At 40.0% G+C, this 70,724-nt stretch overlaps 5 protein-coding genes, 1 non-coding gene and 1 pseudogene across 17 annotated transcripts in view; 3 read left to right on the forward strand and 4 right to left on the reverse strand.

Annotated features, from left to right (window-relative positions):
• Positions 1–1,119, reverse strand: part of eif5 (eukaryotic translation initiation factor 5) — a 6,408-nt gene extending 5,289 nt beyond the window's left edge. The window contains exon 1 of the mRNA XM_031873216.1: positions 262–1,119. The gene's annotated coding sequence lies outside the window, so the exon portion shown is untranslated. The remainder of the gene's footprint in view (positions 1–261) is intronic.
• A 311-nt stretch (positions 1,120–1,430) lies between these two features.
• Positions 1,431–6,618, forward strand: vps29 (VPS29 retromer complex component). 2 transcript variants are annotated; one of them, XM_031873217.1, is made up of 5 exons: positions 1,471–1,525; positions 3,426–3,437; positions 4,650–4,841; positions 5,521–5,756; positions 6,098–6,618. In XM_031873217.1, exons 1-5 carry the CDS (start codon positions 1,523–1,525, stop codon positions 6,213–6,215), a joined length of 561 nt encoding a protein of 186 aa, XP_031729077.1. In that variant the 5' UTR covers positions 1,471–1,522; the 3' UTR covers positions 6,216–6,618. The 2 variants fall into 2 exon arrangements, with proteins under 2 accessions (XP_031729078.1, XP_031729077.1); XM_031873218.1 differs by lacking the exon at positions 3,426–3,437 and having other exon boundaries at positions 1,431–1,525.
• A 2,963-nt stretch (positions 6,619–9,581) lies between these two features.
• LOC116397619 (exocyst complex component 3) lies at positions 9,582–17,816 on the forward strand. 3 transcript variants are annotated; one of them, XM_031873221.1, is made up of 11 exons: positions 9,582–9,638; positions 12,122–12,590; positions 13,527–13,644; positions 14,542–14,628; positions 14,755–14,855; positions 14,960–15,061; positions 15,272–15,410; positions 15,511–15,618; positions 16,254–16,409; positions 16,512–16,633; positions 17,347–17,816. In XM_031873221.1, the coding sequence occupies exons 1-11, from the start codon at positions 9,599–9,601 to the stop codon at positions 17,522–17,524; spliced, it is 1,620 nt and encodes a 539-aa protein (XP_031729081.1). In that variant the 5' UTR covers positions 9,582–9,598; the 3' UTR covers positions 17,525–17,816. The 3 variants fall into 3 exon arrangements, with proteins under 3 accessions (XP_031729081.1, XP_031729080.1, XP_031729082.1); XM_031873220.1 differs by lacking the exon at positions 9,582–9,638 and adding an exon at positions 11,237–11,399; XM_031873222.1 differs by lacking the exons at positions 9,582–9,638; positions 15,511–15,618 and adding an exon at positions 11,237–11,399.
• A 4,144-nt stretch (positions 17,817–21,960) lies between these two features.
• Positions 21,961–32,867, reverse strand: tnfaip2b (tumor necrosis factor, alpha-induced protein 2b). Of its 3 annotated transcripts, none has more exons than XM_031873203.1 (12): positions 32,767–32,867; positions 30,191–30,388; positions 28,704–29,346; positions 27,559–27,670; positions 26,968–27,090; positions 26,228–26,322; positions 26,049–26,141; positions 25,812–25,938; positions 25,082–25,201; positions 24,421–24,573; positions 24,184–24,305; positions 21,961–23,374 (listed from the first exon to the last, which is right to left on the reverse strand). In XM_031873203.1, the coding sequence occupies exons 1-12, from the start codon at positions 32,816–32,818 to the stop codon at positions 23,227–23,229; spliced, it is 1,986 nt and encodes a 661-aa protein (XP_031729063.1). In that variant the 5' UTR covers positions 32,819–32,867; the 3' UTR covers positions 21,961–23,226. The 3 variants fall into 3 exon arrangements, with proteins under 3 accessions (XP_031729063.1, XP_031729065.1, XP_031729064.1); XM_031873205.1 differs by lacking the exon at positions 32,767–32,867 and adding an exon at positions 31,015–31,172; XM_031873204.1 differs by lacking the exon at positions 32,767–32,867 and adding an exon at positions 30,790–31,004.
• On the reverse strand, positions 32,828–56,307 carry exoc3l4 (exocyst complex component 3-like 4). 7 transcript variants are annotated; one of them, XM_031873197.1, is made up of 15 exons: positions 55,959–56,307; positions 53,855–54,118; positions 52,384–52,509; positions 50,555–50,788; positions 48,703–49,339; positions 47,238–47,355; positions 46,141–46,266; positions 45,482–45,582; positions 44,084–44,182; positions 42,186–42,309; positions 40,930–41,052; positions 40,097–40,249; positions 39,723–39,844; positions 37,911–38,148; positions 32,828–32,881 (listed from the first exon to the last, which is right to left on the reverse strand). In XM_031873197.1, exons 2-14 carry the CDS (start codon positions 54,081–54,083, stop codon positions 37,929–37,931), a joined length of 2,412 nt encoding a protein of 803 aa, XP_031729057.1. In that variant the 5' UTR covers positions 54,084–54,118; positions 55,959–56,307; the 3' UTR covers positions 32,828–32,881; positions 37,911–37,928. The 7 variants fall into 7 exon arrangements, with proteins under 7 accessions (XP_031729057.1, XP_031729061.1, XP_031729059.1 ...); XM_031873201.1 differs by lacking the exon at positions 32,828–32,881 and having other exon boundaries at positions 37,407–38,148; positions 48,721–49,339; positions 53,867–54,118; XM_031873199.1 differs by lacking the exon at positions 32,828–32,881 and having other exon boundaries at positions 37,407–38,148; positions 53,867–54,118.
• LOC116397631 (small nucleolar RNA U3) lies at positions 35,334–35,540 on the reverse strand. The gene has a single exon (XR_004213713.1). It is a non-coding gene; the product is annotated as a small nucleolar RNA U3 (small nucleolar RNA).
• On the forward strand, positions 38,283–38,396 carry LOC116397633 (uncharacterized; annotated as a pseudogene).
• Positions 56,308–70,724: the final 14,417 nt, after the last annotated feature.

Here is a 70,724-nt window from a genome sequence, read left to right on the forward strand (position 1 = left end):
GTCGATGTGTTTCAAGAAGGGCAAAAGTTCGAGGCTATTTCAGACGGAAGCTAACTTAGCTTAGCTGCTTGGTGCAGAGTGCGTCATAGATGCAGTCACTGCACACACGAGTGAGGGGGACTGGGAGACGCCATTTTGATACAGTGGATACAGAAAACACGTCATATTGCATAATTATAAAGGCGCTATATATATATATATATATATATATATATATCTCTCAGACATTTAAAAACGGGACACATCTTGTTTTAAACTTACCGTTTTCGCGAAACAAAGACATAAACACAACGCTGATCGTCCAAGAGCCGCAGTGAACGGTGGTCGATGGCTGGTGGTGTTGTTGTATTGATTGGGTTCCTAATGAAGATGCGCAGTTCAACACCCGAAAGCGGCCAAAAAGGTGCAGGCGCCAGACTCAGAGGCAGGGGGGGGGGGTATCTGGAACGTCCTCGTGGTTTAGAGGGACCTTTTTGGGAGAAAGAGGCGTATTGTTAGCCCCCCCCCCACACACACACACACACTGCGGACTAGAAAAACGCTAACATCATCAAGGTGTCGTCGAGCATTTGGTTGGGTAATAGCTCAACAGCCACGTGGTTACCGCGTGACTATTGTAAAGAACGAAAAGAACAAAAGTCAGGACGATTCTCAAAGATTCCGTTATGTCACGTGGTAACGTGACGTTAACGGCTAACGACGTCAAGCTAACGTGTATCATCACCAAATTATTACACGCATATATATATATATATTTCATAAAAGGTATATTCATCCTCAAGGTGATACGATGACACCCTGCGTCTAAATACAGCTTCGTCATTCGTCCGTTATGTAGTTATGTAAACGGACGCTCACAGCATTAGAGCTCCAGGAAATAGCCGGAGCCCATTTACTGACGTCCCACGGCTAACATTAACTTAACGCTGACGACGCGGGTTTGGGTGAAGATAATACCTGGTCGACACACCTTTAGCGCTGGTTTAGCTAGCTACATTATCACCGAGGAATTACGATCGTCGACGTGAAATCCACGCGCCAGAATAAAATGTGATGAAATTATTTCACATCTTACCTCTCGAATGTTCTGCGAACCACTGCTGCTGTCGTCGCTTTTACTGACGCACGTCAAGGTAACACACGTTACCTACTTCCGGGTCGTAGCATTCATTTCAAATTAAAATCCGGCTTTCGTCGCACTTATTTATGCGGTAAAAAATACAAATATCTACGTCTGAGATGTCGTGGAGTAAAAAGTACAATATCTACCTCTGAGATGTAGTACATTAAAATATATAAATACAATTTAGCTCTTTCAGATTACAATTATTTATGGACCCCCATCCCCATTTTCATTACCTTCAATGTCACCTGTTTTATTTTGAAAGGACAAAAAGGAAGTATTATATCTACTTTGACGCATCCGCTGTCATTCTCTTCTCTGATTGGCTGACTGGCTTGACGCTATACGTGCGTAGGCGCTTCCTTAACTTGACGTTAGCAAGAAACGGCTAAATAGAAGATGGTGAGTATGAAAAATGGCGTAAAAGGCCACAATTTCCCACATTTACAGCTCGCATTTCGAGCACTTTTCTCGCTCAGTGTTTTCCACGAATGGCTGTCGACGTATGGAAGGTGACGTCATGGTTTTAAGCGCGTCACAATTGCAGTTTTTGGGGTGGGAAAGCTTCATTCCGAGATGGATCAGCGATCACGTGACAGCTGAGCAGTTTAGACCCACAACATATATTCAGCACACAAAGCTGCAAAAGCACCTTTAAAGTCACTCTTTTCATTCGCTCGGTGGTCTTTGAGGCTTGTCACGTGTGTTCGTCCACCATGCTTGTTGTTTGTTTAATTGATATCACGACATTTTTCACTTTTTCTTGTATGCTACAGCTGGGCTAACATGCTAACAGCTAACTTTATCAAATGAAGCACTTTCATGTGCAGCAATAATGTTCATCACTCAGTTATTAAGATAGCTAGCTAGACAGACAGACAGATAGATACTTTATTAATACCGCAAGAGGACATCTTTTTGCTGTAGCAGCAATTATGGTACAGGTAAATACAATAACAGTAAACATATTAAATATCAAATGCACAATATGTACAATGAAATAGAATATTAAATTAACTAACTAAACACTAGTGCAAAGATTTAACTAAACAACAGAGTAACGGAGTTATAGCAGTTAACCTGAACTGTACCTGAATAGGTCAGCCAACAGTTTTTACATTAGTGTTAAAACTAACGTTGGACGTTGTGTATTAGTTGTTTCATTCATTCTTTCGATTCGTCTTTATTTACCCGATTGATGTTGTACAATAGTTTGGAGCAAGATAATTGTAAAAAGGTCAAGTTTAGGAGCAGTTTGAATCTATGTGGTTGGTTTATTATAGTATTTAGTATTCAGATCCTACGACCACACTGCAAATACACCACTACCAGTAAAAGTCCTGCATCCAAAACCTTACTAAACATATAATATGTAAGTCTTATTATTAAAGTATACTGTAAAATTATTGTTATTGCAGTGAAATGTTCCCTGTCAGTGTTTCACTGTTATACATTATGTTTCTGGATTAATATCACTGCTGCATTAATGTGTATGTTACATGTTAACTCTTTTATATCATGTTGTCTAGTTTAATCTACATTAATGCATCTTAATCTATCAAATCATCACGTTTGTGTCTCTAAAAAGAAAAACAGCTGTTTTCAGCTTTGTGACGATGTGTTTCCAGCGTACACTGAGTTTATTTAGCTGAAGAAGAAGAAGAAAGATTTATCAACACATAAAGGAAACACCTCATCCTTCAGTTTATCACAAACATTCAACAGCAACACATCTGGAGATACGAGCTTTTACCTGGACAGGAAGTAACTAAAGCGCTCAGACAAATGTAGTAAAAAGTACAATATCTACCTCTGAGCTGTAGTACAGTAAAAAGTACAATATCTACCTCTGAGCTGTAGTGAAGGAGAAGTATAAAGTAGCATGAATATAAATACTCAAGTACAGTACAAGAACCTCAAACGTGTACTTGAGCACAGTACTTGTGTACATGTACTTGGTTACATGCAGTGATTGTAACTAGTTCCCAGTCAGCACTGTGATTTGCTTCCTCGCATGATTTTCTCACTCAGTCCGGTGAAAACGTGTGCTTTATCATCATCACTGACATCAACCTTTACCAATCGACTCAACACATTGTTGTTTTAACTTTTTACTTTTGGAATGATTAATATCTGTCTACTTAATCCATTCACTTTTTAATTTCTAATTTCAGTTTTCCCCTCTTGTCCCACCTCTTTCTTGTCTTTTGTTCTATTCTTTCGTTGATCATTCCCTGGTGTCGTTCTCTCCGTGCACATCCTGTCTTCCTCCCTATCTCCCCCCCCCCCTCCAATCAACCAGACTGGTCACCGGGTAAGTTCCCTCCCGCTCTGTGTTGGATCCCTGTTTTTCTGCTCGCTCTCCTGAGCCGCCTCACTAACATCTGGGTTTTGGGATCACACCGCTGTGGAGGTTTCTGATGTTTCTGCTGCTAATTCAGCAAACTGCACCGGCAGACTACGGCGCTTTAATGACACCCGCTGCTCTCTGCTATTCTCCTAAATAAGAAATACTCACGTTACCCAAAAAGTCTAGAAATAAGTCAGAGTAGGAAACCCGAAGCTCCCGTGTTAGACCTCAAAAAGCTGTGTAGAAATGTGCTGTGACTCAGATGGGCTTCATGTTGTTGAAGATGTTTCACAACGTTAAAACGATTCCTCCTTTGGGAGTCCTTTACTCGTGACTCATCTGTTCCAAAACAGGAAGTCATTGTCAATGGAGGCTTTCCACTTTCCACGGATGAGCTGGAGAAGTTTTAGCCATTGTTTTGTGTGAAGAAGAATCCGTAGTTCAATCAAATTCATTGTTTTGTTTTAGAGTAAAAGAACATTTGATGCAGTAACTGTCCATCATAAGTCCCTCAGCTACAGTGTACAATCAAATATTTGAAGTGTTGTTTTTTCGTAACATGCAACCACGATTAACCTCCTCAGCACCTCTCTGCTCTCCAGTGGAGTATAAAGTGATTTATGATGTTCAGTGTGAACCTGTTTGATTCTCATTGACTCCTTGTGTTGTGTGAGAACGTCATTATCTCTCATGTCCTACATCTGTTATTGAGTGTCTGAAATCCTGCTGTGTTCTGGTTCAATCCATATTTTTCCACCATGGGCGGCTGTTTTTTTTAGTTGATTATGTAACACGTAACTTTCCAGTTAGAATTCAGACACTTAATAAACTCAGCTTGTTACTCACGAGCACTGCTTATTCACAAGTTTGATCTTCTATGAATTCAGCCTGTACATCCACCGGGCTGAATTCATCTGGACGAGTTGTTGTTCAGGTGCAATAACATTAAACCGAACAGTATTTTGCTGCTTTCACACAAGATACAAGACAACTTGATGAGAAGCAACCGAGGAACACAGCTGTTCTGGTGGATCCCACAGAGCTCTGTCCTCGGCCCGCTTTCTTTTCTCAGTGTTCAGATGCTTCACCTCACAGCCTGAACTCTGCCTCCTCGGTGGGTGTCTAACCTCTCCGTGTGTGTGTGTGTGTGTGTGTGTGTGTGTGTGATGCCATCAGTTGGTCCTGGTGTTAGGTGACCTGCACATCCCCCACCGGTGCAACACCCTGCCAGCCAAGTTCAAGAAGCTGTTGGTCCCGGGGAAGATCCAGCACATCCTCTGCACAGGAAACCTCTGCACCAAGGAGAGCTATGACTACCTGAAGACGCTCGCCGGGGACGTCCATATCGTCCGAGGAGACTTCGACGAGGTCGGCGTGTGTTTGTAGACGCACAATGAAAGAGAACGTGTTAATCGCACCACAAAATACAACTGGGAATAGACAGACCCGGCGTCTTTAATCACTTTAAACTTTAACGTTTTCATGCAAAAAAGCTGTTTTCAGCCTCTCACATATGGAGATTTCCTGCTTTCTTCTGTTTTATAACTGATGATCTTTGAGTTTTGGACAGACACAAGCAGACATTTAAAGACATAACCCTGGACATTTTATAGACCAATTCATCTAGAAAATACTCATCAGATGAGTTGATGATAAAAGTAATCATTAGAAATGTCCTAGAAATGAATTGGGCTGTCTGTGTGGTTTAACAATGTGACGGGAGAATTTCATTGTTCTTCAAAGTCCATGAGCATTTTTATTTTAGAGAATTTTCAATAAGAGGTTTTTAAACGAAGGGTACAGATGATAAAAAAAGACATCATTTATGTGGCTTGATATTAAATTGCAAGAAGGAAATAAAAAGGATCTCTTGCCGGTAATAAAGACTAACTACCGTGTAATTAAATGGTAATTGTTCCCCCCTCTATATTTGAGCTTTATGTTCCTTGTACATATCACAGTTTTCAGTGGGAGATCACGAAGAACAAGTGTATAAATACAAGAATTTTCAAGTACAAACATTTTTTTCCTTCTGGTTTCCTCTCAGAACCTGAACTACCCGGAGCAGAAGGTGGTGACGGTGGGCCAGTTTAAGATCGGCCTCATCCACGGCCACCAGGTGATCCCTTGGGGCGACATGGCCAGCCTGGCGCTGCTCCAGAGACAGCTGGACGTCGACATCCTCATCTCCGGACACACGCACAAGTTCGAGGCATTCGAGAACGAAAACAAGTTCTACATCAACCCGGGTTCAGCCACAGGAGCCTACAGCGCACTGGAAAGGTAGAGGTGTATTTTATTTTAATATAATATAATCATGTTTTGCCCACAAAGAGTAGTTTTTATGCTCTTTAAATCCAGCCTAGTATCCAGTCCCAGTACAGAAGATGAATACTTCCTCATAGCGTTGAAGAGTTACATTTATCAAACTCAACAGCGACATCTTTGGGTCTACTTTCTGTCAGATAAATAGATGTGCTGGAGCGAAGAGATGTCGCTGCAGACCTTTTTCACACTGATGATGTTCTCGGGTGTAACAGTAGAAACCAGCCCGACTGTGATCAGCAGCCTGTGCAGGAGGAAGAGCCTCGACCTTAAAACACATCTGTCTTCTCTCCTTACAGCAACATCATCCCCTCTTTTGTATTAATGGACATCCAGGCGTCCACAGTGGTGACATATGTTTATCAGCTGATTGGCGACGACGTCAAGGTGGAGAGAATCGAGTACAAGAAATCTTAAAGGAGGAGGAGGAGGAGGAGGAGGAGTTGGGTTAGCGTGTCTCAGTGTGTCGTTTCATTCCTTTTCCACCAGGGGGCAGCAGCTCTCCTGCAGTCGCCACAATGTTAATGCCGTAACAAACTGTTTAACTCTAAAAGAAACGTGCATTATATTGTTTATAAGTCATCAGCATTTGCTTGTATCCAAGCTGTCATTTGGTAACTGTAGAGAATGCAATGTCACATGCATTTGTTATCTAAAGAAATATTTGGTGCCATTTTTCTTCTTTTTCTTTTTCTTTTTTGTTTCATCATTTCCGCCCCGCCCCGCCCCGCGTCCTGTAACCAGCAGGTCTCCAGATTCATGTAGTCTGCCTTTTTTTCATTTGATTTATTTCCCACAATAAAGATCTTATTTCACTCCATCGGTTGTTTTGTCTTAAATAACTGATCGATAGATGGATACTGAGAGAAGGAGCAGCAAACCTGATGTTATTGGTTTAACTTAGTGGACAATACATTGACAAAAGTCCCCAAATGTTCTCCAAGGTCACCATTAATGTGAACCAGAACTATGTGGTCACCTGAACATTCCAAAACATCCCAAAAACATGAACATAAATCAGCTGCTGTAACTTCCTCCGCTCTCTTTCCACCAGATGTTGATCTTTGCGTGAAAGCGCCTTCGTCAAGCTGTTATTAATAATATTAAAGATGGATACAATGATTAAAGCAATGGGATACTATTCAGTGGATATGAGACCTTGGTCAGTTTTAAGTTAGAAAACTAAGCTAACAAAATAATTGTAGCCTCACAATAATAAACATCAATGACCAAAGAATACGTTTGGTCAAAGGTTTCACATTCAGCCATCTTACTCAATCAAAAATCACTGAGGCGCTGACACTTCATGAAAAAGACACACGACAGGAGACACATTTTAATAATTGATTCAAGTGTTAAATATTACAGCACGCATACATAAATATATCTATATTTTTTTTTTTTTGGGGTCCAATTGTGACTAAAAACGCCCCAAAACAGAAACCCTGGCCCTCAATAAGAACTGCTAAATGACTGAACTTTGACTTTTACATTCCCATCAGACATGTAGGAGAAAGTATAAATACCATAAAGGAGAGGTTTTAAAGGATGGAGGCCTGCCTCTCCAGAGGGAATCCTCACAGTTTCAGGGGAGGAATCATTGAGTGGAAATGAAAAATATTACGTTAATTTAAAAAGCCTTTTTCAAAGCTTTGTCTGAGGGGAGACGCTGAGTCTGAGAAAACCCCACACAGCCATGCAGCGTATAGGAACCATGGCTGCAGTCCATCTAGGGGTCTGAGCTATAGATGAAAAGAATAAAAATAAAGATTATCAGTTATTTTCAGATAAATAAAATCACCCTCCCTATAAAAAGTGTCTGTTGCTGTTTGTTGTAGTTGATGTTGAAGGGCTCAATAAAAGAAATGCATGTGGTTTACATGTTTCTCAAGTGAACACTGACAGCTTCAGACACTGACATGTGGTCACGTTGCTCACCTTTCACCGACACAGGAACTGAACACGTGATTTCCTGGAATCAAAGTCTTCAAAACGTTTCCTCTCGCTGCCACCAGGGCGCCAACCCGGTGAAGGAATAACAACACAGCTGCAAACTGAGCTGCTGCTCACAATGTCTTCTCTGTGTTTACATTCAATAAGATCCCCAATTTCATGCTAAATGTTTTAAACCAAGAGGTTTGTTGTCCTTCATCCGGACACATAGTATTATAGAAGTTAATAATAATAATAATAACAACTTTATATAGTTCAGTTAAAGGCAGAGGTGGAAGAAGGATTCAGGTCATTTACTGATTCATATTATTTATTTATCTATTTATTTATCGATTCATTTTTTTACTTAAAAAATATGTAATAATGTAAAAGTTAAACAACAACATGCAAAGAAGTTACATTTGAGAGGAAGTACAATAAATAATGATTATATTTATATTTATTTAACTGTAAGAATTTAAAGCCAAGGCTATCTGTGTAGGTGCACAATAGATCTCAATAATTGATGCTTTTACCTTCAGAAATGGGGCTGAGGTTATAGTTTTGGGGATTCATACAGTCGTCATGTGTTGGAGTTGTGGTTCACATGTTGCAGCTGGTGGTCTGTTGATTTTCAAACCACTGTTGAAGTTCACAGCGGCATTCTTTTAAAGCTGTTAGCAGAGAGAAAACAGACTGAGGCCTCAGCTGAAACTGAAGGTGTCTTTAACAGAGCGCTCAGAGGTGGACAGAAAAAAAACCTGATTTTAAAGAGAAGGGAAGGACACAAATAATTGTATAAATAGTGATACTAGCGCACACTTTCACACCGTCTTTCCTCACAAGCATTCCCAAATGCTGCACTTGTTTGTACACAGGAAAAGTGACAGAAGTAGTTGATTAAAAATGACAAAAGAGAGCCGGAGAGAAAAATGTCTGACCTGATTATACCTGGGTGATATTGTTGGACTGTCTACTGGGGAAGGTTTGAGGCACACTAAGGCCTGACAGTGACAGCAACAATCCTGAGTTCAAATCAACTGCTTATCAGAATTGAACCTGAGACAAAACCAAAGGCTTGTATGTGGGCTTCCTTAAACAGTTGCTATCTATATAAACAGGACCAGGGAGCTTTCTTCCTGTAACCTGACTCAGGTCAGACTCAGGTCAGGTTCAGGTGTGGGATTTACCCTTGTTTCCATTGAACTCACGTCCCTGTGTGTCCGATAGAAAACCTCACTCTCAGGTTTCAAAGCAGACAGGATACTCGACATGTCATGTTTTGCTTAATTAATGAGGAGATCTGTACCAAGGGAAGACAGCGAAATAGACAGATGAATAGAAAGCTGAGACATTATTTGTGTTTTCCTCTTATTTCTGCTCCTTTACAGCTGACAAGAAAAGCCATCATTGATTCATTCATCCCAGTCGTCCTGCAAAAGACACAACATACAAGTGTCATCTCAGTAATATTTACTCAAATTCACAGGTTAAATAAGGATAAGGATAAGGATAAGGATGTTTATTGTCATTGTACGAACATATAGTGGGACCCTTATATGTGGTACCTTTACATTGGTTATTCTCGATGACTCAGCTCCTGATTGGAGATGTGACCACTCTGTTGAACCTGGACTTTGTTCAGCATTAATGTCCATTAGAAAAAAAACCTTACAGCCACGTGACATTTCACTGCACCAGCCAGTGGTTGGGTGGCGTTTTGGCTCCATCCACCGCTGTTGAACTCAACCAGTGAGATTCATTCTGCCTCTTCCTGCATCAAACACAAACATGAACACAGTTGTGAAATATTCATGTTCATGTTTGTTGGAATCAAAGGGATTATCCGGCTCTGCTACACTTGGGTAATGGATATTCCCCGTGCTCTCGGTGCTCGAGGAGTGAGAGGTAATTTCCCTGATCATTTCTCATCGGCTTTCACTCCCACAGCGCTCGTCGTCACAATCAGACACACCTATGCAAGCCTTTAAAGCTCGGCCATCTTCTTTGGAAACAGTCTTTGCAATATGAACTGCAAACTATTTGAGCCACTCCCCTCAGGCAGGAGGCCGCAGTCTCTCAGGACCGAAACGTCACGGCACAAAGACATCTTCTTCCTCATCAATAAGGGCGGGACCCCGTCTGACATGGACTCTTATCCCCTCCCAGAGACCCAACACGCCACAGTAACATCCGTCTATGTGGGTTACATTAACGCACATCTCTGGGTCGATATCTCTGTACGTTGTCTTTTCAAACTTCACACTGTGTACCTTTTCACATTCCTTTGACAATTTTGCACATATTTTTTACAGTATTTTATTCTATTCTATTCTTTATGGTTCTTGCTTTTTTTGTACTTTTATTCTGAATTAGATTTTCTCTTACTATGTTTCTCTTACTATGTTACGCACCAAAACACACACAAGACGAGTCCATGTACTGTCACTTACTTCATAAACTCATGCTGAACAAAATAGGCAACTGGAAATGTGAAAAACCAGTTTCACATTGAAATGCCCTCTGGTGACTTTTCTTTCCACAACAAACTGGCAGGAAAAGAAAGAGCCAAGCGAAGTGGTTTTCTATTTGCAAACCACTCATGACTCACACAATGGTATGCTGTTTGATATCTAAAACCTTCATTTCAAGTCACTATACAAAGAACCCATGTTCATGATGTGTGTGTATGTAACTATAAAAAACACCAGAAGCTTTGAGGCTATGGCTGCTGTTGTTTTGGTGTGAACAAGATAAGATGGAGTCTTTTTTTGACACCTTTAAGTAACCATGTATGTCTGTGCCCCAATAGGGAACCTCTATGCTTTATTTTTGATTTAAGTGATATTAACAACAAAGCAATCTGCATTTAAACTGTGTCACCAGGCAACAATAATGTCAAGCAGACATTTTGACTTACCTTTATTCAGGTCCACTGAACCTAAGACTTTGGTTTAGTGGTCTTTAAGTATTAAGGGTGGCTCAAAGGGCCTTTTTACACTTTGACTCGTCACAGCAGGAAAACGCTTGTCTCAGCACGGACCCTGAAACTGAAACAGCCACATATTCAGCCATCATTCATCTTCATTATTTACACCTGTGCTTTTCCTCCGGTCCGTCAAACGGTCTTATGACAAAGACAAAGCAGATTGCATGGGATGCATGTAAAACGGTTGGCAACATGTAGAATACACATTTAAGAACTCTAACCTTAATGTTGAGTGCAGAAGAGCTGCATTTATATATTATTATGTGACAAAACAATCCCACCGCAATGTTGAATGACTGATTAAGGCCAATTATTATTAGCATAGCATATTATCATGAGCTGTAGTGGCAGCAGCTGCAGTATTAACATTGTATTGTTGTGGCTCTTCTCAATATTAGACAACTTTCACTGTACCGGCGGGAATCAGCTCCCAAAGGAAAGTGAAAGTAGTGTCGGTGTAATGGGAAAACCCCGTTTACCCTCCCGAACAAAAGAATGAGAGAGCTGCGGACTCAGATAAAAGCAGCACTCAGCAGGACCGTGCAGCGAGAAGGTAAAACGTGTGAAACCTTTCAAACTGGAGGTGACACGTTTAAAAATGAAGGGGTTTAAAGCACTAAAATCTTGGAGGAACGACCGGAGACCTTTAGTAGAGAGTAACAGCAACGACATACAAGACGGTGAGACTCTTTTATGAGTTGGCTTTGTTTATAGATGCACGAGGGAGCTCCTTCATTCATTTAGACTCGTTATTTAGATAATTATTATCCTTTATAATATACTTATGCATGTTTTTGTTTTGTCTTTTTACTGTCATCTCTCTGCCTTGTTTATATTGTTCTTGCTTTTATTGTTTCTTTTTTTTTACCATGTAAAGTGCATTTGGGTACCTTTTAAAGCGCTATACAAATGAAATGTATTATTATTAATATTATTAGAACATCTGAAAACTGAGATATGAAGTGTTGAATTAAAAAAAGATGGCTCAGAAGTGCAGTAAAAAGTGCTTCTGAATCACGTCTTCTGTAAAAACAGATCTATTGAAGTGACACAGATATAAAACATGTCAAAAATGAATTAATAGTGGAGCACATTGAAAGTGTTGGAGCAGTATTTGGACAACTGTGTCAAGAAACTAAAGCTGTAAAATAATTGGAGTGAAGTAAAAAGTACAACACTTCCCTCTACTGGTGTAGAAGTACAAAGTGGCATGAGATTGAAATACTAAATGCAAGTACCTCTAATTTGTACTTAAGTACTTAGTTACATTCCACCACAAGGTTTAACACTCATAAAGGAGTGAGTCAGCAGAACTGTGACATACATGTTTCATTTATTTGTATTTTACAGTAATATTTACAGTGTTTTTACCCTAAAAGGCTTGCATTTGACTCTTTCATAGTTCCCGACCTGATTTATGACAATACCCTAACTCAGAACACTTTGAACACCCATGAGGAGCGAGGCCAGCAAAGTGAGGAACAGATCACACCTCCGATCACGCTTCAGGAAGCAGCTCACCTTCTAGGTGTGGCCCCTGATGCTTTGACCTCTGAGGATGGACCTCTTTGCTCAATGCGTCCTGATCTCAATGCAGAACGGCCTGTTGTTCACCTCATGCAAATATCTGTGGACCAGCACTTCCCAAAGACACCGGCCGATGTGGACCAGAACCTCCAGCGGCACCTGTTAAATGTGCAGGACGCTGTGCGCGAGCAGCTGGTGAGGCTGGATCCCCGGTTGCATTCTGAGGGGTTGATCCAATGCTACCATCGTCAGATATTTGAACACCTTGATGATCTACTTCAGAACATCAGCTCCTCCCAGAATCACTTACTGCTGATAAAGTGGGTCCTACAGACATATCTGAGGTATCTATCTCTACTTTCTTATCCACTGTATCACTGTACCAGGCTTGTATTAGAAGTACACTTATATCAGAGACAAGCCTGTTTGTCATATTCTAGTATGAAGCTCCCTTCTTCTTCTGATCTGCTACCGTTTTCTCTGTTAGATTTGTGTTACTGCATTATGACTATTATTACAAACTCAACCCTTCCTGTATCTGTTCGAAACTAAAAGCCCTGTAGTCCTGTTTCAGTGGAACGTTTCAGGAAATTCTATCACTTGCACTGTTCCAACGTGGTATTTCAAATGTAGCTGCTGCCATCGGGTGGCACTTGTATGCTAGTACAAAACCTGGACATGAACACATGTACACCCACAGTGACTGAAACAAAACCATAACACTTTAGATGAGTAGCACAGTGCTGAAAACAGAATGAGTATATTGTTGAATTTGATAAATTAAAGTGATGGAAATCTACATTGTTCTTAGTTAGCATGCACCAGGAGGCTATACACCTTGTTTTTCCCCACGGCCTGTCAGCTATCCATAACGCTAACAAAGTCCAACAGGCACCTCTAAAACTCACAACATCACATGTTACATCTTATCAAAAGAAAAACTGGTCCCCGTCAATACATACATCTGCATATGACCCATTGTATAAGGTGCAAATTGTCATTTTTACACTTTGGTGTTTTGGATAAAACAAACAACAAGCTTTAGACGTGCTGGTGGGCGGGTTTTGTGATTACTGTACAGACCCAGGCTAACTGTTTCCCCCCGTTTCCAGTCTTTGTGCTAAGCTAAGCTAATCATCTGCTAGCTGTCACTTCATATTTAACAGACACATTTTTTCTCAACCAAATATAAGCATGTAAACATACTAAAAAATGTCACAATCTTCTGAGCACTTCTTGTACTCTGAATAACTTTGATTATTATTTGTGTTACTTTCCAGTCAGGACCTGCTTGGTCATCCTGGCCTTCAATACACAGATCCCATAAAAAAAGTCGACCTCCTGCTGTTCACGCAGTGGGTATCAAGAGCAGAGGAACAATTTCTTAAAAATGTGGAGGTAAGAATACTAACAATCTGAAGCTTGTACTTGTTGTTTATTTTAAACACTTCATCAATTAACAGATTATTTAGACTGTTTTGTTTAACCTCTTACACTTTTCATGATGTTTCTTTTCATTGTGTCTCTGTTAGCTAGCAAGCTAAATCACCGAACTGTTTATATCATAATTGCTCTTTTGCTAACGGTTCCCAAATCCACATTTTTCATTTTAGCACATAACTTCAACCATATGAATAAAACACTTTTTGAGTAATTAAAAAACATATTTTTGATGAAGCTAAATAGCTACCAGTTTCCAGCAGGTTTAAGTGTTTGTGCTAAGCTAGCTTAATGACACAACACTTAGCAATAGTGTTTTTAGGTAGACAAAATGGTCAGAAAAAATTACTTCCGACAGATTTTTATCTAGGAAAACCCCTCTACGTTTTTTACCAGAAGTTTGGCTCACAGCAATATTTCGCGGCTGGTGGGCACTGAGGTGTTTAATATCATTTTTTCTTCAATAGAAAGACTTTAAAAAGTGGGCTGTAGAAGATAATCCACATCGTTAGTGGTGACTGCAGTTACTATCTTCTACAAGAATCACTAACGTCTGAAAGCTACGAGCCAATGACGACACTAGTACATGGCAAACAGCCAATCAGATTACAGTCTCATTACCAAAGCTTTAGCACCATTAAACCTGCACTAAACACATTTAAACACTATTCTATCCAGCATATTAAATGGCAGAATTATGATGAATAACAGCAGCAGCCAATGTTTTTTTTATTTTTTATGTCATGCATTAATTCAGAATTATATTCATTTCTAAATGACTCATTCAGTGCTACTAAAACCACCCTTTTTTCTGCTGCTACTTCTGATGTATTTCTGTGTATTTTTGGTTCACAGACAGAGAACACACGGTTCCTGGAGAACATTCTGCAGAATGAGAGAAGCCACGAAGCTCAGGATGAACTTTATGTGGACACAATTCAGGTACTTAGTGACCCAGATATCTTTCAATCAAACATTTGTTTGCTTTATTTTTTATATTCTATTTGTCTGTCTGTTTATTTCTTGTATAATGACATTGTTTCCTTTCTGTTGTTGTTTATCTTTCAGTGCATTGACGCCATGCCCAGAGAAGCACTCAAAATCAGCTCAAAACTGTCTGATCAGGCGCAGGAGGTTTGTTTGCGAGAGCTGCTGACGTTTCTGACAAGGTGAGAATACATTTTAGATTTTCACATAGACTTTATGACCATCAATACCACCATAAAGTCAGTACGTTGCATTGCTAAGACTGCATACTTTCTTTGGTTTGTAGGTACAGGGATAAGCAGACTGACATCCTTGCAAAGACAGCAAAAATGAACAAACCAGAAACAAAACAGTTCTTCAAGACTTTGAACAACTGTAAAGAACTCAAGTGAGTATTATCAATTCAATTCCATTCAAACTAGTTATTCAAGCATATTTTATTTGCAAACAAGGTTTCTAATAAAAACACATTCTTTAAACAGCCAATGCAACATAGAAATGTAGTTAAAATGCACGAATCAGTAGTTAATAGACTTGATGTAAGAAAATAGATATAATGACGATAATTGACGATGATGTCTATGATATTTCCTCTCAGGCAGCACATCCACACAAAAGCTATACAAACAAAAGAATCCAGTCTCAAGGACATCATTACCAAAGCTGTGGCAATGCTTGAAAACATGGAGGCTTTTACTTTGAAACTTCTAAAGGAAATCATAGCTGACATTGTGGAGGTAGCTGTTCAACTTAATCACAAATATACAGTTTTCTCACATTTCAAAAGGGGCATATATTTATTTTGAGAAATAATATTAATGTTTTGTTAAATTGCAGAGCCACCTCAAGAAATACTTCAAATCGGATAACAGGGAATTCCTCTATTTGATCGATGAAGTAAAGAGGCTTTTGTCAGAGCTGTCAGACTATCAGGATGTACAAACGGTACATCAACAAATCTGAGCTTTAACAGTCTTGAATCTTTTTCCCCTCTTTACTTTCTAATGGTAAAAGATTTTAAATATTAAACAATGACAATGAAAAACAAACAAACAAATCTTTCAACATTTGTGCTTTTTATACTCTTATTATATGTCAGATTTTCATTTATTAGCCATTGGTGTTTTATGCCAGCTTCCGCCGATTCCTCGTAATGCCTTCTTTACTTGCTATTTTTGTAGATTTTAATTATTGAAAGATTACCAGTGTAATTGCACACTGTAAGATACGTAAACATTTCCATTCGTGCATGAAAAAATACACTTAAAAGAAAGGAAAAGGAAAATGTATGTTCCATCCTTGATATGATGCCGCAATTATAGACTCTTTAATCTTGATTTAAGACAGGAAAGGTTCACCTAAGACTTGACTTTGGATTTATTTGCTGTCATGCACGATAAAAGTATAGAAAAGGAAACTATATTACATGCAGAAAAAATAACGTAAATGATCTCTGAATAAATTGTAAAGAATATGAATTCATTGCATAATTTTTGTGTCTATCTACGTTTATGTTGTTTCGTTCTTGTTCTTCTTGACAAAAACTGAACTGTGTCTCTGTCCGTCTTTGCGTCTCTCAGAGAGTGATGGACGAGGCCTACAAGCTCATTGCTCACATTTACTTCAAACGTCTCATCAAAATCAGCCAGAGAAAACTGAGGAAGTCCTGGCATCCAGATGTTGGACAAGAAGTCGCTAAAGATGCTGAGCATCTTCACAGCATCATCTCATATCTGGTGAGATCAACACTGTGCTTGTTCTCACGACTTGTTAATGACATTGATTCATTAACGGCTGGGTAAAACCTTCACTGACCCGTGTGTGTGGTGTCGTATCAGGTTCCTGGTGTCGGTCAGTGGAACGTCATGCTGCTGAAAGTCGGAGAGCTGTTGGACTGCAAAAGTCTCGTGGCGACGAAGATGACAGTGGCAAGCATGCAAAAGGAATGTTACACGTGGAGGTAAATCATCCTTGTGTTTCTTACACACATCTGTGTCCAATTTTTTAAATAATGTTGCCTTTGGCCATCTGTGTATGTTTATACAGGACCGATCTATAATCAGAAACTTAAAATCTGTTCTGTTAAAGCACTAAATCTAGCCTTTGTGCTAACATTACTGGTTAAGCATTTTTGCTACTGGGTTACCCTTTATGCTACTGTGTTAGCCTTTGTGCTACTGTGTTAGCCTTTGTGCTACTGGGTTAGTCCTTGTGCTACTGGGTTAGCCTTTGTGCTACTGGGTTAGTCTTTGTGCTACTGGGTTAGCCATTATACTACTGTGTTAGCCTTTGTGCTACTGGGTTAGTCTTTATACTACTGGGTTAGCCTTTATACTACTGTGTTAGCCTTTGTGCTACTGGGTTAGTCTTTATACTACTGGGTTAGCCTTTGTGCTACTGGGTTAGTCCTTGTGCTACTGGGTTAGCCTTTATAATACTGGGTTAGCCTTTATACTACTGGGTTAGTCTTTGTGCTACTGGGCTAGCCATTATACTACTGTGTTAGCCTTTGTGCTACTGGATTAGTCTTTATACTACTGGTTTAGTCTTTGTGCTACTGGGTTAGTATTTGTGCTACTGGGTTAGCCTTTATACTACTGGGCTAGTCTTTGTGCTACTGGGTTAGTCTCTCTTGGAAGTGCATCTCTCTAACTCCTGGTGTTTTGTCTGCAGCGAGGACCTGGAGCTCCTGCCCGCGCTGCTGCAATGGAAGGGTCTTTCTAGATGGGAGATTGGGGAGGTGCAGAATGTCCTGGAGGACCTCCCTGGCTTTCAACCCAGACCCAAAACTGCATCTTGTTTTACCCGGTTGCTGAGCTGCTGTACAAGAGAATCAACCGCAACAAGCTAAGAGGACAGATCTCAAATCTGATGTAAAGATTGAGAAGCAGTCATGTTACAGAGGGTTGTTATCAACTAGGACACAAAAGGGATTAAGTCTGTGTACAGTATGTCACTGATTTCCTTTCACGTGTTGTTGTCATGTAAGGAAAGTGGATTTTTTAAAGTCTTGTTTCCTCAAAGTTTGCAAAACGAGAAAATCTACACACCATGAATTTCAGTGCAGTGGAAATGCTAATATGTTAATCAGTGCACTGTTAGGTGATGTGTTCTTTGTTTTAGTGGTTGTTAAAGGTGTTTACGTTCTTAAATATGGACTGAGGTTGAAAAATATATTGTTCAGGACGTCCTAAACAGTAAAATAATATTTTGTGCAAAACACTGTACATTGAGTTTTACATTTTTCAGATTTGGCAACCTGTACGCATTTTGACATTAAGTACGTGCGATTTGTCAGTCTAAAGTACGCAAAAAGCTGGTGACGCCCACAAACTGTATAAAATATGGACGTAGGTTTCTGAAGAGCCGTTGTGAAGCTCAAAGTGGGCGGCTCCGACCGCCGCCATCTTGGTAGTGACACAACCTAACCGTTACTTAACCGTTTTATTGTACCAGGCTGTAAAACATGTTTATTTCTGCTGTAAAGTTGGACATTTTAACATGAAGGTCTGTCAGGATAAAACAAATCGACAGCAACACCCGTTACCCCTCCTCACTCTGCTGGTTCCTCAAGTGAAGACGGTTCTTTAGGCTTTTTTGCAAAGGTAAAAGAACCGGAGGGGACGTGGAAAGTTAAGATTGAAACCTGAGTGACGTTAACGGTCCGCATGTATTTGCCACCTAGCTTGGTAGTTCCCCGGCCACTTCAATTGGCAAAGTAAATTAACTTGTCCGTGTGTTACAGACGGTTAAAACATACGTGAGTTTTCATGGAATTCATAACAATGATTGCAGCCCAACCCGTTATCCTAACGAGGGAACGCGCCGCAAAAGTTCCTGTAAAAGTTACCGGGAGAGAGGACCATGACTCTGCATCTCATTTTATCAAAGGGACGTTTTTTTTGTTGAGCTCTGAAAATCAAAACACAAGAACAAAAAATGTAAAAGCACCAAAAGGGAAACGCAAACGTTTTTTTGTTTTCTTTCACAGTTACAAAATGACTCTTCTTTTGTTTCAAACCCTTAAATGCTCAATTTTTTAAATGTTCTTTTCTTTTCTTTTTAGTTTACGGACTTTGAACTGCACTGATAGAGATGTTCTGTGTCTTTATTATAATGTAATATTTTAATAATATTCATTAAATTATTTATTTATATGAAAACCTCCCTGTACTCATGGCAGTCATCCGCACATTTTCAAACTTCACTGTTAAAAGAAAAGATTCTTCTATTTTGGTTGCTGAGTATTTTTAGATTTGTATGTCTTCTTCCTATCTTCATAAAATCAGCTTAAAGGTGTATCTATATATATACATATACTCTAATTTCTACATGCAAAACCTTTTAACAATGGTTAAACTTCAGCTGAGTATTGGTTTACTGGTTTTAATTCCCTCTTCATGTCCAGTCCAAAGTCATATTGCTGCTTCAGTGTAACAGTTAATGCCTTTGTATTTTATTAGTGTTATTTATTGTATTTTTCTGTGGTCGTTATATTTGTTCAGAAACTTATATATGGGGTTACAGGGACACACAAAAAAATGTTTGTTTTTGTCAGCAAAGCAATTAATAAAAACATTCAATAAAAATTAAGATTTTGTCTGCATGGTCATTGTACTGTCACCAGAGGGAGACGAACATCAACGTACAAGTCAAGACTTGAATGGGAGTTAAATTCTTGCTCCACAAAACAGATCCCAGAACAGCGGTTCTCGATCTGGGAGGTTGGAGCCTCTTGCAGTTTTGTTTTTTTGTGCAATTGCCAAAACACAAGAACACACGTATTGAAGCCTGTGGGTGTCGTTTGCTAAACAGTGCCATTGAAATACCACACTCAATTATCAATCACCTGCACCCAGAATGCACCAGTGAAAACACCTGTAACTAAATAGATCACTGAGAAATCAGAGCTTACATACTTTAAATAAACACAGTAACTATGTTTATGTTACGTTTAGGTAAAGTTATTGTGTCTGATACGGTTATGAGTAGATGAGTAATGTGAATAAACACATTGCAGTTGTGTTCACAGTCTATATTCAGCTGCAAATGAAAATGCCAAGGACTTTACCTGTGTTTTATACTAGAGCTATTTATTTTGGTGTTGTGTGGAAAAAGATGCAAAAATGATGCAAAGTACCATTTTTAGAAGAGTTTTGAATTTTGAGTTATAGAGATTCGACAAAGAGGGTCCTAGTTTATTAAGAAATTGTGTTTAGCAGTTGCAAAAAACTGATAAATGAAGTAGAAAAAAGATAAAAGTGAGGGGACACAAGATGATTAAAGCAATGGAAATTAATATTTTTGTCACACACATTTTAGTTTTTCTCATTAATCCTTAAACTGCTCAAAACTCCACACTAAGGCCACATTTGTAACCTGCCAATAGGACTCTTTCAAGTACACTTTGCTTTATTTTGAGGGGCAACAAACCAACAACATGTTGAAGATCTTTATTTTTGTCATATGCACATCAATTCTAGTGAAGTGGGATTAACAATAACACCTTTCAACAACGCTCACATGACAAGAATGCATGTATACAAAGAAAATCACATGAATAAACATGAACTAGTGCAGAAGTAGAAATATAAGAGTAAAATATAATATAATAAAATAAAATATAATATAGAACATATAAGAGATCATGTGCTCGGACGTGTGTGTGTGTCTGTCCACAGTTAATCTCACATACTGCTGGATCCATCAACCTAATATTTTCTGTGTTCATTTATGAATCTAACCTCTCGCTGTTCGCGGTGATTCACACTTGAAAAAACTATTTTATTGAACGCTTTATACCGTCATTGACCGATGGCTCCTCACTCCTCTTAACCGGCCTTAAAGGGACAACTTCTTCAGTAGCAAAATACATTTCCGGACAAAAACAAGCCTCACTAGTCCGTTGCAGAGCACATTTCGGCCTTTTTTTGTGGCTCATAAACTGACAAACGAAGAAAAGTTTGGTTTTATTTTTAACCTGAGCATCTGCAGATTTATTCCATACCGGATATGTTATCACATACTAAATGTAGGCACGATACGAGATGAATAAATCAATTTTTGTTATCTTCCCCACCATCTTGAGTGAGATTCAACTCTTCATTGTTTGGGAGACGGAGATAAGCAAAAGTTTTGGACTTTCACAACCAAGTAAAATCCATCAACATGAATGTCTCATCGATGACCGGCATAAGTCTGATTAACTCCGACCTGTGACTCGGTGGTTTGCTCAGAGACACTTTGGCAGCCGTCCTGCTTCAAAAACAGCATCCCAACTGGGGTCAGTGGCTCGCAGCAGGAAAGCACCGTGGATTTCCAACAACCAACAAGCTTATCTTCCTCACTCCCTCTCTTTCTCTGAGGGAAACTTGTAGCTCTGACCTCCCGTCTTCCTGAGCACATCCTTCCTCTTACACCGATACACCGATACACAGACACAGACACACTTCTTTACCGTAATTTGCGGCAGACTCATATCCTTCCCCTGCCTTGAAAAGCTGCACATATTACTCGGAATAATAAACTACAAACACCTCGGCTCGGTGTCTGTTTTTCCCTCGCAAGAGGCTCAATGATTTCCTGGTATTGTTCTTTGTGATTTGGCTGCTTCTGATGTTGTGAATCACTTAATGGTCTTTGAAACCGAAGCATCAGCGGTTTTAATATTAATATGAAGATTACAAGGCCCGACCTCTGTCCTCCCTGTGGAACATTTCTTCCTCAAGATTCTTTAAGAGACATGTTGTTTTTTTAGTCGTCACTTTGGCTAAAAATCTCTAAAATTACTGTGAAATTTGGTTCACACATTCATCTTCCCCATATTATCACTTTGGTAACCCTCTGACTTTTTATTTAGCGCCACCAGCAAATCAAAATGTTCACTCGTCCTCTAAAATACCTCATCTACCTGATTGATTGGCACAACATTTTGTATGTTCATGTTCCCCAGAGGATGAATCCTACGGACTTTACTGAAGCACTATCTCTGAAACCATTAACACACGTAGCCAATGTATTTACTAGGTTTGCACGTTCTCCGCGTTACACTCACTTACACATTTTTTGCAAAACTGTAAACACAACTCAGTTTGCAATTTAATTGCACACTTCCAGCAAGAATGTTTTTTATTAATTAATTTGATTTGATAAGTGTGTGATGTTTGGAATACACATCCATACTTTACACATTTAAATACCTCTGTGCATGTGTGTTTACTACATGCACGACAAAACTATGTTGCAAACTGTTTTTTATTTGCCATCAGTGCGTAGTTGGTGCTTCATTCAAATTATCTTTTGTGTGTACAAAGAGTTAGAAGAGTTTTGCAAAAATTGTTTGCTTTTGCAAAACATTTGTAATGTTTTGGTATAAGGTTTTGCAGAAAATGGTTTGAAAGACGGCGCCTAAACAATGAGAAAATAAACCGTAATGAGGCCCCTTGATGGCTTTTCCCTCAAGCGCCACCATGAGGTTGACATTTGTGGTTTTAAGTTAAATGTCTTAACTATTAGATCACATTAGATGTTCCCCATCATGAAGAATTCTTAGCACTTCGGTGACCCCTTAACATTTGGCTGTGTGGAGCTCTTGGAAGAGTCCTGGTCGGTCCAAACGTCTGTGAGTTAAGAATTACAAAGGCCGCTGTGCTCTAGAAACATTTTTATAGCCTTCCCCAGATCTGTGGCTCGACACAATCCTGTCTCTGCAGAAAACCACGGCTCGGTGCGTGTCAGCTGTGAGTCCTTATATATAGTGTGTGCCTTTCCTAATCAGGTCCAATCAGTTGAATTAACAGCAGGTTGAATCCAATCAAGCTGGAGAAACAAGACGATCAAGAGAAATGAGAGGCATCAAAGGGTCTGAGTACCTAGGTCAATGTGACATTTCAGTTTTTTCCATTTTAATAGAAAACTAAATGTGAACGTACATTATTTTATGCTCTAAATTGTGAATGTTGCAGTAAAACTTCTACCGAAGTTTTTGTTGCATGTGAATATATACAACAGAGGTAAGAATGTACTGCTCAAGATTTATAAGAAAATCACCTTCAAATCACAGACAGGGTTCACCGAATTTATTTATGAACTTAAATTCAACACTTTCTCTAACAATATTCTGACGTGAAAAAAAAACGTAAAAAGCTTGACCTCTCCCTTTATTGCACATGCAATGCAAAAATACACAATATAAAAATAACAAACTGTAACACTGATTCAATATAAAAAATAAACACTATCAGAGAATTACGCACACACACACACACATACACACATTTAGCACTAAAAAGGGTTCAGGTTAGCACCTTATTTACCTGCAATAATGTGAACTTTAGCTTATTCTTTCATACAGTAACTCAGCCATCATTCCATCTGAAAGACGCTATTCTTTACCGCCTACGAGACATTTGAACGCAGCTTTGTAACTCTGGGATAACGTCACCTGATTGAAGTTTTCACTCAGCTCACACACAAACATTATAATACACAAAACTAACTGTACAACTCAACTTTCAGTCCAACATTAAAGATAAACTACATTCAGTTTACGGCTCATTTGACCTGAACGTCAGAGAAAAAGCTCCGTTCGGCAGCTTCACTCCGTTGGCCTCTTGTGTCCGACAGAATGTCTTTGATGGTGTTCCTGTTGGCTTTGGAGAGGTTGGTCTTGAGCTTGAGAAGAGCCGAGACGTGTTTCTCACTGTGGGCGAAAGAAGAAGGAGAAAAAGTTAAACATCAATGTTTTAATCCAGTCAATCTATTTATTCATTATTACAATCTCAGAGACACTTGAACATGATTGTAGAGCGAAGGTTGTTGCATTAGATACGGTGATCAATTAAGGTCAGGAAATGCAACTCATAATTTCATTGTTTCGAGGTTCATTTATTTACTCAAAAAAACTAAACTAAAAAAGTAAGTAGTACATGAATTTGCTTTCGGGGGAATGTAAACAACAGCAATAAAAACGACGGTGAGTTCTCTGGGCAGATAATATCGCCGGCATCTGAACAGTAAAAATATGACATCAGGGAAATATTGTCCATTAACTTTGACTTTGTTTTAGCACCAGACATAATCGATGCTACGCTATGATTGGCCAGTCTGCGTACGAGGGGCGGGACTTAGCAAAGGGTCAACTGCCTTGATCTCTTCCAGGCTCGTTGCCATTTTTGTGCCATTTATTTTGCCATCACTTATATCTGGCTCTGGCACAAGAATCTATCCTGCCTTCAAAACTATGTTCTGCTTCGTTGATTTCTTATTTATTTTTTGCTTTATCAGATCTAGACTCCTTATTTCACTGCAGCACTTTGGTGACACGATAATTGAATTGCTTTTAGCTCACGACATCAACATCTGAATACATTTCTTCTTCCTGTTGAGTGGGTTTGTTTATCCTCACTTTAGAGTCATGTAAACTACTATTCCGTCCTTGTAAGGTCTAAATAAGACAACGTCACTTATGAATGAGATATGCTGCATATATTGTGTGAGTGTGAGGGTTACCTTAGGTCAGGATATTTACTTCCCAGCGATGCTACTTGCATCTGAATGGCGGGGACGTCTTGGAGTTTCAGAACTTCTGCAATCTTGGTCAGGATGTCCTTCAACCAAACCTCCTCTGAGCCCTGTGAAGACAGAGCAGTTACAGCTCAGTCTAATCCATTCTGATCTAATCTAATCTTGTGTTTTGGGGAGGATTTTATCCGTTGTGGTCACTGTGGATTGTGCTCAATTTCTCACCATTTTGAGGAATAAATGGTACAAATTCTCCGCGTTGTCCCTCACGGTGACGTAGGCCTTCAGCTGCTGCTCCCTGGTCCTCAGTTTGACTCCTTTCAGGAGCCTCTTCACATATTCTGCTGTCACTTCCTTGTGCAGCTGGACCACCAGCTCCTGAAATTAATCCAAGCGTCCAATCAGAAATAGCTGGTTACAGCCTAAATGTAATTACTTTTAACTGGAATCAACACACGTGTCAAACTAAGAACGTTATCACTTGATATTATTGAATAACAGGGATTTTACATATCTAAGTCCATTCACTATTAACATTATAAATACGTCACTTAATGTCTGATTATTTTACAAACCAACCAGATTTTCAGAGTTTTGAATGCATTTTCCCTCACTTGCAGGCAGCCATTGGTTTCCATTCATTTCATCACAGTTTGAAAATCAGTGTAGACTGTAGAAACTGTCTTCAGTTGTTTAATCCATTAAAGTGAACAAAACTGATATTCGCACTGTGTGGAAATGAATAGAAACCAAAGGCTCCCTGTAAAAATAAATACATTCAAAACGTTGGAAAATGGTTGTCAGTGATATAAAGTCTACAATAGAACAGCAGCTTGTCCCCTTTAAATGAAATTGAAGTGTGTGTTTCATGCTTTCTTCAGTCTACCTGGTGACAGGATTCCATCGAACCCTGAAGATCCTGAAGCTCTTTTTCGATGCCGGCCAGCAGCTTCTCAAACAGGTTGTTATTCAGCCAGTCGCTGGTTCCCAGTTTGCGGTACTCTGGCTGTGTGAGGTACACACATGCAGCATTAGACAGCTGACACGTTCATGCTGTCACAGTTCTGCAAATAGCCCGATTGAGCTAGAATTCAATATAAAATGTCCCTTGCTCTAATTAACTGATATTTGTCTTTGTTGTCGATGTTTTTCTAGTATTATATTCAAGCATAAGACTAACCTTGGAAACATAACTGTTAAAAATAAGGATTTTGTGCGAACCTTGTTTATTCTATTCAGTTGTCTTGTCTTACAATCCTGTCTGGTTGATATTTTGTTCTAAACACTTTTATTGTGGAGAGGTTTATGACCTTTGTTTTGAAAAATGACATATGAAAAATAGATTTTCCGTCAGTCACCCCAAGCCCATTGGTTCCTGTTGAAGGCAGACATCTTTACTAACAACCTCAAAGTGTGTTGTTTCATATTTTAAAAAGGCTTTTTTTTTAAATAGACCATTTGTTGGGGACTATTTTCAGCGGCGGATTAATCCACATTTGACGCTCTAGTGAGTATTTGTGGCTTTAATACACATGATACATGTAAGTAGTTACAATAATTAGTGTTTTGAGTCTGTTCATGAGATTTGTTGAGAGCTTTGTTGTAAATAATCTCACCTTGAGGACCTCGTGCACAGGTTTTAATAAATATGCGTGGGCAGATTGTTTCATGTCGGTCAGAACATGCAGACAGTTTTTCCGCACGTCCTCTATGAACAGATGTCTCTTCTTGTTGAGGACGTCCCTGCAGACAAACCACACATTAGCTCACAGAGATATTTATTAGTGTCGATCTTAATAAAGCCAGACACCTGTCTCGTCTCGCCACACAGCGCCCAAATGTCAGAGACGTACCTGAACTGTTCGATACAGCCGAGGTTTGCCTTCACGGCCGGCCGGCTGTTCAGTTTGTTTTGCTTTATGACGTCATTTTGGAAGATCTTGAACCTGCAGGAGTTAAATTACAATTGATTTTCAAGACAATATGTCTTTTAAAAAGACCATATTCTGGAGAAAGCCTTCAGTCTTGTTACCTCTGCATTAAATCCTTCAGTTGGCACGTTATCTCCTGGGCCTTCTGCAGATCTCCCACAACTTTTTCAGCTGAAGTCACCATACCATTGATAAACTGGAGGATACAGATCAATGACAGCATTAAAAAAACACTGTGAACTACTGAGACTTTACACAGTCATGTACTTCCAGCATTTTCCCAAATAGTCCAAAGTAACACAAGAAACTGAACCCCAAACTCTGGCAGCTTTAGTGCCTTGTTCCACTTTCTATAAATGTTTCCCTTGTTGGTGAATCTTTTTCTCAACATTTGCACTCGATCTTAGTTAATATGTGAAACAGCCTGGAAATTATTGTTTGGGGAAATACCCTGATGTCTTCTCCTGGTCCAAACATTATGTTTTACATGTTGCTCTGTCACGATAACAAGAAGCTTGTTTCATGAACATGAGAACAGATGGTCCAAGCCTTTTTGCAGATTAACATTTTATAGCAAAACAAAAGCTTTTATATTGAGATTGTGACCAAAAGAAAAGTCATGAAAATATGTCGAGGCTTTGATTTTGGTCAAAAAGGTTGTGAGCACAACATCAACATATCATCACATCTTTAAGTTGACATCCAGCTGTTAGTGAGAAACATGATCTGATGTTTGTGACCAATATTCCCTCTCTTTCAGCTCTGTCTTTGGTCTCCTCCACCTCCTGAGGGGAACATCTGGGTCTTATAGCCGCTTTAACATCTTGTTGTCTTGTTGTACCTGAATGATGTCGTAGGAAACAGGACTGACGAAGCAGCCGTCCTCTCTTGTCGGCTCTTCTCCTTCATTCCACTTTTGCTTCGCTTTCTCGAGGACGCGGTGGATGTACGTCGTCAGATCTTCCTGAAGGCACAACAACGTGCTGCTTTATAACAAACCTACTGATGATTTAGCTAATCATAGCGCCGTGAACAGCAGGAACAGCTTAAAATGCAAATATAAAAATGTCATAAGGTCGGTAAAATGAAAAGGGAATTTTATCTGGAGCACACAAACAATCTCAGCAATCTACCCTTCAGATGTCTTGTTTGACTAATAAATATGGCCTCGTGCTGATTGAGATGAAGTCAAGAGGTACTCAAGGACATTCATTCACGTGGGACCATGATGATCCACAGCATCTCTGTCTGGACCTACTGCTTGTGTCGGCCGTATTGATTTACTGACAGACACGGGGATTGTTAGACTGCTGCTTGTGTACAAACACCGAAACTAGACCTGAAACTAAATAAAAGTATTTACCAAACCAAAGTAAAACAGCTCAACATGACTGAACTCTAATACACGCCCAATAGCAGCAGGTCAGGTTACCTGTTGTTTGCTCAGGTATTGATCCTCCAGAGGTTTCAATAACTCTTCCGGCAGCAGCTTTCCCAACGCTTCAACATCGATCTCACCGACCAGCTCCGGCTTCTGAAGGATTCTGTCACAGAGAGAACGGACAACAACTTTCATCAGGTACATTTTACGCATCAAGATCATGGTTTCATATGAATTTTGCAAAAATCCTTATATCAGAGGCATATTTTTATACTTCAGGAGGACAGGCAGCAACTTGTTTTCAACAAAAGACATGAGTGACTGTAAACTGTAAAAAACGAACCTAATCTGTTTTTTGAATGCTTTGCATTCTGGTGTATTTTGTAATGAACAGCGGGTGCAGACCTGCAGGATTTGTATCACCTCTGCAAAGTATTTCTACACAGTTACACAACTTTAGGGCGAACTGGTCTTTTCCAATATCAACCAGGAGCAGCTGAGGGGGAAAGTGGTGCTTCCTCATTTAGCTCACTGATTTCACATGATAAAATCACGAAGGACAGATTAAAATGACGGATGAGGAGACGGTAAAAGAAAGTTCTAGCTGAGAAATGTTGTGTGCGTTTTCTGAATACCATCACGTTACCTTCACCGGGCATTCAAGCCAAGAGAAAACGTCGAATTCACCTCCGCTACACTAGTCCTCAACCGAAAACGTTTACTTGAAAAGCTTTCAACTGGTTGTGACCACTTCGACCAAAGACCGACTTCCTTTGTTTTGTTTGAAATTATCTTGTGATTCACAAAAAAACTCTAAAATGTTCATTCCACTGCATAATATGAAAAAAGACAAAACACTATTACTAGATATGTCTTAAAGGGGTTGAGCAAATTTCATGGCAATCTGCTCATTAGATTGTAATATGTCTTTAGTACATATGGAAGTTGTGGCCCTATAATAAAACATTAGTATTTCTAAGATTAAAAAGTACAATATTTGCCTCCAAAATGTAATGTAAGTAGAAGTATAATAGCACAGTCAAGAAGAGCACAAGTGCCCCAAATATGTACTTAAGTACAGTATTTGAGTGAATGCACTTGATTACAGTTCAAAACTTGGTCTGCTACTACCAAAACAAAAATACACCAACATGATGACAGAATGGACCCAGAAATATAAGTACTTCATGACTTACTGTGGATAATGCTTGTTGACCCAGAGCAGAAGACAAGTGCAGTCCTTGTCCCCCAGACCGAAGTCTGTGATCTTTCTGAGTCTGGCGCTGAAGGTTCGGTGGTACAACCCGGCGTAAAAATCACAGATGCCCGACTCGGGCGGGTAGCAGCTCTTCACCACGTTCACCACATGCAGCAGGTCCTCCTTCAGCTGCCCGCCCATGGTGCGGATGTCCACCTGGATGGAAGACTGGCCCGTCTGGTCAGCAGGGGGCGTGGAGGGGTTGTCCATACGCTCCTCCACCAAGCTGCGAAGCGTTGAGTCGTGGAGCATCTTCCAGCCGCAGGGCCTCCACGCAGGAGCAGTCCAATCCCTCCGTGTCCACTGCTGGTCCTGGTCCTCCTCCTGCTGCACGGCCTTCACGGCAGACGTCAGTGCCTCCGAGCCGACCTCCTCCAGGCCCAGAGACAGTATCAGGGTCTGCAGTACGAGGCCCTCCAGGGCCCTGCGCTCTGCTGCAAGCTTGCTTACTTCTTCCTCGTGATGTTTCAGCGCCTCAGACTCCTTTATCTCCCCAAACAGACGCTCCTCTCTTTCCAGCAGCTGCTGGCCGGCTTCACACAAGCGTTTTGCCTCAAGGTTCTGCTCAAATGTGAGGATCACTGAGGAGGAAAGCAAAGACCTCTTTTTGAAATGTTGTTTATGATAAAATGAGGCATCTGGACGTCCTATAACGGCTAGAAGAAAACAGATCACATTTAGGACTGCAGACCCGCTTAGCCTACACTCGTAAACCCAATCATTCAATATCATTATGGTAATGTGGTAGCTTTATCATCTAGTTAAGTCAGGAACTTGAGTGTACAATGTCTTTCTTGCTGCTTTACAATAGTATTTATTTATAAAATTCACAGTGAACTTGAATTTAGAGCTGAAACAAGTTGTATTCTATAATAGTAAATAGACTTCACTTTGGGATTTAGCCTATTTGAGCATTTTGAGATTAGACTATGACAAGAAACAACATCTTGTATTGATAAACAAATATGTTTTATTGCATAATATTATATATTATTGGATTATAAGTATTGCTGCATTAACGTGTTCCTTGCTTTAATGTTGCAGCTGGTAAAGTTGGAGCCAATTTCAGTTTATTTTTATATATGTGTGTGTGTGTGTATATATATATATATATATATATATATATATAATATATACTACCTTTACTTACTGCTGGATAGCTTGTGAATTTCCGCTAAAGTAAAGTAAAGTAAAGTAAAAAATAAATATTTTTTGGGAGTACAGCATAAAATGGAAAAACTCAGGTAAAGTACTGTACAAATATATTTAAATAATAAGTACAGTTGTAAATCCACTTTCATTCCACAACTGTGTGTAACTGTAATATTCCTGCAGTAATCCATTCTGAAATCTTACTGTGTGTACCAGGTTGTATAAGTTTAAGTAATTACAGATGCTGGTGTGGTGATGTTTATCTGAACTGACCGGTTGGGGGCCTCTCCTCCTCGGTGGGTGATGGATGTCCATCGGTCGTGGAGGTGTTGTTGACACCGGGCGGAGCTCTGGGGGTCCGCCATAATTTAAACCTTTGTGGGAAAATGTTCAGCCTGAAGCCGTCTGTCTCGGTCATCGTTATCCGGGAGAGAATCGGGTATCGACGGTCTGAGAAGTGCTCTGATGAATCTATGTGGAGACAAAAATATATATGTGTATGATATTAGCATTAGCTAGGTGTTATTTTCAAAATAAAAGCACAATAAGCACATTTTTGTTGTTTGAGAAGTATCAAGGAATGTTTTTTTTTTTTTTTTTTTTTTTTAAATCTGAACGTATATGAATAAAACCACAAAATACAACTAAATTAACTTAACCACCTTGTGTCCAGTGGAACCATATCATCTTTATCCCCATCACAGTTTATATCTCCAAAAACCCCTCTACCCTATTTTATGAATACTACAAACAAAAGTACATAAAAATATCACAGAACAAAAAAGCAGAAGGTGCAAATAGCCACATGAAAAAAGAACGAGAAATGGAAATAACAGTAAATAAAAACACAAACTTTCAATGATAACACTCACTTTTCAGCTTCATTATGAATAACTAATCCTAGAGATCATAAACACAACTTTTAAAATCAAACTGAACAAATAAGCAAAGGCTCAACCTATCCCACATGGCATATTTAACAGCTATTGTAATGTAAAGAAAATTTCTCAGAAACATTCCATCGACCGGTCCAGCCATGCAGATACATATCTGTAGTGAAGTATTCTAGTTAAACCTCTTCAGCAGCTTTTACTCACCCTGATCTCACAGTTCCTGCTCTGTTAGTAACTGCACACAGCTGCTGGAGCGTAATTTACACAGCAGCAAGCTCCGCCTGCATTTCATGATGTAAATGCCTCCAGGGCAGTGGAAAGTCCACACACACACACACGCGCACACGCGCACACACACACGCGCCCGCATGCACGCACACACACAAACACACAAACACAGAGAAGCTGGACTTTGTTTCAGACACACTAAGCACTGAGGAAATGCTGGCAAATCGTCTGTGGTTAAGAGTGAACTATCTCAACAACTATTTCACCAGTTCTTGAAGACATTAACAGACCCAAGTGGATGAATCCTACAGACTTTGGTGATCCCCTTACTTTTCCTCTAGCGCCACCAACAGATCAAACATATAATCTGTCCTGCACCAATTAGTTTCCCCCCAAAAGTAATAGTGATCTCTTACTTAATAGCCATCTCTACCTTCAGTTACAACATGGCGGTGCAAAATGGCGAACTCCATGGAAGACGACCCGCTCTCTAGATATAAATAACGATTACTAGTTTCCTTTAAAGGAATGTAGCGTTTCAGGGGATCTATTGGCAGAAATGGAATATGATATGAGTCATTATGTTTTCTTCAGTGAACAATCACCTGAAAATAAGAATTGTTGTGTTTTTGTTATCTTAGCATAATCCTTTTATATCTACATTTGGAGCGGGTAATATTCACAGAGCCGGCCGCGATGTTTCTACAGTAGCCCAGAGTGGCAAACCAAACGCTGGGTCTAAAGAGGGTCATTCGCATTTTTGCGTCGGCCACTGTCGTCCTCCTCCATGCTAGTCACACGGAAGAAGTCTCAGTTGGTTTCAATCTGCAACTTCACTGCTAGATGCCGGTAGAACCTACACTCTGCAAGGCTGGATGACACCACAATCATCCGCCGTATTTCAAACGGTGATCAACAGAAATGAACAATCTTGCAGGGTGGCGCTCAGCAAACAACGTACTGGTCAACGTCATCACAAACCAAGGAGCTGATTGTAGATTCTAGGAAAGGAGGAGACGAGGACACACACTTCTCTCTGCCGGAGGGCTCTACAGCGAGGGATTAAAACTGCCCTGAACATCATTGCATGAACAGAGCGTCAGTGATATTGGTGACAAGAGGTGCCTGCGTAGAGCCCAAAAGATATTAAAACACAATACCCATCCAGCCTGTCCACCTAAGACACATTATGTCAAACTCAAGGCCCGCGGGCAGAATCCGGCCCGCCACGTCATTTTATGTGGGCCGCATATCCGCCAGCAAAATAATTAAAATAAATTACAAAAAAAAAATTGAAATAGATGAAAACTTAGATTTGAAAATATAAAAATCCTCATGGTCGAAATTATGAGATAGAAAGTCATAATTATGAGGTAAAAGTCGAAATGATGAGATACTTAAACACAACAGTCACAGAAGCAGCTCTTCATAGGTTACATGGATTGAGTACATTGAAGACTTCTTTAAACGTGGCTTCACAACAGATGAAATACTTCAATTACTTGCTGAAAAAGAGACCAGAAACCAGAGTAGCAACACAAATTACAAACAAAACTAAACAAATAAACCATCCCGACGTTTGTGTCCAAGCTTTAGAAACAAACGTAGTCCATTTATAAGCTTTAACATTATGTTCCAACACCACATCAAACTGCTCAATATAGTAACAGCTGAACCTGTTGGTGACTTTAATAACCTGGATGCTGAGCTGTTACCAGCTTTTCTTACCTTCTGCTTTGCAGGATCTGCCGGGAAAACAGCAGCAGAGTTTGGAACACATCCCTCCTGAAGGCTCACAGGTGTTCTTACTGTTCCTGTGTCTCTGCAGCAGGTCGCTTCAACACTGAACCCACAAAAAGATGCAAGTAACATTTAAGGCCAGGAAGCCACGCATTGAGAAAGTGCACTCCTTCTATTTCTACACCATATGCACATTTCCTCTGAGAGCTCACGTATGAAGTGAGAATCAATGCATGAGTGGATTCAAAGCGAGGTGTTTGAAATGTGTCTCACACTGTGGGTTAGATGTTGTTTTACAGGAAACACCTTGCATTGATTCATAAATACAGGAACATCATTGAACCAAAAAACATTTACTCTTTTATTATCCGCCACAAATCAGGTATACCTGTGTCCGGTCCAGGTACACATCAATAATACTTTTACAACAAACTTTCACTGTTCAAAGGATCTCACAGAGTAGTTCTTAGACACTGACCTCAAACACTTCAAATTAGTTTTCACTTCCTTAGAAAACAGAGAAGTCCAAAAGAGTGATTGGGTTTAAATTTGTTACCTCTGCTCAGGCCACGGGAACTCCTATTTTGAATTATGTTCAAATAAAGCAACACCTCACGCAGTACAAACACACGCTTACTTACTTAAACACGTGCAAAATACGTAACTCAAAGTAATAGTTTGTATATCGGAGAATGAAATGAGAGGAATCCACTTTCGGAGACTTGATCGCCAAAAGATTGTTCCAACGCTTTCACTTTGAAGGATATGAAGTTGAACTAATCCTGGCTCCATATCTTAGGTGCACTGAAGACTGAACTGTTGACTGCTTAACTAAAATAAGTTAAATATTATCTTTAAGAAAAAACAATCATAAAACAGTTTGACTCACTGTTTGCATATTTAGTTTTTATTAGCAGTGTCTTTTTTTTACAAATTACAACAAAGTCACTGTTGCCCACCGTCTGTCAGCTTAACAACACAGACAGACCGTGTGTGTGTGTGTGTGTGTGTGTGTGTGTCACCCACACACCTGGACCACCAGAGTGTGTTTCTTTCTCTGTGGGTGTCATAAATCAAACATCGTAATTTTCATTCTGCAAATCTGAGTTGTTTAAATCCGCAGAAATAGTTTGATTCAGAGATTTAAAATCTGTGTTTTTTGTTGAGACGTTCTGTATCTGTTCTGGAGCTTTTGGTTGTATCACATGATCATCATCACCAGAAGTCATGGAACTGACAATTTAGACTTTTTCATTTCTCCTTTCTGTCCCTGAAGCTCTGTGAGGCTGTACTTGAGCTACATGCTACCATTAGCATGCTACCATGCTTACAGTGATAACGCTAGCATGTTGATGTTTGTACGGTATAATGTTTATCTTGTTCATGGCGTTAGTTTAGCATGTCAGCATGGAAACATTTGCTAACTAGCACTACAAAAAGTAATAAGTATCTAACAACATGAAATTTTGACCAGAGCGCTAGAGGGAAGGTCAGGAGATCACCAAAGTCAGTCGGGTTCATCCTCTGGGGAACATGAATGTTACATGTTGCATTTCATGGCAATCCATCCGATAGTTGTTGAGTTTTTTCAGTTTTCTTTCTCAACCGAACGGAGTTCAAACTATGAGTGTTTACTTTAAACATTAAATAACTAAATAAAGATTTATTTGTATTAGAAGACTAATGTGGACATCCTCGTGTTTACATTTGGATCGCACGGATTGCAAATTTATCAGAAAATGATTTAAAAGAAGAAGAGGAAGTGTTTTGATGTTTTTCTGTCAAAAACAACCTTTTTACTTAAAAGATTTTTTTCGTCATTATTTCTTTCCACAATTGCACAACGAACGTCTAGAACGTGTAGAACGTCTAGGCACGGAAACGTTTTGCAAAACATGAGCCAAAGGAAAAGTGAAAGTATCCGAACTGTTGCTGTTCAGACTTGCATCAGCACTGAAAATAAAACACAGTAAGAAGCCGACACCACAGCGACCACAGGTACAGAGACGGAACTTTTAGAAAACAGAGCATTTACAGGAAACCAGATGTTTTCAGTTTTACCTCCATGAAGCGTGAGACTTAAAAGTCCACTGAAGACTCGAACCTTCCTCACATCATCATGTTCATCATCATCACATCATGTTTTCTAGATTGACTGACACTCTTCTAATGATGTGTGCTCTTCTTCTGCAATAGTTTAAGGTCACCTGACTGGAGAATTATTGCCAATAACTGTTAATCTCAAAGTGTAAAACTCATATTCTCAGAACAGTAATTTACATGGACTAGTGGGATTATGTCGGTGCTGCTGTTGGCCTGTCTAACACCTGTGCAGGTGCATCATGGGTATGCATGGGGCTTTAAAGAAGACATGTCTTTCATTCTAACCAAAAGCTTGGATTTAGAAATGGAGGTGCAGTTTTAAACTAAGTCTTTCTGGATGAGACTCTGATGGAGAAAATGTGATCTGATTGAAGTGTTATCTTTTCTGTTCATGTAAAATAATGTGTTTAACAGTCAAACGTCCTTCTTTGTTTTTACAGCAGTATAAAGTGTCCACTCAGACCATGTTTCCTCCATCAGAGTCTCTTCCAGAAACCCTGAACAGTCTTCAACAGCGGAGAAGAAACAAAGTCCTCCCACCAGCTTCCTGCTCTGAAGGAAACATGTGAACTCTTCATCGTGGGCAGCGACACCAAACTGTTCACAAACACATTTCTCAAGTCACCAACTAAAGAAACGACCCCTGAAAGTAAAGTCTTGGTTTGTTCTGGATGTTTCTCAGGCTCTCATGTCTGGAGACGAGCTCTTTGACTGCTGGTGAAGGATCCTTCCAGGACTTTGGGAAACACCCACGTCCTCTGAGAGGAGCTCTGATCAGCTAACAGGAAGTGAAAACACCTGTGTGGGTCTTTCCAGGTCCTGCACACCCACATGCTTTCTGAAAGGTGTATTTTAACAAGTTATATGTTTTAAATGCATAATCTAAAAGACAACTTTAAGCATGTCTTCCCCTTTAATTGAATGTAGTCAATCTGAGGGGCAACAATTAAACAATTCTTCCATCTGAGTGGAGTATTTATCTTGTTTAAAGAATAATAATTTATCTTTAAACATTCTTCCAGATGTTTTATTGATGTCTGATTAATAAATATCTTGAGCAGAACTATGCTAAGAACTAAACTGTATCTCTGAACTCTTATGTTCTGCTCAAACTAACAGAAGAGTGGGAGGAGCTCTAATCAGAGGAAGTGAAAACACCTGTTTGTGTCGTTGCAGGTGTTCAGTTATTCTGGCTGATTAAACATCTGCAGTTCAAGTTAAAGAAAAGAAAAAAATAGAAATACATATGTGTGCAGCTGTATTGTTTGTGTCAAACGCTACAATTAAAGTTTTTATTATCAATAAAAGATAAGTGAATGAGTGGACTTCAGACAGCTGGAGTCATGAGACTATTTGTTTCATATGTTTTATTAAGAAAAGGATTAAATAAGTATGACACATCATTTCTATATAATCCCTCTGGCGCCCTTCACACTATTTCATATTTAAACTTCTATAATTGTCGGGATTTTGGTTCCTAAAACAGTCACAAAATGTTAAAAAAACCTAATTCAAACCATCCTGAGACACTAAACTCTTCACTTCAATCATAAACAATCATAAATACATAAACTACTTACAAACACAAGAAAACAGAATTATGATCAAATGAAGACATGAAATGTGCAAAGAAGATCACATGAAGCTTGTTTTTCTACCATCTGAGATCACACAGGTTAACCTGACATCAGAAAGTCTACATGAGAACTCACATTTCACTACAGAAAACCCTCATAAATAAGTCTGAAAGGCAGTTTGGAGGGCTCACACACACACACACACACACATAAATAGTCTCGTACCGTTCACTAGGTTCAGTTCCTCACTCAGCAAAGAGCTTCTGACAGTTTCTATCAATAGATCTGACACTTTAAACTCAAATTAAGGTCCAACAGCCTTTAAAGAAGACGCATTTTGCACCAAAAGTATAATTCCACAGCAGAATATTGTTCCTTCTGAAACCTGCCTTTAATTTGTTACGTCTGCTGAGAGCTTCACACACGCATGAAATTGATGAATTGGACTTTTATCAGGAATAGTTGGTGAAAAGTTTTTCTTCCCAGGAAAGAAAATCCTGACGTTCCTCACAACGCTGCATCACTCTTATTGCGTAACACACTGCATTCGTGCACGTTTAATATGTTATTAAGTGGTAACACACGAGGCTTTTCTACATCTGCCAGCGAGTTTGAGGAGACATCAAATATTTGCTGTTAGAAGAACAGAAGTTCACTCGTCTGTTGGGCCACAGAATGAACTGTAATATGTGTAAAAACAGTCAACGTGTGTTATTAAATCATTCTAACTTCATTTAAACTTTATTTAAAGGACAGTGCTGGTCTGACGCTGTATGAAAGACCAAAACAATGCGTGAGTCCTTCTCTCCATTCTTCTCTGTGGCAAAGATAAATATGTAAAAACAAATATATGGTTTGATTTTTTAAAAGCTCTCAGTCATTTTCAAAAACAAGTGCTCACTTTAGTTTTTAATCAAACAAACCAGCAGGAAGTAGTGCATTTGTTGGGGACTATTTTCAGCGGCGGATTAATCCACATTTTGTGGTTTAGTAAGTCTCATACTTTTCTTTTTGTGTCCGATTCAACAAACTTTCTCAACCGGACCGACGTCTTGTTTCAGCCTCATGAATATCAGTTTATTATGTTTATTATAAAGCTACCGGCTCCTCTCTGTGTGTGAGCAGGTTTCATTCATTTCTACCAGTTAAAACTGAAATCATCAATTTCTCCTTGTGTTTGAGAACGTGCGTACATTTAGAGCCTCTTCTTACTCAGCGAGCACCAACTAACTCTCAGTGGTAGACGTGTGTGATGAAGGGAAACCGATTCCTAAATAATAGACACACAATACAACTTCAATGTCGACCGTGTAACAACGGAGAGATTGAGAACGATCGGTCCTGAAAAACATGAACTGCTTTTTCTGTGCAAAAAGGTGCAGTTTAGTTTAGTGTTTGAGAGCACAGGACCTTAACTTATGTGTCAGACCACCTTAAATAACACAGCTCTACCTTTAACTCCATGGCGCACTAGTTGTCGGGCAGCAGGAAGCTGAGGCAGGAGAAAGGCAGATTGGAGAGGCAGTCTGTGTTGACGGTGACATGCATGTCGCCAAATAAAACCCGGCTCCTGTCGCCGCCGCCGCCGCCCAGTTTCTCCTTCAGCTCCGTGTGACGCTGGAGGATCAGCTGGTGCTCACGGCCTCTCAGCAGGCCTCTGAAATACAGGACAGCTACCAGGTGCTTCCTGCTGCAGGCGGAGAAGAAAGAAAACACAGAGACATATTTTAAGGATCATCAGTGCATTGGATGTCAAAAGAAGTAAAGTAACCTGTGAGTGATTGTAGGAGGAGAGTCTTTGTGAAGCTCAGGAGTTCAGAGTTTGTTGTCAAGTTTCCTTCAGAGCAGGAAGCTGGTTGGAGGACTTTGTTTCTCCTCCGCTGTTGAAGACTGTTCAGAGTTTCTGGAAGAGACTCTGATGGAGGAAACATGGTCTGAGTGGAGCTTGTGTCGTGTACTAAGAATAAAATCAGATTTTATCTGTAAGGTTTCTGCTTCCTTTCCATGGGAGATTTGGGGGAATGGCATTTAAGTTTAATTATATATTATAAACAATAAAAGAGCTTTGAATTAACAGAGCAGTGAAATGATCTGAATGAATTGCAGAGATCTCAGCTCATCATCACCACTTCATTACTTAGTTTATCTGCTTGTTTGGTTGACTCATCCTCTCACATGTCACATGTTTGGTGAAATGCCACTCAGCTCACAAACACGTGATTTATGAGCAACATAATCTCAGGAGTTAATACAGCACGTGTTATGTGTAAACAGTTCATTGGGGTTAAAGGTTAAAGTAAGTAAACATACTTTCTGCTTCATTTCATTCATCTACTAGTTCATCATCACTTCCTCATTCTTCTGGTTACTGAAGCCAACTCGTCTGTTGAGTCTTTTAATTAAACAACGAGGGGATTCCTGCAGAGGTCAGCTGACCTCTCCGAGTAAATAGAAGCATCGTCGTCTACCACTTCCACAATTACAACGAGTGGAAACTCTGATGCTTTTTAAGCATTTCAAGTAGAAATTAAAACCAGGAAGTAGGTTAAATGTCTTCACTCTGGCTTTTTTTTGTGTTGAAGTGAGTTGACTTTGAGTATTTTAAGGCAACAAAACCGCTGCTTTTCAACAGAGACGTGTCACAGCGCTTTGGGAACCTGCGTTTATGTTTCACTTTCACAAACCGGTTTATAAGAAACGTCTGGGGGTCACCTGGAGGGTCATCCTCATCATCCTCATGGTGAAGGATGACCCTCAAGCTTCTGGATTGGCTAGTTGAACATAAATATGTTTAAACTACAGATTAAAAAAAAGGCCAAATCTTATGTTTCCCTCCATGTGGCACATATCTGGTTTGTACTGACAAAAACATCACTTGTCATCTAACATTTCCTGAACATCACACCAGCTGTGATTGGACGAGAGGCGGGTACAACCTGGACAGGTCGCCAGTCAATCACACGACCGAGTGCACAACTCTCGTTTGAACATTGAATTAAAACAGCATCGCAACGTGTGGCTGCTGCTTGTTCGGTTGTCAGAATCGACTTTCCATCGAGTTCTATAGAAGTCACACAGGAACACGACCGTTTCAGAGCGACAGGTGTTTCAGATTAACGAGAGACCGTGTTAACTGGTGACTTTCTGCAGAATGCGTCTTTTCTATTCACGTGACTTTTCTTGGATCGATTTAGTTTTCCTCCTGCAGTGAGTTCGGCTGGTGAGTCGTGCAGAATGAGTCAGCGAGTTCTTGGAATCGCTCACCTGAAGTCGGGGTAATGCTCCACTAAAGGCTGCAGATGGTTCTTTATGTCGCTCTTGTTTTTCTGCACGATGACGTTGCTCAGGTCGTCTCCCACAGCGTAGAGCCACTCGTGAGTCGACTTCTACCACAGAAACAATAACAAACATTAACAAATAACATTTCTTTTGGTGAAGTATCCGGTAATTTTACTAATCTGGTGCACGGAAATACCCAAGTAAATTGTACTTAAGTCCAATACATGAGTAAATATTCTGGAAAGTTTCAAACTTTTACATTAAAAGTGTTTTGATGAACTCTTTGCTATTTTCTTTCCCCGTATTGACCTGCAGGTCAAACAGATACACGCTGAAGAGGAAGTTAAAGACTTCATTACCATGTTCTCAAACAGATCACTGAGCTTCTCCCACTGCAGGCGCATCTTGCTCGCTGCCTTCTCGTGTTTCCGGTTCTTGCACGAGTAGTTGTTCTTCATCAGCTGGCCGACGTATTCCCTCACCACGTGGTAGTGCAGTCGGCTCGCAAACTCCTGTTGCCGGGAAACACAAACACACAGAGAGAGAGAGGGGGGGAAATAACAGGATGGGCACAGAAGAGAAAAGAGGAAATGTGAGTGTGGTTCTCTTTATGTGTCCGTCACACGACCAGCAGCCATCAGATCAGCTGAACTTCCACCTCCGCTTCCACCTATTCATTCCTGACTGTGTTTCAGCGTTTATTCGGTCTCGCTTTCATGCATCCTGCAGTCACAGCATCCGGCCCAAAACAATGGCGCCCAATTTGATTCACTGGAACTTCCAAGAAGGTCATAAACAGCAAACATGGATTTCCTCTGCTAACCCTCAAAGCGATTACTTAGTGTGAAAAGCTTTATTTGTAGCTCAGCTTCTGCCTCCCTTTAATCCTAAAAACAAACATTGCTGCCAAAGCTAACACTCATTGTTTGACCCGGTTAGTTCCCGGTTAGATATCAGTCTGGTTTGTCCAATCAGGATGGGACAAATGCCAGTAAATATTTGGCTCGAACTGGGAACTTTCTCGTATCATACCCGACACTTTGGCAGGTAACCAATCGTTATTAAGAGGCGGGGGTCTTTCCTCACAGGAAGATAAAGCGGTTGGTAAATACTGGAAATTCCTCTGATGGCTTCTTCCAGCTCGTTTCCTCCTCCTCCTCCTCCTCCTCCTCTTCCTCCTCCTCCTCCTCACCTGATTATGCGGCGGCCTCATCAGAGCGCAGTGCTGAGACAGCAGCTCTGTCCGACTGTGAAGCTGCCCAAAGTCTTCATCGTTGGTGAGCCACTTCCTCGTCATCATCCTCCTCAGGTACGGCTGGAAAAACAGCACAGGAAGTAGGTTCAAAGTGACAATGAAGTGAAGTGTTGTTCTCCACAGGATGGATCGGTGCTTTCATCTGCTCACATCTTCTCAAGAAGTGACTTCAGGGATTTTAACAAGTCCTCTGAATTAAATGACAAAAATACGTCGTTTGTAAGTGTCCTTTAGAACGACACATATCCGACCCCCACAAATCACTGAAAAATAAATCTGATGCAACATCGCTCTGTGATCGATATGTTAAAGATAACAATGCCACAGAGCTTCATAGTGATTTTCAGCTCATTGTCATTTTTATGCATTTTCCTACGAAAGTGCAGCAACACTTGTCATTTTCACTTGTTACATGCACACAGTCTTTATAAAATAAACTTTCGTCTTTACAGGTTTAGACAATAAAACCACCTCGTTAGGTTTAGGAAAAGATGGTCGTTAAAATAACAACAGAAGTGCTGTTACACAAGTACACAATTTGGCTGAAATATCGCTTGTTTGTTGGATTCATCCACCTCCAAATGTGTGCTTTTGAGATCTTTATACTTCTTCGTTCAGGGTAACATGAGAAATTACTTTATATCTACGAATTACACCTCCTGTGGTCGTATGAGAAGAAGGCTGTTGCTGCTCAGAACTACAGGTGGAAGTAGTGTGATGGAGGTAAAGCAACACAAAACCTCTCGGGGAGGTCAGAGGGGAGGATTGGACATGAAGGAAAACTCTTGTTTGTGTCTGGTTTCCTGCAAACAATCACTGTTGGTTTTATTAACGACTATAAACTTAGTGAAGTAGTTTCTGCAACTAAACTTAAACAAACCTCTAAGCATAGTAGTGGCAGATCACAGATCAGCAGTTACATTATGTCCTGCTGTTCGTTGACCTGTTTTGTTGTGAGATAATAAATCCACCTCTGAATGACTTCCCTTCCTCCTTTGTGATCTTTTACAGAAAGTGACTCGCCCGAACGAATCTCTGCATTGAGTTTGAATGAGAGGTTCAGGAAAAGAGCAATCCTTTTTCAATTCCCCTTTAAGAAAACTGCAACAGCTCTCTGAGTGAGGAATAAATGGATGAAAACCAGAACTGGGCTTTCACCTAAAATACCGCTGATTTCATTCGCGTGATTGTACCTTGACGTCGTCTTTGAACTGGTCCTCCAGCACCTGGTTGAGCCTGATAATCAGCGACGTCGCCTCTTGTCTGAACCCGTCCACCTCGTCTGGACACGAGTCCCGGTACTCCTCCATGTGCTGCCTGCAGGAGCACAAAAAGAAAAGAAAGATTTCTCTTGGATACTTTAATTTAAATAACTATCTGAAAAAGTAGAAAACTCAAAAGAACACGCCTTTTTTCTTCTTCTTTCCTCCATTAATCATCTCATGACCCAACAGATGTATCTGGTGACCCTTTGGAGGGTTCCCTCGGTTGGGAACCTGATATGTCATAATAAAGCACTTTTACTTTTGATGCGTTCAGTACATTTACAGATGCAGACACCTTGAATTTCCCTGCCAAGCCAACTTCCAGCCAAGTACCCTATACGGGGAGCACCTTTATTTTAAAGAGTGTAGGCCCTATCATGAAGGAGGGGGAATTCTGTAGCTCATCATACTTTCACATAAGTACTTTTACACTGTTGTATTAGTACTTCTACTGAAGTAAAGAATCTGAATTTCTTCCACCAGTTTGTCATGAAGACTGAAGCATTTTTCAACATATTTTCACACCACTAGCAAAGTTGTGACCCTAAACCGTAAGCCATGAGGCGAATTAAATATAATAAAATTTGATAAACAAACACATGAAGCCACGTTTTATGAAAGTACGTTACAACTAATGCAGTTATTTAGAGGTCTTGCACATAAATTCCTTTCACATTGGTCTTTAATTCAGGAGCTTTTTTATTGATCTTTTTGTAAATGTCTACAGGACTGAGACCCAGAGGATGGAGAGCAATGGTGTTAGAGGTGAAGTACTCGACCACAGACTCCCCTGAACCTCGAAAAGCTCAGCAGCAGAACAGAACGCAGACATGAGATCTGCAGCTATAAACACACACCGCTCTCGACACATGAGGACGTCCTCAAATGACCGGCTGCAAAGACTGGAAGCAGCAGCTGGGGGAGGTTTGAGAGGTTCATCTGGCTGTAGCCTCTCTGCTTTCACTCCTCCCCCCGTGACAGCATTTCTCACACACAGCCCAGATTCCCCGAAATCACGTGAAGTGGCACTCTCTCCAAACCTGGCACAATGTTTCTCACATAGCCTAATTAAGTGGGTGTGTGGTGAAGCTCTGCTGTGCATGTTAAAAGAGAAACTTCTGAACAAGCTTGTGAAAGAAAGGACTGGACTAAGGGTTGCATTAAGAACCCACACACCCCCAGACACTGTGACTGTGAACCATGATTGTTGTGGGATGCACTGCACCAAAGCATGAGGAACCCTGAGAGAGGTCTAGATGAAACCTTTGGAATATAAAAGGGTTCTCGATAGAACCTCCCAGGTGGATTCTTGTTAGCACTCTTATAAGGTGGAAATGTTCTGGGTTGCACAGATGGTTTTAGGTATTTTTGTTCGAAAAAGGGTTCCAGGTGGAACCTTCTTAGAGGGTTCCGCCAGGAACAAAAATGTTTCCTCTGAGATGTAGTACAATAAAAAGTACAATATCTACATCTGAGATGTAGTGGAGAAGTATTGAGTATCAGGAAATGGAAATACCAAAGTAAAGTACCACAAATTTGTACAGTACTTGATAAATATAAAGTATTTGTATTTGTCTCTAATGTACAGTCTTGTACTCTGGATTTGTACTGTTCTTTACGTATGAGCCACGTTCCCACTGATGGACAGTAAAGTTGTGTTTTAAAGTTGTGCTGTTACGTCTGCTTCTGAAACAGGAACTCATCTCTGGATGAATCGGGTGATATTTCTTTCCCTTGAGGGTGTGCTGCCCCGTTTATGGTTTTGTCAGGGCACGCTGGTTCGTCTCCGGGCCTCTTGGGTAATTTCAGGAAGTCATGTGACTTACTGTAAAGCAGTGAAGCAGTTGATGTATGTTATCTGGTACTCGCTCCAAAGAGGCTTCGGTCTGAGAGCGCTGCAGTGACGCCTGAACTCCGTCTCAAATCTGTGAGAAAGCAAGAGGAGGAGAGAGGAGAGAGATTCAGCCTGTCAGACAATGAATAGGGTTCAAACTCCCACCTTAAATAGGCTTCCTGTTTGTACTTCCATTTTATTCTACTCTGTACTTCTACTCCACTGCATTTTGTAAGAAAATGTACTTTTTACTCCACTTCATTTATCTAACAATTTTCGTCACTTTTGCAGATTATTAACACAAAATATAAATCATTGTGGATTAAACTACCCACCAGTGTGTAAGTCATTTAAATGAGTTCCATCTTTACCAGCTGCAACATTAAAGTGATAAACATCAATAATTATAATCCAGTAATATAATATGTATGATTCTGAAATGGGACAATCAGCATAGTGAGTACTTTTGGTACTTATGTATATTTTGATGCTAATACTTTTGTACTTTTACTGTACGCAAGTACGATTCTGAATGCAGGACTTTTTACTACTTTTACTTGAATAAAATATCTGAGAACTTCTTCCACCGGTGTCAACAGATAACCTTTGTTTAACTGTTACTTTTTTTATTGTTATTTTTTGCTACTTTTCCTGTTTTCTGTTTCCTTTTTTTTGCTGCTGCAGAGATAAAACTGGAATAAGATGAATGTAATATGTCTGTGTCATTGAGATAAAGAACGATGGAGAGAGGGCGGTCACAGAGTTCACTTAAAACAACACCAGTCATCAATCAGCCAGAGGAAATATTCCGACATTTCGACAGTGTGGTCGTTGCACATTACTGAGGGCAGGATCCTGTTTCCAGTTGGTGTTCTTGTGGGAGGGTTCCCCCTCACGCTGCCACCTTCCTCTTTTACTTTGTTTATACATATATCTATGTTTTATTGAGTAACATGTGATATTTTGTGGTTGACTTGATGCCATTTGACCTCCTCACTAATGCATTATTTCTGAAGATAAATATGACGACAGACTTAAGTTCTTGTTGTATGTTGTTAAGAAGGCTAAAACATCATATATTAAATGATTTAATAAGCAAACCTGGCCTCTGAGGACGTTTATAGGTTGTTACCGTCTCATAGATGTCGAGACATTTCATTCAAAACCACAAAGTTCTACCTCACGTTGGTGCTAAATGATAAATCAGAGGATCACCAAACTCAAAGGGTGTTTATAATGGTTGAGATAATTCAGTCTGGCCTATGCCAATATTACTCTTCTTCTAGCTAGCAGAGATAAAACATAAGAATAAATACGTAGCACAGTGTGTGAATATATATGCCTGTCCTTTACGTGTTTGGACACATTCAGTGTCTCCGTGTTGACGAACCTCTTGGGGAACGTGCTCAGCTCCTGGAGGCAGCAGGAGATCACTTGCTGTTCCAGCTGAGCATCGATGGCTCCAGAGTTCTGAACATTTCCTTTCACTGTCTGCAGAGAGAGAAAACACACCAGCACACACACTTTAGTACAAACACACACACACACACACACACACACACACACACTGAGTCACGATGAGCTTCATATGGAGCTCTCTGCTGCCGCCACATGGTCACATCACAGCATTGCATGTTTAGACTTCTGTCATCTAGACTCATTAATATTTACGAACAAACACAAAAATAAACACTCAAGCCTATGAAGCCACATACTTTGTACAGATATTACATTTATTATTGTATAAATATCTAATTTACTTGTTTTGTAATCATTTAAATCAATATAGAAAATAAAAATATATAGTTATATATAATTCTTTGTCTAAAGTATGATTTTAAGCAAAATAGTATCATTTTTTCCAACATATCTGCTGAGTATTTTAGGTACTTATGTGTTTCTTATTAATAAGCTTCAGGCATACTTCATGGTACTTTAAATATAAACATACTGTTTTTAATACACTTAACCACAGCTAGAACATTTAAAGAACATCATGTGACATCTCATCTTTGACATCTACATATTTAATAATAATAGCAGGCGTACCGTCCAGATGTCCATGTGAAACGGACAGTTGAGGAAGTCCTCCTCCTTCTGCGGAGAGCTGCTGTCCCTCCAAACCTCCTCATGTTCAAGTGCAATGAGTCTGTCCAGTGAAGAGCTCATGTCCTTCTGCAGCAACAGACACAGAGAGGAGAACGCTGGTCAAAACCTCTACGACAAGATCGTCTCATCAGGTCTTTCTTCTCTGACGATTCTATTTCAGCTCATCTAAAAACACTCAATTATTATCACAAGAACTGGAATTAATATACAACCGTTTAGCTATTTTCAGCACCTTGGCTGCAGTGTTTAACGAGCCACAACAGGAGGTTACAGACGTTGGTTTAGTCTTGAATCACTAAATTAGAGGCTTTTGTGCTTTTATTTTGAAGGCCAAAGTGGAGGAAAGATCCAATAAGGTGGAGTTATGTTTCTGTTTTGTGAGGAAAAAGATGATTTTAAACAAAACCTTCTTTCTAATTAGAGGAAAATGTAATTTTCTGGTTTGGTTCTTGATTTCTTTGTTTTTAGTAGTTCACATAATTACTTAAGTCAAGTTTTATGGACAGGTGTGTAAACGTCCCCAGGCTACCTCATTGCCCTCTGCCGTTCACCTTTATTCCCCATCACCTGACTGCCCCGCCCACAGACACACCTGTTCCCACTCTCCTCCTCAGCGCTGCAGATATTTAATCACACCTTTCCCACTCACTTCCAACCAATTTGTGAGTTGCAATAAAGCTTTTTTGTCTTGTGTTTTTTGTTTAGAGCTTCTGTAACCTGCACCTGACATTGAATCACTGAACTCATTCTGTCGGCCTTCTTTGTCCGCATTTCGGTCCAATCCTGCATTTCCTGAGTCGTAACAAACTCATTAAACCCAACTTGAATTCAACAAGATGAAGCTCTGGGAACAAGCGGTCGGTGTTTTATGGGATTGTTGGTTCATTTGCACATAAAATGAACATTCTATTTCCCAACATGAAGAACTAAAGGGCCTGTTTACTTGACGTGGAACGAAATCTTAAGAAATGTTGACTCGAACTCTTTGCTAAAATCCTCAAATTCACAGAAAAGTGAGGGACGGTGGTGCTCGTCACCTTCACTCTGCAGCAGAACTTGTCTTTGAGCTGCGTCAGGAGCTCGTCCTCCAGCTGCAGATCGACGCTCTCGTCCTTCATGTCCGGCTGCAGGGAGAGACTTCCCATGATCGACTCGCTGTGCGACGTGAAACAAGATACATTCAACAACATTTACATGCGATCTGAAGAATGCTGGAGACGTGTCGCTTCATGTCGGGAGGAGAGAAGAGATCAGGTTACAAGCTCTAAAGAACTGTTTGGGAAGCAATCTTTAAATAATGCTTTGAAGCAATAATAAATATAGTTTAAAGTACTTATTGAGCGTACTGATGCATTCATTCTTATATATTTAATAAAAAGTTCATTTTCACAGTCCATTGCATTCATGTGTATAAGCAGTAACATTACAGTATGTGTGTGATAAACTGAATAAATAAAGTCTTTTTTAAGGTGCTACTTTACATAATCTGTGAGACACACGACCTGATTAAAAATGTTCCATTTTGGCCTAGAGAGAGTGTTGTGCTTCTTTTTTCATGTTTATTTTTGGTCTCCCAAATGTTGTTTCGAGCATGTTATTTGGGGAGGGGGGGGGATTGGCGTGGCCTGATTCAGCAGTGCTGCCTCTTTATCTGATTCCCGACTCACGCTCACTCTGGTGTGTGTCTGTAAACATCTGCATCTTTACTGGTGAGACGTGTTTTTAGAAGACTTTCTTTTTCCTGCAAGTTTGAGACGATAAACATTTCTGCAGGAGAACAATCTGTGAGATGTGGCCCAGATGTCTGGAGTCTGGAGTCATCCACCTCTTTACCTCCTTCTTGTTTAATATGTTTGAGGTCATTCACTGGATGGAGGCCAACATACATGCACGGGTTTAAAAGCCCCGAGTTCACAAATATAAACTACCAGACTAATTAGTATGCCAGACAAAGATTCAGTGTGTCTGACAACATAGATAGTCAAAGTCAAAAATATCAGGATTTTACAAGATCCGATCACATTTTGCAGCTTGTAAACCAGCATGCTTTTCTGACCCACAATCCTTTGCATATCAGATATACGAGCAAGATGGTCAAAGTTCGAGGTGCCCTGTCATGATGAAGTAGTACGTCCCAGTTGAATGCATCCTGCATGCAGCAGTACGTACTTTGCGAAGGCAGCTGAACTAAAAGTAAAAAGAAAAAGTACGAGATCTGGACGGCAGATAAAGTTTGATTTTCTAGGCTCAGTAATCTCCTAAACCAGCTGGTCACTGTAGTATTTGTCAAACAAACGAGATGAAATAAGTCGTTTGTTGGGGACTATTTTCAGTGGCGGATGAATCCACATTTGGTGCTCGAGTCAAACTGAACTACAGTGTGTGTGCTGATGGTGATGAAGCAATATGTCACCCAGAGATATCAGGCTGTGATACACACACGATACTTGTTAGTAGATACGTTCACTGTATCTGTTGTGGAGAAACAATATTTCAACGTACTGATTGACGTTCACCGACCTCTTGTAGCGGTTGATGATCCAGTCCAGCAGAGCGTAGAGGTCCTTCCGCTCCGTCGCCTGCTCATCCAGCTTCTTCATGTGCTGCCCGAGGACCCGGTGGTAGCTCCTCACGTAGGTGCTGAAGACTTTGAAGCTGGGTGGGTACGAGCACCGCAGCTCCTTCTTCACGCTCTCCAAGTCCTCCACGACGGTCCGACCCAGCAGCCCCAGGTGAACGGCCAACCAGGAGACGTTCTGCTCCCTCTGCTCCAGGTGAACGCTCGACACCTTCGCCTGCACCACCTCGCCCACCGCCTCCCTCCACGCCTCCATCCAGCTGCCCGCAAGCCCGCCGGGCTCCTCCGCCCTCCTCTCCTCCTCTTGGATGATGCGAGCCACGGGAACCAACAGCCCCTTGTTTCTGGAGGGAAGAGAGTTGGAGTCACGCACGATGGTGTTGACCTTGTTCCTCAGCTCTCCGTAGAGGAGGTTGAGGTCTTTCTCCTTCTTGGCCAGCTGCATGGGCGAGTCCTCGCCGCACCGCTCACGCTCCTGCTGGAACTCCTGCCGCAGAGCGAGCAGGTTCAGGTGAGCCTCCTCCAGCACCTCGTTCTCGATCAGCTTATTGATCTGCATCACTGGGAACACAAGGCAAGGCTCAGGCGAGGGAGAACACACACTGTCACTCTTCATTTGTCCTGTTAAACGTATTCTCAATAAATCAATAAACAGCAGGGAAACTCTTAAGTCCAGAGGAAGTTATTTGTGAATTGAACGCCTCTTTCAGGCAGGATTCAGACCCTGACTGTGGTGTCGACAGACAAACCGAACCCCGGTGTATTTACACTGGGAATAAGACTCCTTTTACCGGCTGCTTTTGTTGCCAAAACAGACAAAAGATAAGTTGAATGCGCGGACAGAGAAGGAGACAGGAAGGTGTTTGGGAACTTGAAGAGAAAAGGTCGCATTCATAACTTGCAGCTACGAATGTCTTCAAACTATTTTTTGGACACTTCAAATCTAATGGTTCCTCAAAAGTTAAAACAGGATATTTTTGCAAAGAAGTCCAGTAATTTGTGGACTCTAAAATGCCCATTTGTATATCAATTACCCCCCTGTGTTAATTAATTTGGATTTTAGAGATTTCTTTTGTTTTTCTGTCATGCCACCACGGTGAACGAATGGAGAAAAGTCTTGATGATATGAAGTAAATGCGTTTCACAACTACATCAGAACATCTGTTTACAAACTCTCACATAACTCTTCATATAATCTAAGTCTCATTTATCCTACTTCACAAACACACTCATCTATTTAAAACATATATTAAACAATCTCCTGTGAGTCACAAGATGTTTTTTTAAATGGTAAAAAACTAAATATTTTAAAATATAAATGATATAGAGTGTGAACACAATGTGACTTATAAAAGGGGTTTTGCTCATAGACAGTTATGACCCTTTATAGAGAATTATCAGCAGAATGTGCAGCTCCACTCACGTTACGGAGCTTTGTAGTGAGTTCCAGCTCATTGTTGATCTCTCAGACTCACTTTACTGTTCTGATTCACTCTAACTGCTCTCATAGAGTCATTCACAGAGAAGATGCTGTAATAAAATAACTGCACACTACAGCAAACAGCAGACAGCCTCAGTTAGAGACTAGCTGATGAACATAGTGAATCATTTAACGGCCAAAGAGACCGATGTTTCCTCTCAGGCGTTGGTGGAGACCAAAGACGGAGCTAACAGAGAGACAATATCGGACGTACATTCGTCAGGTGACACAAAAATGAATATGTTGACACACGCTAACGTTACTTTAAGGTTATAAGCACGATGAAGAGGCCGTACCTGACAGTGGGGTGTGGGGTATTTCTAGCAGTGTGTACGACTCCTCCATCTCCTCACACGCCTCCTCTTCCTCCTCCTCTTTGTGCTCCTTCCTCTCGTCCGCCGAGCCTTCGCAGAGGGAGACCAGCGCCTCCGGTCTGCACGTTTTATCCTTCTTGCTGCCGAATTTCAGGCTTCGACGTATGGACGCTCCCGTTTTCATGAGGGTGTCACCGAACCCGGCCATGTTTGGATCTGAGCGGACAGAAAACAGTTTGCGGTGACCAGTTGGCTTTTACTGACCCACACATGATTTCTGGTCTTTTGTTTTGCCTCCATCTTGCTGCAGTCAACTGTGCTTTGTGTCGGGAACCTCATGTCCAAAGTCAATTAATCACATTTAATAGATTGTGGTTTCTTGTTTGCTGTGTGTGCTGCTGCCACCGTGCATTCACCACACACCCTTAAGCTGATGTAACGTAATTTAAAAGGGTCAGGTTAAATCCCGCTAAATGGGAAAACTACGCTGCCTGCTGTTGTAAATTTGTAAATCTGCACTGAGTAGTAGAAGCAAAGGATTATGTGTAATCCTCAAGGATTTGCCACTCGGTAACGTGTCTGTGGACAAAATAATGTTAAGTAACTTGAAAAAGTACATAAAGGTTGAGCTGGCTTTATTTGTTTGTATATTATTTGTCTATTATCTTCGCCATGTTTTCATGAAGTTAACCATTCGTCTGAATGTGTTTTATTGCCGGTAACAACGTCTCCAGTATAGCTGGCTAACACTAATGTGATGCCGGTTCTACGTCATTGTCCTTTGTCATAAATGCAGGTATGTGACAGTGTGTTGCTCTATAGAGTGTGGTAATATTTTAAACATGCAGATGGAGTATTTTCTATTGTCTAATTGTTTACTAAGTTACATAATTGTTATTCTAAAATGAAAAATTCTTTAAAAAAGGGAAACAGTCCAGTGTGAGAAATCTGTATAAATATATTTGTGTCCTCATACATTTGAGAGAGAGACAGTTTCTGTTCTATTTCTATTTTATTTACATGAATTTAAACCCACTATACGATCACTGCATCAGTGTATTTAAAAGGGATTATGGGTAATCCTCAAAGATACGGGGGATTTATCAGCATACGCTGTTTGTCCACAGGAGACGGCCATTCTACTATAATGTCCTTTGTCATAAATGCAGATGTGGAATAAAGCTGCTGTTACCATAAGCCTGACCAGGAGATGTATTAAGTCATGAAACATCTCACCGAGGTCACACTGACTGATTCGCACTGCGTTTGGTCACCATGTCTTTGCATTATTTTTATTGTTTACACTTGACTTGTATGTACGATTTATTTCTTATTTTATTGTTGTTCATTGGTAATGTGTATGTATATTTATATGTTTATATTTACATATGTTTTACTACATATGTACATAACAGTCCAGCTTTGCTGTCATTGTCCGTAGCTGTGCACACATACAGTACGTGGCCAATAAAGCTGATTGTGAACTAACTGGGGCTGTTCTTTGACATGGTTTCCTCCAAATTAAGAGAAATCTTAATTCAGAGATTTAACATCTATTTTTTCCCCTGGAGCAGCAGTTAAAACAAAACCTTTATGTCGCCGGGATGATTGAGATGTTGTGGCAGCGTATAGCTTTACCACATAAAACACACTTCACAGACTTGTTGAAAACAACATAAAAATGTTCACATAAAAGAGACGACGGACGTAAAACTTTACTTCTTTAAAGCTAACATGGATGAGAAGTCCTTAAAGCAACAAGGAGACTTGCTGATATGAAACGTTGATCCAGTATTGAGTGACTGAGTTACCTGTCTTTGAACGCGTCAGACCTTTTCCTTTCTGCGGGGCGCCGTCGCTCTCGTCTTCCTCTTTTCTGCTGAAAAGGCCTCCGATGTTCTTCAGGGGAGACGTGACCGGAGAGCCGACCCTCAGACCTGAAACACAGAGGCACAACGTTTCCTCGTTTCACAATCACATCTCTCTTTGTCTTGTCAGTAAGAACATAAATCAATCTCAGGGCTTGGAAATCGATTTCAGTTCCTGAACGTTTATATTTACATTTCCGTGTGGCTGTGTGACTCGGCAGTGTTTAGTCCTCACACAGTGACCTGAAAGTAAACCAACCGAGGAATGCAAAGATTAAGTCTTGATGAAAACAATCAGGTGAGTTTGGCTCGGCTCCAGAATCTAAAAGTGAAAGTCGCTGCAGACTTCTGAAAGCAGTTTGTCCTCAATTCTGTTGACAGAGACGATAGTGTGAAAGAGAAGCTACCCGACTTACTGTAAATGAAATGAACTCTTGTGTACAACTAAACTGGACTAAAGCAACCCTGCTGAATTCGGAAATTTCTAAATGTTAGGACTTGCAAATAAAAACACTGAGCACGATGTTTTCCTGTAGCTGTTCTTTAAACCTGTTTTAGGGTTGATTTTGTTTTTCCTTTTAAGCAGCGACACTTAAACAGCAGAATGACGGTCTGTCCAAGGTGGACCGGTCTTTGCTGGAGGATCTGGTTCTGTCCACGGTGGACCGGTCTCTGCTGGAGGATCTGGTTCTGTCCACGGTGGACCGGTCTCTGCTGGAGGATCTGGTTCTATCCACAGTGAACCGGTCTCTGCTGGAGTCTGAGCTTAAGGAGTTTCTGGTGAAGCATGAGTTTCACTCCTGGTGAAACTCATGCTTTTATCATTTGGTCTTCAGAAAAAAGTGACAAATTATTTCCTAAAACTTAAGTTGATCATTCCGACAGTTTTACATAAGATTGAGAAAAAAAGCAAATCTTCACAACTGAAACTTGGGAATGTTTGATGTTTTTTGGTGTTTTTATCTCTGTTTACACCGACTGAAGCAGAAGGTGTACAGATTGTCCATAAGAATCACACATCACTGCCATCTATCACAGATCAAAAAACATCCAAATATGATCTCCTGTAGAGGACAGACGTGTTTTTAGGTTTTGTTTTTAGTGTAAGTTAAATGATGCTTGTCTTTTGTTTCTCTCTGAACTTTGTTCCCACACTGTTTCCACCTACACACGCAGAATCGGCCACACCTGAGTGGAACCAGTTCACACGTCTTCTACAAGCAGCGATGCATTTCTAGTCTCCTGACAGCGTATAATTGTGAACTCAAGGTGGAAACACAAGCCCGAAAACTGTAATCGCTTCGTGGTTCTGTGGGGATTATTCTTTCTGTCGGCACACAAGCACCAAATCTCCTTTTCCCCTGACCTTCAGAGGCCACATTACTGCCTGTAAGCAGATCTCATGCCGGCTGACCTCGGTACTCACTGGGTGACGGCGGCGGTCGTGCCCCCGAGTCATCACCGGTCGTGACCCCTGACCCCTTGCCTCCGGACGCCAGCGGGCTCTTCTCCGCCGCCCGCCGGATGCTTTTCCTGAGCGTCTGAAGCACGCCCAGCGACACGGCGCCGTTGGTCGGCGTCTTCTCGTCGCTCTTGAGGGACACCCGGTCCTCGTCGGGGTTTCCAGTGGACTTGTCCATCATTTGTGACTTCTCGTCCCGTTAAATGAACGTCCCGCCTGTGAGGAAACAGAGCATGGAATGAGTTACAGTCCGCCTGCTCTCTGCTCAGCTCAGAGTGTATGAAACGGTGGTTACAGTTTGCTTTTGGTTATTCTGATTTCCATCAGGAGGGACAGGCGGAGCAGCTTTTTTTGTTTACAGATAACATCACCACCTGGCAGCTTCATGCTGTACACAAGGAAGTCATTTCCACTGGAATGAGGATCTCCCAAAATACTATTCCCCCCCCCCCCTTGACTCTTTAATAAAATATCTCTTCAGAGTTTCCTCTGACTGTTGATCTCCTCTAATCCAGATGAGGGAAGAGGAGTTCATAAAAAATGTTAATCTTCATCATTTTAACGTCCACTTCAGTTTCCACCGTGCGCTCAGAACTTAACAAGATGAGATAAAAACATTGTTTTCATGTCTTCATTTAGAGTTTGGTCTATTTTGCTTCTATAACACGTCTTCTTTCAGACGTGTGAAAGAAAACGTCCAAAATACACGTTTATTTATTTATTTTATTACTTTGTCTGTTTGCGTCTGTAGATTTCTCCTAAATCCACTAAAAGTTACTATTAGTTAATGCCTCATTTGCATATTTTAAAATACAGTTTCAGAAAAATTGTAATACAAAAAATGATTTACTTAATGTAAGTGAACAACTGGTGTAGTTTCATGGTGATATCTGTGAGTTCATGTTGTGACCCTGTTCACCTGTAGAGTCTCTAAATGTCTGTAATGGAACTAAACGTCTCTTTAAAGGACGTTTCCTCTAAATGAGTTTGTTCTCAGACTCTGATCCTGAAATCTCCACTTCAGCAGCTCTTACATTCACCAAACTTTACACGTTCATTCCTCTCTGTGTGCTGAAGGTTAACACAGAGGGGTTTTTTAAAACATTATTTTCCACACAGAATCATATAAATTATGTCCTAACTTGTTTCAGCTCTTCATGAAATATGATGCAGAAACTTTCATCTTGAAGCTTTTTTGCTTTTGTTTCAAACTTCTAACTCTTGTCTCGTACTTGGTAGAATTTGTATATCTACGTAAAGATTACAATCCATGTTTGAATAAAGGTTTGTCAACATTCACGCCGGCCACAGAGGTACTTTCAGTTTTATTTTACTTTGGAGGCATAGCATTGACTTTATCTGTTTTAAATTTTAAAGTGAAAGGAAAAGAAAGCGGCTCACCAACAATGCTCATTACTTTCAGTATCTCCACCGCAGTACGTTACATGCAGCTACAATTGATCTAAAAGTAATTCATTCATTTGACAGATAAGAAAGGTGGGAAGAAGCACAGAAGCTTTTTGCACAAGTAGAAGTCTTAAATATCAATAAAGTAAGCCTTTTTAATATAGAGCTTTTCATTTTAAGATAATTTAACTGTCGTTTTAAGGTTTTAACATATAAAATACAGATGTATTCAGTGTTTGTAAGATCATTTGACAGAAGAAGTTTTCCTTTCAGTCACAAGTGTGATTGATGATGTTATACACAACATCATTAAAAGCAATGATATGACACTTTAAACTCTCAATAGACGGTCACAACTCTATTATATGATAACAGAACACGATACAGTTCTGTCAAGTCATGAATGATTAAACCAGTTCAGGATCAACACATTAAAAAGTGCTGATAACAGTGTTTCACACTAAATAACCTGCTCTATACATTCAGAGCGCCACTGTTTTACCAATCGAAACTTATCACTTCAAGTGAAGCAAAAGCCTCAGTTTGATTGCAAAGACAAATATTTGACCAATGCATACAATCTGTACCGTAAGTCAAAGAGTTACAGGCTCACACTGAGAGAGAGAGAGAGTGAAAAGGTTCCTCTTACCTGCGTAGCTCAGGTAGAAAATACTCTGCCACCTCTTCCTCTGTCACCTCCACTCGATACCTGCTTTCACTTTCTGTGCCTTTATTGTAAAGCCGTTTGGGGATAATTAGAAGAAGGAGAGGTTACTTTGCTTGAGGGAGAAATGAAAGTGTTGAAAGCAGTTTGTAAAAAAGCAGAGCAGCCAGTATCTCCAGGCAAGAACCACGGGACAAAGATTACTCTTCCTGCCCTTTGCTGTGTTTAATAATTAGACAGATAATAACTGAAGAAGGAGTGTCGCTAGCAGAAGTCTGAAACGGATCTTTACAAGCTGTTTTAATTTAAAAGGAAACATTGCTGTAAAGGATCAGTTTACAGGTATTTTTCTTACTGGAATGTGGCGTTAAAGCATGCGACCGTGCTGCGTTTAAGAGCGCCCGTAATCTCCTGTTTCATAGATTAATAGGTGTAATGATTTATTACATTTATTTTAAAGCGGTTAAAGAAGTACTCAGATACATTACTTAGTGAAAGTACTAGTTCAATAATGTAAAAGTACACCATTGTAAGTTAAACTTCTTCAAGAAAATGTACTTAAGTGTTTTATTAGCAAATTCATTCTCAAAAGTATTCATTCTGCAAAATATATATTACTGTATATTGTTAGATTGTCAGTGGTGGAAGGTAAGTGAGTACGTTTACATAATTACTTTACAATTTCGAGGTACTTATACTTGTATAAGTGTTTTACTTTTGATATTTTAAGTACATGTTGCTGATATTACATCTGTCATTTTAAGAGGGATTTTAAAGGCAGTACTTCTACTTGTAACGGAGTATACTTACATAGTTGTATTGGTACTTTTACGTATAGCAAATTACTTCTTCCACCACTGATTGTTAATATGATGCATCAATGTGTAGCAGCATTTTACTGCAGTAGCTGCTGGAAGTGGAGCTAGTTTTATAAACAGTTTAGTCCAGTGGTTCCCAACCTGGGGGTCTGGCCCCTCCAAAGGGTCACCAGATAAATCTGAGGGGTCGTGAGATGATTATTGGGAAGAAAAAGCAAAGTTCTGATACACAAGTTTTATTATTTTGGTCTCAAATCTCTCATGTGAATTATCGGAGAGTTGTACCTTTGGGTCCAGCTATTTAAATAAAACCATCTGAGAAGTTTAGAACTGATGCTAACGTTGCTAACAGCTCATAGACATCTGGAACATGACACGGGGCCCCAGTTAGACATTGTTTGTGAGGGAACACCAGCCAGGAATGTTTAGAACAGTTGGTTTAATCTTTAACAACATTGTATTGCATTTTATAAGCTTACATTTTATGTAAAGTTAAAAGTAGCCTCTGAAATATAGAACAGTAAAAGTAGAACGCAACAGAAAATGGAAATACTCAAGTTAAGTACAAGAACATTAAAATGATAGTCCTTGAGAAAATGTTCTTAATTTCTTTCCACCAGTGTAATTTACATTGTGGTAACAAGGTTGAAAAGCAGGTGACAGAAAACACCCACCCACATGTGATGACATGTTTAAATACAATGAAGCTCGGATGCTTGTGGTGATAACAGCTAAATGAACTCTGTCACTGGGACAAACTTCCACTCGAGCAATAAAACTGGATTGGTCATCTACTGCAGTTGTTTCTTAGCGTGTGAACCCTCTCAGATTGTTTCATTTGTAAGGTTTTTAGAGACATAAAGAAAAAGGTCAAATAGAAAAATGGCACTAAAAACAAGATTTTAGTATGTTATTTGAATCACTACTTGCTTGAGTATATGTAGAGCTGCATACAAACAAACCCTTAGTTGTTGATAATGCGTCCCAGCTTTCCAGCTGAACTTTGTCAGGTCAAAGTGTACGAAAGTAATAATGAGATAAAATACATGATGAATGCCATGCTGTGTATGTCCACTGGAGGGGGATGTGTGACACTTTGTAATGCAGGAGATAGAAGTTAAATACAGTTTTAAGTATGTGGATAGAAACATTGAGATTCGCATTCAACATCTGTTTAAATCAGGTCAGACATCTGCTGCAGCTCCATGGAAAAGATCAGCATTGTACAGATGAATGACATCGTGACCAACTGCTCGATCTTATGTGTGTGTGTGTGTCATACAGTGAGAGGATTATAGATATACAGCAATGAAGGGGTTACTGTGCTGCTATCTACAGTATAGCGTCAGCATCAGCTTAACACAACAAATCATGTTTTATCCATTCATCCATCTTGTCCTTATTTTCTTAATCTTTTTCTTCTCTGACCCAAAAGTAAATCTTTATGAAAACTGTGGGTGAAACCTGAGAAAAGGAAAAGGCACAAACTAAATTATGTGCCTGTACTGTGACGAAACACATTAATGCTGGTGTTAATATTGCCATTTCTTTTAAAAATCCACAATTCATGGTTCAAAATAGCTCAAAACACCATCTTCTGTTTAAAATCGGTCCTAATCTTACATGCCAATTCCCGAGATGCAGACGACCGTTTGGGACAAATCTATATCATGAAATAAAAGAACCTTCAGGCCTCTAATCAAACCCCCCTCTTCACCTCTCCACACAGTGTCTGTAGTTTTTACTTTAACAGGTTCCAGAAAAACACTAAAAACCCAGACCTGCTCCAAGCATGAGGATGGACCGTGGGGTATAATCCTGTCTTATTTGTGGTCTGATATCGTCATTTCCCAAGCTACCGTAGCTAGCTGTCATCAGCTCTGTCATATAGGAAGGCAAAGTTCTCCCCTTTCCGCTGTCTTCCATAGGACCTTAACTCGGAAAGTTGTAACAGTTGTACAGTTGTAAATATACAATTTGTCAATTTTAAAAGATAATTTTACATGTCAAGAGAGTCGCAGTTTGTCATAGATTTGTAGTGGTATCGTTTAGTTTTGTGGGAAACCGCTCAGTGAACTACATCTCTCATCTCGCACAATGTACATCACCAACACTACCGTTAACTTGGCTTGCTAGCTAGCTCGGTAACGTAGCAATATCCACGCACAAAATGCAATTTTATCTTACCTGATAAATCCAGCGATTCTTTTTATCAGCCAGGAAGCGAAAGAACGAGCAAGACCCTTTGTTCATGTCGTTACATCCTGGTATGAAACACACAAGTATCGTAGCTTCAACGAGAGATGTCACGTACGCAATTTCTGGATGTGTGTTCTTTCCAACTACATATTTTCAGTCTTACACTTCAACAGTTTGACGACAAAAAATAAAAATGATCCGTTTAGGTGACAAATGACATTTAAACTCAGACCTGGGCGGGAAGTTAACTCCTTAGCATGCTGATATTAGCTTAGCAAAAAACACAACCAACAGTTGAGGCTGAAGGGAATGCCATTGGCTTTGCAGGTTTGGTCATAAATCTGAGTATCGGATAAATTAGAATTTTTTACCTCATAGTGGCACTCGACGAAAAGTCAGCGTATCACCAAAGTTACTACATTTCATCTTGATGGGAACATAAATATCTGCAGCAAATTCCACGCCAATTCATTAAGCAGCTGTCAAGACATTTCAAAACCATAAATGTTGCGCTAGAGAAAAAGTCAGGGGATGATCACAATCATTAGCTCTGGAGAACATTGATGTCTGTACAAAAAATAAATAGAATCGTGCCAATCCATCCAGTATCTTTTGATATAGTATTTAAATCATCTAATCACGTTTCTTTGGTTGGTTGGTCAATGGGTTTGCAAACAGTCCAGGGATTTCCACCGTGCTGCTTAACTCAGCAGCAGCTTCGCCACACAATGGATGCTTTTGACCACAGGCTTCAGATTAGTGTTGCATAATGAAAGGAAAGCTGTGGCGTGTGAATGGTGTGTGTGTGAGCCCAGATGTCCATGAGCTTAGATGTTGAATGTTCAATTATACTGCAGTGCTACAAAACCCTTTGTGTCGAGCTGAGGAAATGTATTTGAGATTATTTGATATGATATACATTGTATTGTTTGGAAAATAAGGAGCAAATTACCAACATGTTATCCCCAAGCTCGGTCAGATATCTACTCCTGTTTCTTTTCTTTTAGACGACAGGGTTTAAATGTGTAGTCATTCGATTAATTTGCCTTTTTCTCCAAACAATACAACGTATATAATATCAAATAATCTCAATTACATTTCCATTTCCTCTTTTTCCTCATTTAGAAATGGCAGATTATTGTTGCTAAATATGACACAAGGGTTTAAATGTCTTGTGTGGTGCTAAATTAAATATATTATTAAGACACAGTGAAATGAAAAATTTATTTTCAAGGTATCCTGTGTTCATTCATCTTTTGTTCCATGCTAAATATGTTAAAAAATATAGATTGTGTTAGCTATCACAACTAGCAGCTTCAATTAGGTGTAACTAGCTAGCTATTTAAGCTAACGTAAATTCTATGCCTTTTTTACCATTTCATGTTGACTTGTGTTAAAACACAATGCACCAGCTAATACTAGAAATAACGGATGATTGTTGCCAAACGTGACGTGTTTAAATGTGTTTCGTTGTGCTAAACGATATTTTAAAGACACAGTAAAATGATAAATATACTTTATCTATAAATTATCTTTTGTTACATGCTAAATAAATCTATAAAAATCTGTAATTTGTTGACTCTTGACAACTGTGGCTAGCAGATTTGATCAGGTGTAGCTAGCTAGCTATTCAAGCTAACGTTCTTTGTGTGATTACTTATTTATTAAACTTGTTTTGATCTGTGTTTCCTACTAATGTCTCTTGTTTGTTTGTTGGCAGTATCCACTCTGCTGCTGTAATCCTGCAAATGTCCCCGCTGTGGGACTAAGAAAGGATTTTCTTATTTTATCTCTTATGAAACTGCACAAAAAGCTTCAATAAACAGTTAAGAGCTTGAGCAGTGCAGCGACTTGCTCTGAAAGCGTCAAATTAAGATAATTTTCTTCGTGACATCAACATGCCAAAGAGCTGCTGTTGCCAATTTTATATAATACCAGTTGTGGAATAGCGAAGGACAAGATGGCTGCCGTTGGCCATCAAGAGGGCTCACGTAACTTAAACTCCAACGGGAGCGTCAAACCAAAACAGACCCTGGCCTTCAAAGATCAAATCACACTAATGTTTGATCTACGCTGTTCATAAGAGGTGCTAATAACAAACAAATCTCAGATTAGTAAATCTTATAACAATATTGGGGATTTATGGCCACACAGTTTCTTTGTTGGAGTAAGGAGGAATCATGATGCTGGTATTTCTCATTTACATGCACAGACATTAATAGCTCCATACAGTTACAACTCCAAAACGGAAATAATGCAAAAGTCTTGTTATTTTGACAAAATATTACATTCGACTGAGTGAAAATTACATATGGAAATTAGATCCATTCATGCCTTGTCAGACCCAGATGACCCAGACAGCGTGGCTGTTTTCTACCCGTCAATCAACAAGTGACACCAGCCAGGAAATCACCCCACACAGCTACTGCACATCTATTGTTGGTCACAGCGTTCAGGCCTCGTCCCTGCATCACTGCAGATGGAGCGCTGGTTTATGCTCTGAACCAGGATAATCAGCTGAACAAAGCTGCACATTGTGTCCATTAAAAAAGCCCAGGAATGCTTTTTAACTGCGTATATTTATGGTTTATTGCACAAAATTGGGACATAGTAAGTCACTCTCCTCGTATATTTTCTCCCTCGTCCTTTGTTTATATTATTTTTCTCAGAATGCTTTGATAAAAATACCCTACCAGCTTGTCCCCGGGAGAATTTCCATTCTGTTTAAGCTGTCAATCTAGCCATCGGTGAGCCTGTTTATCTTGTGGTTATCTGTCACAGTGACTGACTTTAGGTTGTTATGCATCTCGTTCATGCTCGCCAACTGGTTTTTTTGTTGTTGTAAAAAATAAACAGTAAACAAACAAATTTAATTCATATGATTTATTTATGAACACAGCTAGGTTTGGGGTATTGGAAACATCTTGAAATTTCAGTTTTTGGCTCTAAGCAAATGTGAGTTTCAAAATATAACATCTATGGCTGGCTGATTCTATCGGCTGCAGCTAACTAGCTAACGTAAGCTCCATGAATTGATTAAAAACACTGCCTCCAGTTGGCTATATAATGTTTCTAGCTCATCAAACTCATTTTAAAACAGGAATTGTATTAGAGAAATTGCTTTCAGATGAAGACAAACCAATGTGTTTGGCAACTGTATCACTAACTCGGGTTACTTCCACAAATCCAATGAAGAGCTGGACAAAGCTGCTAACGTTAGCCTAACTTCTGATGACCCTAAGCCTTTTCTCTTGTACAAATAAAACAGTGTTTGTGTCATACTAACATTAAATACCCATCTGTGTGGGCAGGCAAATCATCCAGTTCAGTCTTTGCAAGCATTATCGCCCAACTCACACAAGCAGCTAAATTAGTTAGCTACGGCTAATATAATCTGCCAACGAAAGTTGTCATTTCGGCTAACAACATCGACTAAAGACATTTAAAACTTTCTATTATTTACTTCAGTTGGAAATTAGGGTAAACTATGTGCCAGCACCACAGAAATAATGCCAATGGAAAGTCAATCTTTGGTGGACACACAAATTCCCGGGTTCAACAGAAATAGATTTTGATCACGTTATGTAACATATGATGTGCCACTGATGCGCTGTTAAGAGGCCGTGTTCATTACATGTATTTCTGTGAGATCCTGTTGAACTAAGGGGAACAATAAATTGGTCAAATAGATTTAATTACTATATTATTTGACTGAAAGTTAATATGAAACCATCTCAAGTGCTGGAGTGGGATTTTTGACGTTAAAAGCATTTGGGATACACGGTGTCAACCAATAAAATATTCAACACACACAAAGAAAGGGAAAGTCAACAGGAAGATGGCAGGAAAGTGTCAGGTAGTATGAGCTTTCTCTTTGCTTTTATCTTTACCGGTTGGATTTCCATAATAACTCATTCTGTTTTCAGTTTTCTCTTGAGTATAGATAGCAGCAGGTGAGTTTTTGCCAGAGAGGGTTTCATAAAAATGGGTTATGGGAAGAAAGTAGCAAAAAAAAAAAGAGACAAAAGATAAAGACGGATACATAGAGAAGATGAGCTTCAGAGAGGGGAGGGGGGTTAATACTGGTTCCATGTGAATAGGACTTAAGAGAGGAGAGCTTAGAGGAACACGTAGAGCAGATAGAGTTATACGAATATTTATGAGAGTTGGGTTATAGCGAGAGAGCAAACAGACACAATTTTGTTCCAGTTTTCTGATGCAATGGGATGAGACAATTCCTACTCATAGTGAATATATACTATGGAATCATTGATAATGTAATATAATTAAAAACTTGCTACTGCTTTTGGGAACTAGACAAATGTGCATATAAAAGTTACAAGAAAATTAAAAAAAATCGAATCCAGAGATACAGTCACTAATTAAGGTCTTTGACTGAGCAAATGAAAACATAAAACATGCAGTAAGTAAACAAAAACTACGTCACGTTCCTCTGTCTCATTGCCCTTCGCTATGGAGAAGGATAATTTACCTAGCTACCCTGCCAACCGCCCATCTCCAGAGCTGTGTCTGCTCTCTTCTCAGCGAGCTGCGACATTATTTTATGGCCTCACCGCTGCAGTCGTCACCACAACAACAAACAACAATTGCCATTTTCTTTTGTACTAGTCAAATGACTATGGAAAACCGTTAAATATCTGTTCTACTCAGGCGGCAACCTCCAGTTCTGCCAAGTGTAGCCAATGCGGAAGTGTCTTAAAACTTGCACTGTATCTACTGACCATCAGGGGGTGACTCCTCTGGTTGTATAGAAGTCTATGAGAAAATGACTCTACTTCTCACTTGATTTATTACCTCAGTAAACATTGTAAACATATGTTTATGGTCTCAATCTCTTCTTCAATACAGCATGATCATTTAGTAAATGATGGTCCATTTAGAGTCAAATAGACCATAAAGCAGGGGATGCTTTAGGGCTTTAGTATACCAGAGACTCTCTACGTCACTCCTCCGCATTCCAAATATTGTCACTTTGGTTCATTGGTTGCTAAAAAACAACAACATGGCGACGGCTGTAATCCAAGATGGCGACGTAAAAATCTTCGAACTCAAGGCTTTAAAACGGCAGTCCACAAACTAATGGGTGACGTCACGATGACTACGTCCACTTCTTATATACAGTCTATGGTTCTACTCCTAATCTATCTCTATGATCCTCTCCGACCCAGTTAGACTGAACACAGTTCGGTCACTTTGGTTTCTAGGTTAGATTTATTTTTAACTGGAGACCGAGTTAAACCGTGAAGATCGACTTGTTTCATTCGTGAATAGAATAAGGACCTTAACTAGGTTTGTTGCTTTAACTAAAAGTGATCAGTGGAGAGCTAAAAGGGAAGGACAGAGTGAAGGGACCCTAAGGGACGCTTTGTGGTGATAAACAGTTCATGTGCTGCTCACCATGTTGTCAGAAGAGTTCTGCTGGTACGTGTTGAATGCAAACACACCCCGACAGAATCCCCAGCTGTGGGCTCTCTTCACAGAAGAAGGTCACAGATGGTTACTAATGCCCCGATCACAAAAACATCAACCTCTATCTTCACCTCCGCCATTACGTGCTGCCTTAAAACAAACACACACATCAGCTGCCTTTTCCAGAGAATAAATGAACCTGAACTGGAGATGTGTTGCTCCTGCGTTGCAGCATAGTAAAAGTCAGTAAAAACAGAGTTCTATGGAAGCACAAGGCAACATGCACTATGTAATACATCAGCAATTTGTCAGTCACTCATGTGGATAATAATGTTTGGTATGTGTGCGTGTGTTTCATCAGATGTGAGGCAGAAAGCAAAAAGTTAAGACAAACTGTTATTTGAAATGATCTGCTTGGGGAACTGAAACAACTCAAGTAGTTTACTTAAGTACAATTCTGACATACTTGTACTTTAAGTATTTCAATATGCTTCTTTATTTATCTTCTCTACTACATTATCAATCATTACTTCTTTTCTCCACTACCTTTATAGTTACTAGTTCCTTTTTACATAAAAAACATATGATATTCATGTGTGATATTTTGTTGCTAATCGACCCAGTAATATACAAAGTATCTAAAATTAGCTCCACATTGACAAACTACAACATTAAAATGCTCTTGCATGTATCTGTTTGTGGTAAAAACAGAATAATATAATAGTCTATATTAATACAGTAAATCACTTTAAAAGGAGCCATTCTGCGTAATGAGTGCTTTAACCTTTGATACTTTAAGTACATTTTGCTGACTATACTTCTATTTTGAATTTGAACTTGACTGATTTGCGGAGTCAAACAACCAGGAGGTGGTAATTCTTGTTAGACTCTGGTATTTGTACTTTTACTTAAGTAAATAATCTGTTTACTTCTTCCACCAGAGTGTGGAGTTCAGGGTTTTGCTGTCTTTCTTTGTTCCCTTGTAAAACACTGTATATAACACGCATATAAAAAACGTTATATATTTTATTATATATAGGTATATAATGACATTATTTATTATGTTATTTCTATGCATGAATGAGTTATTCGTACCCTCTAATTATTTTACCATTTTCACGTTGTACAGCTGCAATGCTAACATGTTAGCAAACAATTCCCTACTTCCACACTGTTTATCGTCTGTATTTGGAGTCAGTCCCACATACACCGCCCTGCTGCCGGTAGTACTCAATAGACCACCAAATGTGTAGTAATCCACCGGTGAAATAGTCCCCAACAAATTAACCATTTTCTGCTATTTGAGCAATGTTAGCTAAAAACTACAGTGACCAGCTGTTTTAGGAAATATCCACATATTACAGACTATTAATAACGCCAACTGACATATTTAGACACCTTTTTCCAGCAGAAATGAAACCCCTGATACCTGCCATCTTCAATAGGAAAGAGACGCTCAGCTCCATAACGTGCAGGAAATCTGACACCATGTTCATGTTGAGTCTCACCCCAATTTGCACAATCTATATGTCACAGCTGTGATAATGAAAAACCAACTTCAACCTGGCTTCCCTTCCCTCAATAATTGGTGAAATCAGCAAGGGACTTTGGTTTTTTTCCACCTGTTAAATCTATTCGTTTATAAAGTCTGTGAGCATTACATTGCATCCTGTTTCCATGCGTCATTTATTCAATAAAGGTGGTGTTGTTTGACATCACAGGTCTGCCTTCAAAGATTCAGTTTAGAGGTTGAACCGCCTCGCTGCTGCGTGGTGCAAACATCAAACGCACCTTCAGTCTCAGATGTATTTATATCCCACACACAAACTCCCCTTGTCTGCAGTGAATAGACCCTTTTAAAGGATTTTGTCTGACCACTTCCTTTTATTCTCCCGCTGAAGGCTAATTGAGGTTGTGCAAATTAACAGAGGGAGCTGTCAGATGGAGGGAGGCTGGGGGAGGAGTGGTGGTGGTGAAAATAAGCACTTCCTCCTCCCTGGTTCCCTAAATAACCCGCGCCCCGTGGCTTGATCGCCCCACTCCTGAGGGCCGGGTATCCCAGCTGTGAGACGGGCTGTCAGAGTCACTGTCTCTCTGACACAGACACACACACACACACAGTCGGGTTTTCGGGTTTTGAGTCTGGAAATAGTGTCAGAACAGTGGTAAGGGGCTTTTTCAATCCATGCTTTTTCACTGCAGGAGATCTATGAGAAAATGTCAGATATTGTTGAGGATTTCTAAAATTTTAGTTGATGAGATTTCTGACATTGCAAGCAATATCTGTGATAAAAGACATGGATATACCGTGAGCGTGACAGATGCCCATGATTAGGACATTTTAATTTAATATTAATTTAATTGTGAGGAGCTCTAATGGTCAAACTTTATCACACTCCACAACCTTCACCTTCACCTACAGCTAAATGTTTTCAATCACAGTGGTGTTTGACATCACAGATCCTCTTTCAAAGACCTGTTTTCTGTTCAAAGGTTGAACCTCCTCGCTTGCTCTCTGAAGCAAACATCAAACACGCGTTCAGTTGCACTTTAACTCTGGTATATACCTACAAGTCACATTTTCAGGTGCTGTATTGTACATGCTTAATTTAAATATAAATAAATAAACCAATCATAAACTCATGCTGTGCAGCAAAACACTGTTCAAACCCACAGACTTTTATTTATAATTCTAGCATTCATCCGTAATTTCCAACATATCTGTCTGAATTTTTTGGGCCCAAGTAATGTAGAATATTTGTAAAATGATGCAGCCATAATCCCCTATCATCTATCTGTCCGTCTTAAACACACCATACTCCTGCCTCGTGTTGTTGAGATGAAAATGGCAGCATGATTGCGTGCAGCATCCAGAATGAGCAGCCGAGTTCCCGTGAGAGCTTTGGCGCCTCTTTGTTCGGTCACAACAAACCGTCTCGACAACAGCGAGAAGCAATACGGGAGTCAAAATCCAGGTTAAGCACAAGAGTGTGTGTGTGTGTGTTTTTTTTTCTTTTGCAGCACAGGATCTGATGCAATGAGTACTAATGTTAAACCCTGGCTTTGATGTTATAAAGGACAGGGCAGTTGGTGAAAGCGGATGAGCTCCAGTCGAAGATATTTGGAGGAATTAGCTGCACAAGACCTGAAATATTGAATGAAATCAAAATGGAGAGACCACAATTTCAAACAGGAAAATCTGTCGGCAGAGTCCGCCGCAGGATGAAAAGAAAGATTGTAGGAGAAGATGTGGGAAAACCTGAGACAGAGAATAATGCTTTTACATCTTATAGCTGGGGTTGAGATGCCCTCGAGCCGAGCACTTAAATCTTAAAAATCGTCCTTGGTGGAGCCAACAGACGAGGGGCTGCGGATGTACCGGGCAACTTGTAATTGAATTTGAGAAGAGCGGTGTAAAAAAAAAGTATTATATGGTCAGAAACTCAACCCCAGGATAAGTACAAGTTAAAAATATAAATAAAACAGAAAGTCTTGTGACTGAGAGCTCCATGAATGCAGGATGAAAGTCACGCTCCACCTGCTGTGTGAGCTGCTGCTTCAGGTGATGCCGCGAGCTCGATAACACTCCTGGCCGGCATATGGAGGAAATGTAAGCCGCCACGGGGGATTTATTACAGGTTCCACATGATCTATTCATTCTCTCCCGCTCTATGTTTACATGGACGTCAGAATTCAAGCTAATGAGCCTCATTTAAATAACTACGATTTAAGAGTACCTTCTGTGTGTGGAGCCGAACCTGATTAATGTCCCGTCCACAAGTTGGTGTTAAATCATTTTATGATCTGGTTACGGACTGTTTTTCAACCTCAAATGCTTTCACTAGGTGTTGCATGGCACCTTTTGAATTTAAGTGGATTAAAAACAACTCAACAGCAACTTAAAAAGTCTGGAAAAATCAACCTAAACATTGCAAAACAAGTTTTAATCCAGAGTAGATGCAACAAAGGCCAATGAAAACTAAACAATGATACTGCAGAAACTCCATCCACTTCTTCTTTTGGTATAATCTCCTACAGTGTAGATGAACTGTAGCCTACAAAAACGGAGAATTAACATGATGTTGTACACACAGTGAGGCAGTTGTATTGCCATAAAATTGAAGAAACACGCATCAACACCTAATCAACACGCTGACATGCTCACAGTGACAATGCTAACTGATGTTTATCAGGTATGAGTATAATGAGTGCTAGGAATATACACACAACATTTCATGAGTCTAGCACAAACTTTTAAAAAGTTTGTGCTAGACTCCTGAAATTAATGAGATTTTGAAGGGCTTTAATTTTAAAATGCTGCATCAGAATGTGCTGGTTCTCCCTGAGTGACACCTTGAGGTGGTCTGCTATTAACCTATGAAATGATTTTGTAACTATGCAGAGTTTTTAAATCAACAAAGTGGTACTCTAAAAACCTCTCAGATGGTAGTAGCTGGTACTCAGTGTGGAGCACATGGGATGGGTGAGTTATTATCTTGTTGGCTGACCTTAGAACAGCCTGTTTTTAGATCCACTGCAAGGATGGAAGCTGGTTTACACCTATAATCTTCAGTCTGCATGGGTCGGAACAGTTTGGACTGCAGTTGCACAGGGGAGAGGTTACCAAACTGAGCTGTGATGACATGATATCTAATACGCTCTCAAAGGCCGCCTGATAAAAGACTACCGTAAACTTCTTCTGAACTCTTGAGTGGCAGCAAGAAGTGCAGACGTTGTTGTAGTACAACCCAGTGTCACGGAAATAGTCACGAAATCGATTGTTTTGATTCGTGTACATGGACGTTAATTTTACTTTTTTTTCCCGCTCAGCACAATTTTCAAACGAACGTTAAGTTTAGGCAAAAAAAAACCCACTTAAGGTTTAAGAAAAACATCATGGCTAGGCTTAAAATAACATGTACGCAACAAAATTAACTTAGGTTTCGGCAACAAAACCACTCAATGAGGTTTAAGGAAAACATAGTTTTCGGCAACTAAATAAACTTAAAGTTTAGGCTACAAAATCCCTGAGTTAGGTTTAGGAAAAACGTCACTTGGGGACCGCAGTCCAGCCTCCTAACTGTTTTTTTCTGCTGATGATACATCATTTTAACACATTTTGTGCCAACCAAATACTTAATGCGTTCTTGTGCTGACCATTTGACGTATTTCTGTGAGACCAGGTAGTCTGCTACAGAGAGACGATCCACATGCTCCAGGTCAGTGAGGTATTTGGAGCAGGCGGCAACCTCTGTTTCTGCCGAGTGAAGGTGATGCGGAAGTGCGTTAAAACTTGCATTCTCTCTAATGTCCATCAGGGGGCGACTCCTCTGGTTGTATAGAAGTCTATGAGAAAATGACTCTACTTCTCTCATTATTTATTACCTCAGTAAACATTGTAAACATGAGTTTATGGTCTCAATCTCTAGTTTCAAGTCTTCTTCAATACAGCATGATGTTCATTTAGTACATTATGGTCCATTTAGAGTCAAACAGACCATAAAGCAGGGGATGCTTTAGGGCGGGGCTACACGGTGATTGACAGGTCGCTGCCATCTCATATACAGCGTCTCTACGTCACCCCTCCTCAGTCCAAATATGGTCACTTCTGTTCATTGGTTGCGAAAAAAACAACATGGCAACAACACACCGTAATCCAAGATGGCGAGAGGCTTCATAACGGCAGTCCTCAAACCAAAGGGTGACGTCACGATGACTACGTCCACTTCTTATTTACAGTCTATGATTTGGAGGTGAGCCAGGAGATGATTTCATCGTGTGGTCAACATCAACACAACATGTTCCACATCTTTGTATTTCTAAATAATACTCGAAAATATAGCTTTCCTTCAGTTTTATTTTTCCTTTCCATGTTGTTAAAAGGAGACGAGGATGAAATCACGTCAAGATATTTTAGTAAATATGTCAAAGAGTTGAGATTGCATCAAATGTCACAATTAGTTATCAGTGTTTTATAAATGAAGACAAAATGTTCACCGTCCACAAAGAGAGAAATAAATCCTTTACAGAGCAGGAAAAAAACAGTTTCCTCTGGAGGACAGAAGATAAATGGTGTAGCATTTAAAGCAGCAGGTCACACAGCTAAATCATCAAACTCCCTCTGGAGCGCCTGTTCTTACTATCCTCCAGAAACATCAGGTTGCCTTGTTGTCACGTTGCTCGAGGAGAAAATCAGTTGCAAGAATCGTCTCCTGTCTGTTGGCTTTACCAAAAACCATCTTAAGCATTACAGTATAAAACAGGAGGACAGTTATTGTTACATTTTTGTTTGGGCTTTTCTTCA

This window comes from Anarrhichthys ocellatus, unplaced genomic scaffold (assembly GCF_004355925.1).
Source record: "Anarrhichthys ocellatus isolate YVR2014 unplaced genomic scaffold, GSC_Weel_1.0 scaffold69, whole genome shotgun sequence".
Taxonomy (NCBI): Eukaryota; Metazoa; Chordata; class Actinopteri; order Perciformes; family Anarhichadidae; genus Anarrhichthys; species Anarrhichthys ocellatus.

Excerpts from the sequence above, each read along its gene's own strand:
- LOC116397619 (XM_031873220.1), top strand. The coding sequence starts at position 11,318 with ATGAAGGGGTTTAAAGCACTAAAATCTTGGAGGAACGACCGGAGACCT. Across the intron at positions 12,591-13,526 it reads GTCCTACAGACATATCTGAG|TCAGGACCTGCTTGGTCATC; the intron begins GTATCTATCTCT and ends GTTACTTTCCAG. Across the intron at positions 15,062-15,271 it reads AACAACTGTAAAGAACTCAA|GCAGCACATCCACACAAAAG; the intron begins GTGAGTATTATC and ends ATTTCCTCTCAG.
- tnfaip2b (XM_031873203.1), bottom strand. The coding sequence starts at position 32,818 with ATGTGTTCCAAACTCTGCTGCTGTTTTCCCGGCAGATCCTGCAAAGCA. Across the intron at positions 26,323-26,967 it reads TTTCCTACGACATCATTCAG|TTTATCAATGGTATGGTGAC; the intron begins GTACAACAAGAC and ends TGTATCCTCCAG. Across the intron at positions 25,939-26,048 it reads GGCTGTATCGAACAGTTCAG|GGACGTCCTCAACAAGAAGA; the intron begins GTACGTCTCTGA and ends GTTTGTCTGCAG.
- exoc3l4 (XM_031873197.1), bottom strand. The coding sequence starts at position 54,083 with ATGATGGACAAGTCCACTGGAAACCCCGACGAGGACCGGGTGTCCCTC. Across the intron at positions 47,356-48,702 it reads AGGTCGGTGAACGTCAATCA|CGAGTCGATCATGGGAAGTC; the intron begins GTACGTTGAAAT and ends CACGTCGCACAG. Across the intron at positions 46,267-47,237 it reads AGTTCTGCTGCAGAGTGAAG|AAGGACATGAGCTCTTCACT; the intron begins GTGACGAGCACC and ends CTGTTGCTGCAG.
- vps29 (XM_031873217.1), top strand. Across the intron at positions 4,842-5,520 it reads TCCGAGGAGACTTCGACGAG|AACCTGAACTACCCGGAGCA; the intron begins GTCGGCGTGTGT and ends GTTTCCTCTCAG. Across the intron at positions 5,757-6,097 it reads GCCTACAGCGCACTGGAAAG|CAACATCATCCCCTCTTTTG; the intron begins GTAGAGGTGTAT and ends CTCTCCTTACAG.